The 61,921-nt window shown below is 35.4% G+C and overlaps 2 protein-coding genes across 3 annotated transcripts; both read right to left on the bottom strand.

Annotated features, from left to right (window-relative positions):
- Positions 1–10,778: 10,778 nt before the first annotated feature.
- LOC110025498 (DNA-directed RNA polymerases IV and V subunit 4-like) lies at positions 10,779–54,316 on the bottom strand. Of its 2 annotated transcripts, none has more exons than XM_020726008.1 (10): positions 54,184–54,316; positions 44,473–44,538; positions 44,214–44,342; positions 43,939–44,058; positions 24,059–24,167; positions 23,626–23,703; positions 23,474–23,507; positions 23,119–23,187; positions 11,418–11,522; positions 10,779–11,046 (listed from the first exon to the last, which is right to left on the bottom strand). In XM_020726008.1, exons 1-9 carry the CDS (start codon positions 54,257–54,259, stop codon positions 11,436–11,438), a joined length of 768 nt encoding a protein of 255 aa, XP_020581667.1. In that variant the 5' UTR covers positions 54,260–54,316; the 3' UTR covers positions 10,779–11,046; positions 11,418–11,435. The 2 variants fall into 2 exon arrangements, with proteins under 2 accessions (XP_020581667.1, XP_020581668.1); XM_020726009.1 differs by having other exon boundaries at positions 23,474–23,504.
- A 4,769-nt stretch (positions 54,317–59,085) lies between these two features.
- Positions 59,086–60,009, bottom strand: LOC110025510 (eukaryotic translation initiation factor 1A). The gene has a single exon (XM_020726040.1). The coding sequence runs from the start codon at positions 59,837–59,839 to the stop codon at positions 59,402–59,404; it is 438 nt and encodes a 145-aa protein (XP_020581699.1). The 5' UTR covers positions 59,840–60,009; the 3' UTR covers positions 59,086–59,401.
- Positions 60,010–61,921: the final 1,912 nt, after the last annotated feature.

Genomic DNA, 61,921 nt, shown 5'->3' with positions numbered 1-61,921 from the left:
TAAAGTTTCCCTACAAATGTCATCTTAAGAGTCAAGAAATCTTTGGAGCAGTTAGCACGGTTCTGCATAATACATTTTCATAACTAAACAAGAAAGCAAACCATATTCCATTTTACAAGTCTTAGTTGCTTAAACGCAAAGAAATAATTCATGAATCAGCTTAAAATTCAGCTGTAGTTAGCTTAACTCCTTTCACCAATTTTTGGAGGTTATGGTAGCAGAAATAATTGAATTAGAATCATATATTAACTTCATCTCTGCAATCATTGTCTAAAGAACAAAACCCAGCAGGATACAGTTATTCTTCAAGCCCCTAAAAATGTGTACACTCTGTTTTGTTTATCTTAAAAGTAAACGCAATAATGAAATAGACACCTTTTTCATTACAGTTTCTTCTCATAAATACTTGAAATATATAAGTTTTATCCGAACGTTTCCTATAAATGCAAATCACCCAAGATGGTACTAATTTCTCAAGTGAAGATAAGGGGAAGCAATACAATGTGTGCCAACAGCTTGATTTTGTATATCTGAACATGCCAGCAATTGGTTTGATTGAGCTCAATCCATTTTGAGGTGAGGAAGGTTAAGATGTGCTCATCAACTAACACGATGAACTCGTTCAAGACTGAAGTGCAAATTTCAAAGAATATGATGCTCTTAACAAAGGCCAAGGTGCACTCATTAAAGATCAACATGCACTCATCAAAGGCCAGGTGTACTCATTAAAGAGCAAGATGCGCTCATCAACAAAGTGCACTCAATTAGAATTTAGAACTAGGGGTGTAAGTGAGTCAAACCACCTCGTGAGCTAGCTCAAGCTTGGCTCAATAAGTGGCTCATGAACTGAGCTCGATGAGCTAACAAGCCAAGCTCAAGCTAGCCCCGACTCAATTCGTTAGATCGTGAGCCGACTCATTTAAAAAAATATTAATATAAAATACACTCAAAGTATATTAAATTTGAAGAGCTTGTCTTTAAAGTAATAAACATATTTAAAAAAGAAGAATACCTAGTATTTTATATTGAGTACTTTTTTATTATTTCTATCTTAATTTATCATTCTATTAATCATTTTATTATATTATTTTCTTTCTTTTATAATAAACAAGCCGACTCTGAGTCGGCTCAAACTAGTCAACTTAAGCTCAAACACGAGCTCGAACTAGATAAAATTAATCAAGCTCAAGCTCAAGCTTAAGCCGAGGGTGGCTCGAGCTTGATTCGACTCGACTAGTTTACACCCCTATTCAAAACCATAATAGGCTTGTTTGGATCAATTGCCCAAACAAGAAACTATCCACTTCACATTAAAGAGGTCACTCGCCTTATCAACAGGAGCTACGCATCCATACATGTTCCAAATCTACGACTTTATAAAAAAAGTCAATTTTTTTCTCCTGAAGACTTGTTATATCATATACTCAGTCAAAAAATGCTCTCAATTTACTCACTTGTGGAGCTTTCCACATGTACTAGATGATATTTGGCAAGCACATTCCTCACATTGAATTTATCTGAGGGATAGGTTAACTCATCTAAAATTTGAAATCATTAAAGGGATAGTTCAACTCATTCAAAAGTTAACTCATTGAAGGCAAATTTTAACTCATCCAAAAATTAAAGCTAATGTTAATTGTCTTTGTGACGCCCGTTTTTTTGTGGTGTACACATTAGACTCAAATCTGAAGGTAATAGGGATTCGTGTGACATTTTTTTTCCCTATTAACGTCAAAATTGTGAAACTCTAATTAAAGCCTTTCCTGTAGTGGAATGCGCATCCATGTATATGTAATTGTATTCTCATAAATTTTTTTATTCATTAATTTTTTATGAGGACTAAGCATGATTTAATTTTTCTCTAGAGCACATAACAAAAGGATCATTTCAAACGATGACTAGCAGCAAAAATCTTAGACTTCCTCATCTCTCCCTATCATTTTTTCTTTCCTTTTTAAATCTTCCCTTTGTCTTTTATTTTGTGAAATCTTAAAAGTCTTGCTAATAAGATCTTGCCACAAGCATATATAATGCTGAATCCAACAGAAACCATACCGTTGAAGTATTCCAAGTTCGCCGTTGATTATTCGTGTTTCCACGTTCTTCTCTCCAGGACTCGGATATCGTCAATGACTTGTTCGCAATGATGTGGACGGAAGGCAAGTTTAGGGATTACCTTACCCTGGTTAATCCATTGGGATCAGCGTTAACTTTCTTTGTCGAGCGCGTGCTCCCCCGTCGATGCGGCAATCGGAGGAACCCTAGAGATAAATCGCGACGTGCCATTGGAAGATGAATTGCGGAGAAGTGCGGCTAAAGTACGGTTAATTTTTGGGAGTTAATCCGTTATATTGTTACTGTTTTTTTAATTTTATTTTTGAGGGGCATTTACATGCAAGCCTCCCTACTTCTAAGTATTTACAAAACAAACGCATACTTTAATTTTTACATTTATATTGTTCAATTCTTTTATATTAGATACAAAAATATAATCATTTCAACTTTTAAAAAGTGAAATATAAGAACCTATATAAGAAAGTGTGTTAGAAGTTTCGTGACGTTGGATTAATAATTTAGTGTCTTAGCATTTAATGAAGATCCAACACAAGCTCAAGTTTTTAAAGTGACACATAAAGATACCAGAAATTCTTACATGAAAACTCTATAAAGGGAAAGAAATATTGGGGGCCTAGCCTAGTTGAAATAATCCATTTTGTAATGGTGAGTACACAAGTCAACTATTCGCATATTAGGGAATATGAAATTACAAAGTTAATATACAATGATATTTCAACAATAATATTATAAAAGGTCGTGAAAGTCATAGTCGATTACTATATAAGCAGTTGTTCACTGTGAATATTGTAAAAGATGGTTGTAGCACAAGCTTGTCTTACAGATTGCAGTTAAAAGTCATGGTAGTAGTTGATCATGTGGGCCGTAAATGGTTGGATTAGGAGTGTTGGTTGGTCGCAGAGGACATACTAGGGAGCAGTAGAAGTTGTGAGTCATGTAGATTGTAGTTGATCACATAAACCATAGTAGTAGTTTGTGATAATGTTTGTAGGTCATAGTGGTCAAGGTTGAGGGTGGCATGAGCTATGGGCTATGTAGGTAATATTCGGTCACGTTAGCCATTATAGTGAGCTGCAATAACATCTACATGCCACATAAGCTAAAGTTGGGAGCTGCATGGACTGTAATAACGTTCACATGTCACAAAGGTCGTAGTTGGGAGTTGCATGAGTTGTAATAACGTTTGTAGGCTGCAAAGACTGAAGTTAGGAACTTTATGAGTTGTGGATAACGTCTCTAGGACACATAGCCCAGAGTTGAGAGTTGCATGAGTCGTGATAAAGTCTGTAAGCTATAGAGGCTAGATTTGGGAGCTACATGAGTTGAGATGATATTCATAGGTCGTAAAGGTCGAAGTTGGGAGATGTAAGAGATGTGAACCATGTATGTGGTAGTTGGTCCGTAGGTCATATTAGTGAGTTGCAAGGAGAGAGCATCAAAAGTCAAAAGAAAGTCGTTGTATCCTAAGTAAGGCAGTTGTAAACAGTTATAATGGGGTGTGTTGTTATGCTATCTTCGAGAGGCGTCATTGCATCTTATGCGGGGAGCTTAATCACACAGTATTTGAGGTACATTATTACATGATTTTTGGGGTGCACCGCTACACCATTTTCGAAGTTCATTGCTAAAATATATGCGTGGTGCGCATTACACCATCATTGATGAGTTATTACACCACCTTCAAGATGTGTTATTACACCGTCTTCGAGGTGTCTTGTTATGTAAGATACTTCGTTACTCTGCAAGGCTGATTGTTACTTTGCACTGTGCTTCCTTACTCAACATCATACACTAAGATTCAACAAGGCGCCTCTTGATTCCACAATGGGCTTCATTATGATGAGAAAGGGTCGGCTGACGGTGGTCGACAGTTGCAAGAGTGGGTGAGGTTCCCTGGATCTTTAGTACTATGTTGCACTGGACCTCAACTTCTTCTCCTCTAAGTCTCAGGCTTCCTCTGATTCAAGGTATAGGTCATTTTTCCCCTTTTATCAAGACGATATGGCTCCATTTATAGAGTTCAGGAGAGGCATCCCAAAAAAATAAGAAAAGAATATGGATTACTCCATCGAATGCCTTAGAGAGATCCCACTGATCAGATGACGTTATGTAGATATTTCAGTGCCTAAATAATGATAGAACTGAGTGATCTTGGGCTCGTTGGATTCATCTCATCGATATGCTTGATTCAACTACAATCATGTCAGATTGGAATCAATTTGAATTTCCAATTTAGTAGCTGAAGCTTCAAAAAATAGTAGACTTGATTTGATGAATTGGATCAATTTTGGTGTCATGTGCTTGTCTCATTGAGCCGGCTAGTTTGACTATAAGAGTGTGTTTGGGGCGGTTGTTGCTTTTCCAAAAAGCAGGTGTAAAGCTGCTTCCTAGAGAAGCAATTTCACAGAAATTGTCAGAAAAATGTTGATGGAGAAGCATGAGTTTGTTTAGGATATTTGATGTGCTGACATGAGAACCAAGATATTTGTAATATCAAAAAACCAATTTCTCATGAATGTCTTCTTAAAATAGCTAACACTGCTCCTAAATTAAGTCTATACTATCCTAGGCAAATAACCAACACTGCACATAAATATCGGAAAGCAATCAAATCAATAAAGCCACAAATCACTCAAATATCTCAAACAACCAAACGGTAAAACGAGAAACCAAGAACTAAAAAGATAACATACTCAAACCACAAGAAAATACGAGAGACGAGGCATTATGCATACAGGAAAGAGAGGCTGCGCCAGTTGAACAAGAGGATCAATTTTGCCTTAAAACCACAGCGACAAAGAAAGATGCGAGAGTGGAATAGAAGGCTGAGCGAGGGTAATATCGGGGACATGGGGTAGAATAATGTCATTTCCATGGGAGCAGTGAAGGGGTTTTGTAATCAAAACGGAGCATTTACTGTAGAACGCATCGGCCTCCACACGTTCCCATTTTCTCTTCTCCGCTGACAAGCGGCAGTGAAACGGAGCGCTAAAGCTGACTGCCAAATGCATCAAAAGGCATTTTGAAAATGAAAAACCATGAAACCGGTGCCTCAAACGGGCTATAAGTTTACTGAAATCGGAGTTTTGTATGATTTTTAGTGTGAGTTTGAAAATTATTTTGCTAAAAAATTATCTTGAGATTCGTGCCAAGCCTCGAGATCCATAACAGATGATGAAAAGTTGTTGATGGTGAATCATATACATTTTCATCATCAGTAAGGTGACATATACATGTAAAAATTAATATTTAGATGTCAGATATGTAAATGCATAGAAATTGAACGGCATGCATGTTAGATTTTATTCATAAGAAATATAAGAAAATATAATAACTTGTCAATTTATTATATGAGATTATTTTAAAAATTAGTATTAAAAAATAGGAAAATTTACACATATACCCACAATTCTTACATATTTACATATATAATACCCAAAGTTTGATATTTACACTTATAACACTTTGGTGCAATTAAACTATGCCTTTAAAAGTGTATTTTACCTGTAGAAAATTATTAATGATGGTATTTTCATATGATGTTAAAGATTTGAGAGTTATGAATGCAAATTTGAAAGATTAGGTGTCAGATATGTAAATACATGAGAATTATGAGGTATGCAAGCAAATGCCTAAAAATATTATTATTCATATGATATATTAAATTAAATTTTTATAATTAAAGCACTTTTCATAAATAATTAGTTTAATTTATTTGAAAGTTTATCATTGTTGAATATAGATTAATACTTAGTCATATTTTATTTTAATATAATAATTAAATGATTTTATTTTTAAAATTATTTTAACTTTTTTAATATTTAGTAGAGAGATATATTTTTTAAAATTTTTTGAATATTTAAATTACAATATACTAAATATTTAGCTAGATATTAAAAAAAAAAATTGGACATTACACTCAGAACACCCAAAACATTGTTATTTACAAATCGAACACCTTCTTTCATCCATTTTTCAAATTCCCACTTAAATATCAAAATTCATGATAAAATCTCATCCCATATTTTTTTATTTTTATAAATTTTTAATGATTGTTCAACATATCACATGAATTCTTGATTTATAAATAGCAATATTTATGCTGCTGTGTGTGTAATTATTCCTTATCCACCATAAGGTAGTTCTTTTAGGTCATGACAGGCCACAATCTAAGACGTGCTATATCTGGTCAACTTCATTCGAGTGCTTGGCCCTCATTCAAATACTGTAGCAGTGGCTGCTAGATGCCAATATATATATGAAGAGATGGCAGAGGCTATTATATGAGCATCCAACTACTCATAATGCGCCTAACAATTTGAGTATCAGCCTTTTTAAGGCTAGTGTTGCCAGAGGACATAACTGGACCAGGAGAAAAATTTGAATACGTAAGTACGCAGCGCTGCGTACGTCAGGGAGGTTATTCAGAGGGTGTTGGAGGGTTGTATCCGCGTTATACCCCCTGTAACATCTCTATAAACTACTTGTATTTTCTACTAAGTTCCGCGCTTCTGTTTTCATAAATTTGTAGGTTACAGATAATTTACAGGTATGTTACAAGGAGGTTACAGGGGGTATAACGTGGATATAACCCCTCAATACCCTCTGAATAACCTCCCTAACGTACACAACGCTGCATACGTCTTAGCATTTTTTTCTCTGACACCCTAAAATGATATATATATATAATGTAAGATAGCAAATTTGGCTCTTAAAAATAATTTGTTAGAAAAAAATAATAGTCAAATAGATGTATGATTGTGAGAGAAGATTCTCCAACAGCAGAAAGCATTGATTGTTGGTTTTGCAACTCAATCCTTTCACATTTTTCTTTAGGGGCATTTGCACACCTACCACCCAATTCTTACGTATTTTACATTTCAACCACTCAAATCTTTTATATCACATTAAAATATTATTATTTTAAGTTTTAAATTAGTGAAATATTTTGTATATGGTGACTTAAACATTAAAATTGAATTTCAGATGTTAGATATGTAAATACATAGGAATTGAGTGGTATGCAGGTTTTTGCACCTAAAAAGGTCAGTTGAGCTGCAGAGCTGTTGAGTTGCCGAGTTGTCGAGTTATCAAGCCGTAGAATTACAAAGTTGTCAAAGTTGTCAAGCCGCTGAGCTTCCAAGCTGTCGAGCCCCAACGCTCACCTGCCAAACTGCCAAAGTTTCAAGCTCACTTACTGTCAAACTATTGAGTTGCGAAGTTCACTTATCAAATTGTCAAGTTGTTATATTCAACTAGATGGAATGAAATAACATAAAGCTGCAGGACATAACATAAAGCTGGGCATTGCATATATTATAAAACTCTAGGATATGACATATTATTATATATCTTTATATATTTTTATTCTAGACCATGATAAAAAAACACCAAAGAGTAATAAATAAGGTTCAGATGTTTAAACAGAGGCACGGAAAGGGGTAGAAGAATTCTCTCTTCCCATGGACAATTCCTCCTCTCCCTCTCTTTTTTTTTTTCTCACCTCCTCCTGAATGCTAATACAGTTTAGAGCATACCTCATGGACATTATTGGACCCGACATCCTAAAATGATTCAACATCCTAAATGATGCCGACATCCTAAAATGATTCAACAACATGTAAATTTTCTTTTCGTTTATTTACTTTGTTGATACAGTAAGATTCTTAAGGACATCTAAGTAAGCATTAATTTGGGCTTATTACCTGCTAATGATTCAGCATCTTAAATCATGTCGACACCCTAAAATGATTCAACAAAAAGTTGCATGCTTATTTTTTTGATTGATTACAGACGGTACATTCACAAAGTTGGTTGCCTGTACGTGCAGTACAAAAGCATGCGGATTCTATATATCTCTTGGTGCTTCAACTATTGAAGCATTTGACCTCTACTTTTAGAATGGTTTCCAAGTTAGCCTACTCTGTCATCTCCCTCTCCACTCCACTGCCTATCAATGGAGAATATTGAGCTGGATATATCAATCTGTGCTTTGCATGATGGGGGCTAAGAAAGATTGATGGTAGAATTACTTTGGGTTTATGTATTTTCTAAATATTTTTATTTTTATTTCTAAAAATAATCATTCCTTGGTCAAATAATCAAATATATTTTGTTTCAAATCAAAACATAAATAATATAAAATATATAATATAAAAAAATTAAAATTTTCAAAGTCCCTTATGAAACAATAATAAATATTGGCTAACTTTTTAGGAGTTTCGCCTCTTAATCCCTAGAGTAGCATGTATATATACAGACATACATACATACATACTTACCTATGCATTTACACCTTCATCTATATCTAATCAATTAAGTATTTTAAAAGTTATTGAGTAAAGTTGACTTTATTGCATGTAGGGTATTGGATTTCATCATCATTCTTCCATAAACATCTATGTAACATGATGTTGGGCCATTTTCAGAATCCTCCATCATCCTCCTCCCACTTGCATAAAAGGAGGGGCTTCCCTTCACTCTTGATTTGAGCACACAAATCAAGCAAAGAAAATAACCATGAGCAAGTTGACTTTCTTCATCACTCTCTCTCTCTTCCTCATCTCCCAACTATCTTATGGTCAGCATTTTCTCTCTCTTGGTTAAATTTTAGATTCAAATTATTTTTCTTTCACAGTCTATTAATCAAAAACATCAGCTTTTCTTGCAGGAGCAGCTGATTTTTCTATGAATAATGCTGCTGGGCCTTCAGATGCAATGAGCAATGTATATTCTTGCTGTGAAAAAAATTAAGCTGAATAACTTTGCTTTTCACATTTCAGCACTAAATTGTATAATGTGCTAATAATATAGAATTATATTTAATTTCATAAGGTTTCTGAAAGCTTTCTGAAATCATTTCTCTATTACATCAACCTCAAGGAAATATTTTGATTTAATTGTATTGAAATTTTCTAATGCTGTGCAGATTTATGTAAGGAAGGTGTTGGTAGAGATCTTGCTGGATTATCAAGATGCAGGGGCCAATAACAAGCATGACTCACAGAGAAGAAAGCCTGGGATTGGCTTCAGAGCTCCATGAAATGGATTCCACTTATATTTTAGTATTCATATTAGTATTGATATATAGTATCGCGTATCTCGGTGTAAGTCTCTTCAGGCTAGGAGTTCGAATTCCCTTTGGCACAGTTGGACTTAAGAAGGTGGTACTCGAATTGTCAGTCACATTAGGAGTAGCTGGAGGCTTGTATAATAACCTCTCAACATTCCTTTATATATATATATTAGTGGTATGTTTAGCTTTCTATCTACGCTGTGTTTCAGATTGCTACCACAATGAGATGGCAATGTTTTATTAAGATTAGTTAAAGTATGATGACTGTAAGAAAATTATTGTTTTTCTACCACAATTTTCTAAGAAGTTATTTTTTTCTAAGCCTTATAACTACTTTCATAAACCATTTTACCCTCGCCCAAACCGACTTGTTGTCATTGTCAGTGGCTTATATTGTAGAAAATCTGTATTAATATATGTGAGTCTAGATTTTTCTTGTAAAAAATTCAACAAATAATTTTACAAATTTGATCACACCTATAAGTTATTGATTGTAAACTGTAAAAATGAAAGGTAACTCATTAACCATGATCATATGGGATGTAATCTCTCATATTTTAGAATGATCATACTTTTAAGTTTACACAAAACTCTCACCATCAAATGTTGGTGTTTATTTTTTCATAGTGATGTGCACTTGTTTTTTTCCTAGCTTTTTTGGACATTTTTGTCTTTTTTATTAAGTTGTTGACATATAATTTATAATGATTGCACTGCATTTTCTCAACACAACTTTTAAATCGAATAAGACATATGAGAGACTAAATATTCACTAATCCTTGCATACCACAATCTCGTTGTTGCCTTTAATGCATGCATGCCCTAACAACCCCGTGTTTCGTAAGTTTCAAGCAAAATTGGGAAATACAAAACTGTTTAATGGCGAAATGAAAAGAGAGCTTCGAGGGGGTTTAATATTAATTTTCAGGGCATTTCCTTGTATCAAATAAGCCTTATGCATTTTCACATCTAACACCAAAACTTTAATAAAGTAAATAAAAAATTAATAATAATATATTAACAAAATAAATAGATAATTAATAATTAATAAAAATATATTAATGATGTAACAATATTTAACTATTAAAGCTATAGTTAAATATATTCAAGTTAATTAAAATTTATTTAATCAATATATCATAAATGATATTAGTTATCATAGCGCTTAATATTAAGTATTTTAAAAGTTATTTGTTGAACAATCTAATTTTTTCGTGAATATAAATGAACAAGTTCAACTATGTTCATATTTAATTTATTTAAACTCTAAACTTTTAAAAATTATTCAAACTTATTTATTTATCAATTTGAACTAATATAACCAAGTCTTATTTGAGCCGAGTTCTAGTTGTTCATATCGACTGCATTGGTTCATTTACAGCCCTATATCTTCCGATTAAATTGGAATTAAAGTTTAGAACTATTTAAATATTTTCATGCATTAAATGCATATTTAACGGCAACCCCTCTATCTCAATAAGACAAACTGCAACCCAAGAACAGTGACTCGCTTGTGCATGGCAGCAACATTTTTTTTCATTTCCAATTCACAAAACAAAAACAGCAGCAAAAGCAGCAACATGTAACATTAACTAAAAAGAGGTGCTTAGTGAAAATAAGAGTTGTGTTAAGCAAATCAAGTGGCAACATTTAACAAAATTTCATTCATAAATCATTACGCTGCAAAAAGTATTTAACACAACATAGCTGATACACTAGAAGGAGAAAGCAAAAACAATGCAGGGCTATTTTCATCTTTCCTACCATGAAAGCACAAAATTACACTACAAACAAGCTGGGAATATTTGTACCAAAAGATTGCAGCAAAGAAAACTTCAGGCTGCAACTTGGCTCCGGAGCAGAATCCACAAAACCAGCTTCACCTTCACCCAAAACTATGATGCATAAAGCTTAGCTACCACTAAAAATCACTTAAAAGCAGAATTAATAAGGAAATTTACATATATACCAGAAAACTTTTGTGTATTCACATATCTAACACCCGAAGTTTGATATTTATACTTCAAATACCATGGTGTCATAAACTTATGCATGAAAAAGATGCATTTCACTTTCAAAAGGATAGTGATGGTGGTATTTTTGACATCATGTTATGAATGTTTAGATTTTAGATATGTAAATACATAAGAATACTGGGGTATGCATGTAAATGCCCCTAATAAGTAAACTAGTAAGGATATAAACAATCTTAAGACGGCATTCACTGATTAAAAGTACTATAAAGTTATAGAGCAGCTTTGCTTACACGGGGACAAGAAGCCTCTCAGTGAGGAATCTCCTGGTTAACTTTGAATTTTGCTAGAGATGCAAGAACAACATTAAGAGGATCTCCAATCCTATCCTTTTTATCCTTCAAGAAATAAAAAATATATAGGTTGTTGAATTAAAAACGAGTATAAATTTTTTATAATTTAGGCAAAATGAATTTTGCAAGATAACACCTGTTGAATTTGGCACAAATTTTCATGCTCATGAAATAGTAATGATAAAATTATTTAAACAATACACATCAGTTCCTGATTTATTTTCAGTTAGAAAGAGCATTTCAGGATTTAATATAAACAGATATGCATGGATGATGTTAAAATCACTAAAAACTAGCGGGGCTGTTTACCTAAAATATGAAGTCATGTTTGCGTTTTAGATGACTATGGACTTGGAAATTTGCATCAACATTAATTAGTGATATATATGAAAAGCTATAGCATTAAGCAAGAAATTGTGCAAAAATTTTTTAAAAAAAAATTACTTCCATTTATTGAAAGAACAGTATACATCAAAGCAAACAACATGTAATAATAAACATTTTGAAAAAATTTCAACTTAAAAAAAAACGAAGCTTTGTTGGTAATGACACTATGCACGTGTCCTTTGACCAAAAACTCCACCGCTCATAGGTAGTTAAGAACTAAGGGGGGAGTACATCTCCTTCCATTCAAACACATTGCGAGAGAGTGCGAGAGAGACAAGGGGTATGTGAGAGAGCGAGAGAGTGAGGTAGAGGAAGAATAAGAAAAGGAGAAGGAAGAAGAAGAAGCGACAATAGAGGGAGAAGGAGGAGGAGGTTAGCTGTACTTGAGCCAAAGAGATAGGAGGGAGCTCCTGAGGCATTTGTCCGCACGTAGAAGGCTCGAGCGGCCCCTACACGAGCGAAGAAGAGAGAGAGAGAGGCATTCGTGCTATAACCGAGCTGCAAAAGAGGAAGGAGAGCTCGTGCCGCATGTTAAAATCTCAATCAAGAGCTGGAAGAGAAAGGAGGGGACAGGTTCTCCATGTCGTGCGACTCGCCGAGAAAGGAGAAAGTAGGTTATCCAACTTGTGTGGCTCGTAGAGGAAGGAGGAGGAGAAAGGGGGCTCGATTGGCCGGTTTGAAGCTCAATCGAGAGCTTAGGAAGGAAGAAGGCATTGCAGGATTCATTTGCGTGCGAGAGGGGAGCTTTGTTTGCATGAAAGATTTGATCGAACCCTTAATTCGCTTGATTCGGGGCAAGACAGAAAAATAAAAGGTAAGAATATAATTTAATTAGTGCTATTTTAATTTAAATTATTTAGGTATTAATGTAAGTAATTTAAATTAAGTCATGAAATGAAGATTTTAATGTTGTCTCTTGCAAGTATAAATTTAGGGTTTCGTCAAAACTAACGAGGAAAAGGGGAAAAGAAAAGTTCAGGTATAAACTCAATATCAATAATGAATTTTTAATTTCTTATTTAATCTTGTTATAATGAAATTAAGGATCATAAAGTTAAAATTTAGTAATAATTAAATTGCTATTATGTTAGGCATGCAAAAAAAGGAAAAATGTTAAAAGTTTTAACATAAACCGTAATTTAGATATATATATATATATATCTATCTATCTGTGTGTGTGTAAATAGTTAAGAGAATTTACAATTAATAAGATACAAGATTAACACTGATAAGAAGTTGCTTTCATTTAAATTATTAATACAGGTGTAACTAAGAACGAGAGACCCGACGAAAAGAATAGCAGACGACACGGTTGAGGTGGATAACATGTTTTTATTTTACAATAATTCTATTTATTTAGGCATGTTTTTACTGTTTTTTCAGCTTTTATTTAAAAAAATGCAAAAAATAATGTTTCCTTTCAAATGTTAAATGCAAAATAAAAATAAATAAAATATAATATAATTCATGCATATGAGAGTCACCACTGGATTATACTAATAGGAGGATGTACTGTACCCATGCACGAAATGAAAATGGAAATGAAAAAAGTTGTCTACCTTTATAGAATGTGAAAAAGGCTAAACGTATATTTTTTATAAAATATAAGTTTAAACGATAACGCTCAATTATGGAAAAATGTAATCTAAATAAATAAAAAAAAATCAAATTTATTTTATTTATTGTTCACTTTTACTGCACAGTTTTTACTATTACCGCACTTTTATAAAAATATTTTAAAAATGAGAATTATTAAAATTTAGAAACATTAACTCACTGAGTAGTTTTAACTTAAACTATAATTGCTAATATTATTACCAGAAATCTAGTTGTATATTAGATGGACCACACGTACAGGCGTCATGGAGCGTCAGTTGATATGTATTGTAGTTAAGTTTATTTTCTATTTGAATGTAAATATTTAAATATGAACAATCTATTATAAATATAATTTGTATGAATTTGAATGACTTTTGTGTTTTAGATTTTTTTTTTTGTGATGAAATGAAACTGTTAGTTATGTCTCCTTCGTCCGATCGTCAGTTCCCGCTTTAGTAATTCCAAGTTCACCGGATCAGGTCGTGACAAGAGTGGTATCAAAGTCCAGTTAAGGGCACTAAGTAATAAAAAAACATTAAGAAAATCATTAATATTTATTATGAAAAGTAAAAAAAGGTAATTAAATTTTTATATTAATAATTAAAAATTTTGTTATCTCAGAGCAATTGATTTTGATCCGAGGGATATGAATGAAAATGAAGAGATGTAAGAGGTGCTGATTATCAGGATCGGGTGCCTCCAGCACATACTGATCCTCATCTACTGGTGCCAGTGTCCCTATGAAGACATTTACTCAGATGATGGTCGCAGTGATGACTTGTTCAAGGTTTTCAGACCTAGGCAAGTGGTTGTGGAATAGCTCAGATGGATAAATATCCGAAGCCATTTTAGGATATGCAACCACCACTATTCTCAGAAGGGTCAGTTGAGGCAGAGAACTAATTATTGAGGGTAGAGAAAATCGTTGAGGGTTTGTCATGTCTTCAGAAGAGGAAAGTCGCATTAGTTGTTTTTGCTTTCGAGGGGGGAAACAGAGAGGTGGTGGCAGGGTCAGCTTCAGGCGATGTTTGGCGGACGACCCAGTAGTCAAATACAGTGGGAGGACTTTGTGAAGATTTTTTGTAACTAATTCATTTCTCTTTCAGCCAGAAAGCAGATGCATAATCGGTTCATCAGACTCGTGCAGGGCGACCGACCTTTATGCAGTATGAGGATGAATTCACAATGTTGTCCAGGTATGCCCCTCAGTTGATCCCAAATGTCGAAGAAAAGTGTCATTGATTTCTCTTTGGATTGAAGGAAGTCATTCGACAGCCTTTAATTCCTTTTAACAATGAGGATTACTCAGTTCTTATATAGAGGGAGAGAAGGATAAATATTGATTTACAGAAGAGGAAAGACCGCCCAGTCTGTCCAATCTGGACAATCTAGTATGAAGAAGCTTCGACCCAGCAATGGTCGTACTGGTAGTGACACTGGCAACAATGGCAGCAATGGCAACAACAGTATAATTACTTGCGGCAAGTGAGAAAGGGCACATAGAGGAGTGCTTGTCGGGCACCAACACATCAGTCTGAAGATTAGGTGAGGAAGTGTCCTACCTTAGGACAAAGACCTCATGTTGATGTCAGGATTAGTGCTCCACCTACTCAGAGGACTTTCAATAGAGAGGGCAGCTGAGTCATCAGGATCAACTCCATCTCCGAGTCAGACCCATCAGGGTGTGTAACTTAGAGTTTATGCATTACTCAACTGAAAGCAAAAGATTCACCTGACGTCATTACATGCATTTCTTTATTTCAACAGATTTGTGAAATCTTTATTTATATCGCAAGGCTTTTATATTCTGGATATTATAGGTTTCGTATTTATTCAAACCAATTTGGTCTGAACCTTATTTGATATTGGGCATCACATTCATCTCTGAAGAATTTGTAAACTCTGAAGGATTGGAAGCATTCAGAATGTTTTATACCTTATCAGTTCTTTTACTTAATGAGTCTCACATGATGGCTGGTAGAAGCTGTTGAGTGAATCTGACAATCTACGATAAGAGCTTCAAGGCGCATTTGGTAGTGCTACCACTCACCGAGTTCAAAGTGATCATAGGGATGTATTGACTATCTAATCATTTCACAACTATTGATTGTTCTAAAAAAATAGTTAAATTCAGTATTCCTGGAGAAGAAGAATTCAAGTTTGTGGGTGATTGAGGAGTTATGTCTATGATGATATCCAGTTTAAAGGCATGCAAATTGTAAGAGCAAAAGGATATCAAGGCTTCGCTTCTTAGCTCAAGTCATTGATATTGCGAGTGAACCAAATGAGTTAGAGGATATACCGTAGTGAAGAAGTATCCAGAAGTCTTCTTAGTTGATTTGTCAGGTTTGCTTCAAGAAGAGAGAAATATTTTCTTATCGATTTAAACCTTATAGAATGAAAATCAAGGAACTGCAAGAATTGAAGAGCAAGCTACAGTACTTATTGGAGAAACAATTCATCGAGCTAAGCACTTTCCTTTGGGGAGCTCTAGTGCATTTTGTTAAGAAGAAAGATGAGAGCTTAAGGCTATGTATTGATTACCGAAAATTAAACAAGTTCACAATCAAGAGCAAATATCCTCTGCTAAGGACCAATGATCTTTTTTATCAGTTGGAAGGAGCTTCAGTGTTTTCTAGGATTGGTCTACGCTCAGGTTATCACCAATTGAGAATTAAAGAAGATGATATCGTAAAGACAGCTTTCAACACCAGATATGAGCATTATGAATTTGTTGCAATGCCTTTTGGGTTGTCAAATGCACTTGCAATCTTTATGGACCTGATGAACAAAATCTTCAAACCATTTTTGGATAGATTTGTGATAGTCTTCATCGACAACATATTAATCTATTCCAGTGATGAGATTCATTACATAAATCATCTTCGCACTATTCTGTAGACATTGAAGGAGAATAAATTGTATGCCAAGTTGTCGAAGCCTGATTTCTGGTTGGGAAGCATAACATTTTTGGGGCATATCATTAACAGTGAAGGTATCACAGTGGACCGGAACAAATATAAAGTGATAGCCAATTGGCCCAAACCAACCACAATTACAGAAGTTTGGAGTTTCTTAGGTTTACAAGAGATTTGTTGAAGTGTTCTTGCAGATCGCAATGCCTCTGTCTAGATTGACTCAGAAGACGGTGAAATTTGAATGGAAAGATCGTTGTGAGGAAGCTTTCCCGAAGTTGAAGAAGTGCTCGATGACAGCTTTAGTATTGACTATCCCCTCAGGAATAAAAGGCTTCCAGACCTATAGTGATGCATCTTTAAGAGGACTTGGGCGTGTTTTTATGCAACATGGAAAGGTAATTGCTTCTACTTCTAGACAACTGAAGAATCATGAGAAGAATTATCTAACATATGATTTGGAGCCTGCGTCAATTGTATTTGCTTTGAAGATATGGAGAAATTATTAGTATGGTGTCAGATATGAAGTATTCACATATCACCAAAATTTGAAGTATATTTTCACACAGAAAAAGCTAAGTTTGAAGCAAAGGATATGGCTTAAGCTTATCAAAGATTATAATCTGAATATATAAAATCACTAGGGGAATGTAAAGGCGCGCTAAGTAGGAAGACAAGTGGTAGTGCTAACTGGGTAATTACACAACAAAAAGAGCTGATTAAAGGTATGGAGCATTTACAGTGATCAGTAGTGATGTCAAATGATGAAAGTTTTGCTTTGTTGAATTAGATGTTCATTCAACCAACTTTAAAGGATATAATATGAGATGCATTGTCACATGATACAGAGTTTCGGAAAATATTCAACCAGGTAAATGCAAGGCAATTAGAGAAATATAAGATCGATGAAGAAAAGCTATTGAAGTATAAGGCTAGAATTTGTATTCCTGACGTAAATGGTTTACGCAAAGAAATCCTGCATGAGGCACATTATTCGCGATGCACAATACATCCATGAAGCAATAAGAAGTATCAAGGGCTTAATGGTTTATTCTGGTGGCCTGGGTTGAAACGCAGTGTAGCGGAGTTTATATCAAAGTGTCCTACTTGTCAGATAGTTAAGGCTGAACATCACAAGCCTACTGGATTATTACAACTGTTGCCTATACCAGAGAGGAAAGAGGAGTACAATGCTATGGACTTTGTGATGGGGTTACCGAGATCAAGACAAGGCCGAGATGTTGTATGGGTGATTATTGATCTTCTGACCAATTATGCACATTTCTTGCCTATCAGACAGATAGATTCTGTGGGCAAGTTGGCCAAAATTTATGTTCATGAAATTGTACGACTGCATGGAATCCCAAGTCTATTGTTTCAGATCGAGATGGTAGATTACATCCAAACTCTGGAGTAAAGTTTAAGGGCTTTGGACACTCAAGTGACATTCAGTACAGCCTTTCATTACCAAACAGACGGTCAATCAGAAAGAACAATCCAAATATTGGAGGACTTGGTTCGACTTTATGCTCTTGATTTTGATGGAAACTGAGAAATGCACATGCCTCTGATAGAGTATGTCTACAATAACAGTTTCTAGACCAGTATTGTTACGACTCCTTATGAAGCTCTTTTATGGAAGAAAATGTCGGATACCTTTTTGTTCGACAGAAACAAGAGAGGAAATTAATTGGTGATGATTTAGTTGATGAAACAACTGAGAAAATTTGGCTGATTCGTGACAAACTAAGAGCAATCCAAGCTAGACAGAGAAAGTATAATGATGCTAAACATATACCTGTAGAATTTAAAGTGAAGGAATTTATTTTTTTTAAGCTCAGCCCGATGAAGGGTATTAAGCGGTTTGGAAAGTTTGGAAAGTTGAGTCCACGATATGCTGATCCTTATCAAAATCATGAAGAGGATTGGGAAAGTGGCATTCAGGCTAACACTACCAACAATACATGTATAGGGTACATAATGTGTTTCATATATTCTTGCTTCGAAATATATTGTTGATGAGGCTAGCAAACTTGTCACTGATCTTATTGATATTCAACTTACCTGATATTTGTGGATGTGCCAGAAATAATCATATATTATAATGTGAAGCAGTTCAGGAGTAGAGAGATTCCTTATGTTCGTGAACTATGGAAGCACGGGACTAAAAATGATGCTATATGGAAGATGGGAGAAGGAATCAAAAATAAGAGAAAAATATCCACACCTTTTCAATTAAGGTAAGAGATATATTCGTGTACATTAAATTTCTAGGACAATTTTTATAAAGAGGAAATATTGTAATAATAAAAATTAAAAAAAATCAATTTAAAAAAAGTTAAAAAAGTTGAAGCTTAGTTGGTAACAACACTGTGCATGTGTTGTTCAAGCGAAAATTCCGCCACCAATAAGGAGTTAAGAACAAGGGGAAGTTCGTCTCCTTTCAATTGAACCCATTGCAAGAGAGTGCGAGTCAGACAGGGGGAGCAAGAGAGTGAGGTAGAGGAAGAAGAAGAAGCCACAATAGAGGGATAAGGAGGAGGAGGAGGTTAACTATAATTGAGCTAAAGAGATAGGAGGGAGCTCGTGCGGCATTTTTCCCTAACCAAGCCGCAAAAGAGGAAGGAGAGCTTGTGCGGCTTATTAGAAGCTCGATTGAGAGCTGGAAAAGGAAGGAGGCAGTGGGTTCTCCCTGTCGTGCGACTTGCCGAGAAAGGAGGCAGGTTGTCCAACTTGTGTGGCTTGCAGAGGAATGAGGAGGAGAAAGGGGACTCGAGCGGTCGGTTTAAAGCTCGATCGAGAGCTTAGGGAAGAAAAAGGGATTGCGGGATTCATCTGCGTGCGAGGGGAGAGTTCAGTTTGTCTGAATGGTTCAATTGAACCCTTACTTGGCTTGATTCGGCTTTTAGGGCAAGACAGGGAATAAAAGGTAAGAATTTAATTTAATTAGTGTTATTTTAATTTAAATTATTTAGTTATTAATGTTAAGTAATTTAAATTAAGTCATGAAAAGAAAATCCTAATGTTGACACTTACAACTTTAAGGTTTTGTCGAAGTTGAGGTAGAAAAGAGGAGAAGCCAAATTCAGATATAAACTCGATCTCAATAATGAATTATTATTTTCTTATTAAGTCATGTTATAATGAAATTAAGGATCTTAAATTTAAAATTTACTTATAATTAAATTGTTATTATGTTAGGTATGCAAAAAAAAAAGAAAAATGTTAGAAGTTTTAACATAAGTCATAATTTGGATATGTCTATACATATATATATATATATATATAGTCAAGAGAATTTAGAATTAATAAGATAGAAGATTAACACTGAATAAGGAGTTCATTTAAATTGTTAAAATAGGTGTACCTAAGAGCTAGACTGACCTGAGGAAAAGAATATTAGACGACACGGTTGATGTGCGTAATATGCTTTTATTTTACAATAATTTTGTTTATTTACACATAATGTTACTCTTTTCTTAGCTTTTATTTAAAAAGAAAAAAATACAAAAGTTCATGTTTCCTTTTAAATGTTAAATGCAAGAAAAAAATGGATAAAATATGTTATATGCATACATATAGGAGTCACCCCTGGATGATACTAACAAGGGTATGTATTGTACCCATGCATGAAATGAAAATGAAAATGAAAATGGAAATAAAAAAGATTGTTTGCCTTTATGGTGAGTTGGAAAATTTTAAACGTATATTTTTTTAAAGTATAAGTTTAGACAGTGACTTCGAATTATGAAAAATGTAATCTAAATAAATAAAAGAAAATGAAATTTGTTTTCTTAATTGCTCTCTTTCACTGCACAGCTTTTACTGCTATTGCATTTTTATAAAAATATTTTTAAAATTAAAATTATTGTAATTTAGAAACATTGACCCACTGAGTAGTTTTAGCTCAAACCATAGTTGTTAATATTTTTACAGGAAAAATAATTGTTTATTAGATGGATCACAGGGAGCACGTTTACAGGCATCGTGAAGCGTCAGTTGATAAGTATTGTAGTTTAGTTTATCTTCTATCTAAATGTAAATATTTAAGTATGAACAATCTATTGTGAATATAAGTTGTATGAATTATAATGGCTCTTTTGTGTTTTAAATTTTTATTTTTTTTGTGATGCAATGAAACGGGTTGTTATGTATCCTCCATCCGACCGTCAATTCCTGCTTTGGTAGTTCCAAACTCACCGAGCCGACACAGCTTTGGGATTACACTACATACATATGAAAACTTACCATGCTGAGAGAAAAGCATTATTTTAGATCAAGTTCAAGACAACAGCAGGCAGGAATGACGATCGAGTTGACTACAAATTGAAAAACTACTCAAAAAAATAAGGCAAATAACAAATGAAATCAAGTTCTGATGTAAATAAAAAGTAGAAAGTTGTCAAAATGGTCCCCTAACTTTTTATCAGGAGTTAATTTAGTCCTCGAGTTTATAAAACTATCAATTTAGTCCCCAGATTTCTAAATGGGGGCTAAAATAATCTACTCGGGCACTATTTTAACCCATATTAAAAGATTCTGAGAACTAATTTGACAATTTATAGACTTTGAGTGATACTGGAGTTAACCCAAACAATGATATGAAAACTAAATATTATTTATGAATTCAAAATTAGAGAAATACAATCACATGAGTGAAAATAGGAATAGCAATAGATGTGACACAATGCAACTAGAAATGTATCCCAAGGGGAGGTGGTGGTGGTCGTTGAGGGTTTGGGAGGGGGGAGGTTGGAGGTGGTCGAAAAGGGCGGTTGGCAAGAAAGGGGGAAGAGGAGGAGCAAGGCAGCTAGGAAGGTAGAAATAGTAGTGGGCGGTTGTCTGAGGCATTGGGATGAAGTATGACAGCGACTGGAGCGGGTTTCGCAGAAGGGAAAGGAGGGGGGGTGCCAGCGGGACAACAAGAAAATCATAGGTGTGTTGTTTTCTGGAAGACGACAGTGATACAAATGGTTGCACAACAGTCGAAATAGCGAGGTGAGGGAGAGAATAGTGACAACAATGAAGGTGGAGAGTTGAAACTGCGATGACAACAAAGATAAGGAAAGGGAAGGCCATGACAGCGGCTAAAATTGCAAAAAAAAATAGCAATCAAAATGTTCCTGTGGGCAGCTGCAGCAAGATACTGCGATCGGGAGAAAGGTGGCGAGGACAAGGAAGGAGATAGAAAAGATAATCACCATCTTGAGAGAGAGATAAAGCCAGAGTAATAGCCAAACCCTCAGATATAGCTCTCGAAAGGAGAAAACCGACGCTAGTGGCTGTCCTAAACAAACTCACACCAAAAACTAAATTTGCACTCCCCGAAATGCACATATATAATAATAGAATATATATGTGTGGGGCCACGGGCCAGTGACCACTCCACAACACAAGAAAGAATGGATCGAATTGGTCCAAGCGAGCTGCGCTTCCCCCGCTCACGAGCCGGTCTTCATGTTTCAGCTACCGAGCAAGAGACACCAGCCTAAAATGATCCCATATAAATAGTCAAGGGACTATATTGGCACTTAAAAAGTTTTATGGGTTCCTTCGTTTCCCGAAGAAGATGGGAGGGAAGGAGAGTTTAGTGGAATATGGAACTCCACCACAATATAAGCAGTCTTTGCAAGTAATCTTATAAACTTTCTATACTTTCTTTCGGTGTCAAAAGTAAAAGAAAATTGTGAGGCATTAAAATATAAAAGGTGGATAATAGCTTAGACCATTGAAAACCCTCAATAAAATATATTAAAAAAAAAGATCTGAAGTTAACCCAAACCCTTGCCCCTGGTGAGATCTCATAAGATAAACTGTTTGACTGAATTAGAGAAAAAATACCTGAACTCGTGCAACATACAAAATAATGCATAAAAAACATGTGTGATAGCATGACAACACAACACAAACCAAGTAATTAAAATCTTCAAAACCATATTTAAAAGCATTGCCACCCTACAACATCAATTAACTGAAATGAAAAAAAAAACACCAAACTGAAGAAATGTCCCTCATTAGTGCTTGGATCTTCTGATTCCTTCCCCTATACACTCGAAATCACTAGATTTGATAAGAAACTGACATCTACATACAATATAAGTAGCATCTAAAGTTCGTCATTATGATTTATTTGTGAAGTTTACTAAATTTGTGCTTCTACTCCTATGCTTTACAAAGGAGTAGTGTCAAAATAGTCCCCTGACTATTTACACGAGTCATTTTAGTCCCAAAGTCTATAAAAGTGTCAAAATAGTCCCTAGACTCTTTTAGTATGGGCTAAAATAATCCCTAGAGAGGACTAATTTGGCCCCCCATCTTACAGCTGCTTCCATGAGAATAAACATACAAAAGAGCGTAAGAGTACAGGACAATTAACAGCTATGATAGCAAAATATGTTTGGAAAACATTTCAATAGACTGTTAGCTTGCTTGTTAATTAATAAAAGCAACAGATAAAACTAAATTAGCTCCATAACTTATGAGCAGCTTACATGATTCTGACTTGAATATGTATAAACAGAACATACAAAATAGCGTAAGAGTACATGACAATTAACAGCGATGATGGCAATATGTTTGAAAAACATTTCAATAGACTGCTAGCTTGCTTGTTAATTAATAAAAGCAACAGATAAAACTAAATTAGCTTCATAACTTATGAGCAGCTTACATGATTCTGACTTGAATATGTAAAATTTTTAAAGCCATACAAGCTTAAAAATATATGGAGATGCTTGTACCTTCAAGGATGGTATTAGTCCATAAGCCTCCTCACAAGTATCTGGACCAGCATTTGCAATCATACATATCTATACCAAGAGCAAGTTAATTCATAAATTTTATGAGAGGTGTCAAAATAATCCCTTGGACTCTTTGTAAGGAGTCATTTTAGTCCCAAAGTCTATAAAGTGTAAATTTGGTCTCCATAGTCTTTTATTATATGCTGAAATAATCTCAATTTAAAAAGTAGGGGGACTAATTTGACAGTTTTATGGTCTTTGGAACTAAAATGGCCCATTTAAACATTTAGGGGACTATTTTGGCATTTCAAATTTTATGCTGCAAATATCACACAAGAAAAGTTCGACTCCAAACCTCCCCATCAGTGGCCCCGTGTTTTTTGAGACTTCTAAAACATTTGAGTCATGGAGTGATACACGCGAAAACGTCGAAATTAAATGCAATAAAACAAATAACTGCTTTTAACTAAATCAACTGAATTGGGATGAAAGCAGAATCAAGGATACTCCAAGGCATGTCTAACAGACTTTACATCAGTATAATGCACAGCATCTTTCAAGTACTGCATCGTCTTGCCAAAAGACCTATAAGAATAAAAAAAGGGGGCATCACATACATATCACACAATTCTAATCTATATGCATATCTCAAACCCAAATTTCATATTTACACAACTAGCTCTCAAATATTTAATATTACATAAAAGATTAGCACTATTAACACGTTTTAAAAGTGAAATACATTTTTCAAACAAAGTAAAGCACCAAAATGCTATGTATATAAATATGAAAGTTCAGGTGTGAGATAAGTAAATGCATAATAATTGTGTGCTAGGTATGTAAATTTCCCATAAAATAGACAAGCAGAAAGTAAAAGCTAAAGATGACTAAAACATAAGGGTGCAAGCCATGGAAAGAGATAAAGAACATGAATTAATACTCAGGTATTTTGATCTTTGGATCCTTTAATGAATCCAAATGTTCCTGAATCCCTTGCAAAATATCTGCTGCTTCACAATCCAAAACTAATTTAGCGCCAGGCGGAAGTTCTGTATGAAAACATAATCATGACATGCAAAGATTAGGTAAGAGAAATATATCAAAAGCAGAGCATTTTGGCTGTTTTCCTTAAGTTTGATATCTAAGTTCATGTCAAGGTTTTCTCGCGGAAAAGAACAGTAATTCCATAGGTCATTTATGATCCTACTGCAACCTCAAGACGGGAAAACAAAAAAATAAATGCAAGATGAATGAGAAAGGAGAAAAGCTAAAAAAAGAAAACAATAATGAAATAGCATCCCTCATTATCAGAGTAAAAACCATGACCTCTGAGTTTTCCTTAAGATAATGGCTGATCAATTTATATTACAGAAAAAACGCACTCTCGGGAAACTAAGCATATTATTTTCTCGATGATAAGAGATTAAATTATCAAGTTCAAACATCAATATAAAACAGAAAAATACAACGAAGCTATATATGCAGGAAGAGCTGGTCTTCTTAAGAAGTTTAAATGAAGAAGTTTATAAAGTTCCTAATGTCATAGGCTAGCTCCACTTTTTGAGAGTTTACCACATCAGATAGGCCATGTAATTCAGAGGAAGTATGGCCCATCATGGCGTTGACCTCAGTTTGAGCCTTTGAGGTCATTACTCTTTTCCTTAGGATCCTAAAATCTAGCTCTAGGGGTTCCTATTGACTATCTTAGAAAACTAGTATTGGAATCCATCCCCTTAGAAATTCCAACCACTTCCTATTTTTCTTGTGATGTCCCACATTAATGATCTCAAAGCCATCTTCGTATGGTCGAGTGGTTAAGAACTATCATGTGGAGACTCAGGGAGAAGTTCCCAATAGGATCTCAAGCCCTGGGAAAATCTCTTCAGAACTTTATCATCACACACACAAAATACACAAAATTCACTAAGTTGCACAAGATCAGACTAAAATTGAACTTAAAGGATTGGTGAAAATGCGAACATCTCCGGACGACCTCCGACGACAAAATGGACTGCGTCAACGCGTCCGGGACATCAACTTTCGCAAGAAAAGACACCCATATTGCAATTATTTTCGACATGAGCAAATTGCAAGCAAATCAATGAATTCGCTAAAACGACCTCCGATGACAAAACGGAGCATGCCAACTCGTCCGGAACGTCAAAATTACCTAAAAAGGACATTCATTTTGTTATGCTATGGCGCACGAATAAAATGTACGAATCAAATTTTATTTCTGTAATATTAAATATTTAATATTTATAATACTAATTATAATAATATTTATAATTCTAAACCCTATTTATCCCTTTACCTACATACTCATCCCCCATTTGATCCCACGGCTTGACCAGCCGCTTGGCTCGCCCCGTTCTCGTGCGAACCCTAGATCTCGCGAGTGATCCACGCGGCGATTTCCCTCTCTCTTGACTCTTCTCCTTCCTTGAGTGGCCGCTCTACCTCTCAACGCTCCAATCATGGGAGCTTGGCTGGCGGCCGACCCTTCTTCTTCTCGAGGTTTTACTTTCTCCTCCTTTATGGTGCCGATTCACTCCCGTTATTTGATTCGACCACCAGTGAGGCTGATAGGTGGATGTCCCCCTCTCATCTCTACCTATAAAAAAACTTTCTAAAGTACTGTTTTGGGTTATTGAAAATTTTGAGAGGGAAAGGAAGACTGAGATTGTTTTGCTAGTTGTTGTTTAAGGCTCTTAGGAGAAGACTCAGCCAAAATTCCTTCTCGACTAGGTTTTTGTGTGTAGAAGTGTTCGTTGGTTGCTTTTTCTCGAAGCTTTTAAGAGGAAGGTTTCTGTAGGAGGTGTTTTCTTGAATCAGTCTTACAGTTTTGCTTTGAGTCTGTGTTAAGAGGTATTTCTCTTCTTTACTCTAATCTACACCATTTCAGATGGAAATAGCATCTAAAATAATTTCTTTTCTCTTCTAAAGCATGTAGAAGTAAGTTTTGGGCTTGTTTTGAAATTTAAGCATGAATAGTCCCTGGAAACATTAAAATGTAGCATAATATAGCTATCTTCTTTTCTTTTTCTGCTCAAGATACATGATGAATAAGATTTCTTTTTGAAAAGTTTTACTTGTTATCCTATGAAATGCATGCTAGGAAGAAAAATGCAAGGTTGGAGCTTTTCTTTTATATATATTTATCCAAGTGGATATTAGAATTAGTTTCAATACTGGATATTATGTTGACATTAGGAATTCGTTTATGCTTATTCATTTCCTGTTACTTGTTACTATTTGGAACATCTACTGGATGCAATACTTTGAAATATAAGGCTTCAAGAGACTTGATTTTGATAGCCCTGTTTTGAACCATTTGTTGGGTTCAATTTTGATCTTTTTGGAATGGATTCATGTTGGAACCTGTCTTGACCTATCTGCTGGGATTCGGTTTTAGTTCTTTTGGAATGAATAAAGGCTGGAAATTATACTTTGTTTTCCCATTTTGTTGGGTTCGGTTTTGATCTTGTTGGAATGGATTCATGCTGGAAACTGCCTTGACCCATCTACTGGGACTAGGTTTTGGTTCTTTTGGAATAAATAAATGTCAGAAGTTTTTTTTTTTTCTGTTCTACCATTTAGTTGGGTCTGATTCTGGCTCTTTTGGAATTGAATTATAGCTGGAGGTATTCTTTTTGTTCTTGCTCCTCTGTTAGGCTCACGTTTACCTGTTACAATTAGTTTGTTTTGCCTCTTTGTTGAGCACAGATGTGCCTGTTTTGGATCTTTGTCTTGCCCTTCTTGCTAGGCTCGGTTTACCCCTGTGTTGGGCTCGTTTTGCCCTTGTATTGAACTCGGTTTGCTCCTTTGGTGGGCTCGGTTTGGCTCATTTTGGGATTGTGTTTTGGCTGGAATTCCTTTCTGTTTCAACCCCTTTGGTGGGCTCGATTTAGCCCCCTGTTGGGCTTGGTTTGGTTGGAAGCTCCTCATATAACATTCCTCCTGAGATTTTTATTGGTAATCAAGTTTGTCATCCCAAAATTCATGATTTCAATATCTACTTCTATATGGGGATGTTTGAAATAAGCTGATCAATTCATTACTATGTCTTCCTTGATGAAAATGACTTCGGTCTGGATGGTTTATGGTAGCTTGTCCTTTCACTCTCATATGTGTATTAAAAGGGCATAATAATAATGTTGTGGCGGTCTTCCTTTTGCTGCCCCTACCCGTGAGTTTGAGATGTGGGTTGTCCTTTTGTCGTCCCCACCCATGCGCTTATGATCTTAATTGGTGGCGGTCTCCTTCCTGCTGCCTTGGCCGTGAGTCTTACCTTGTGTTTACTGACCTTGTAGTCTTCCTCTTGCTGCCCTTACCCGTGGGTTTATTCTGTGGTGGCTTTCTCCTTCTTGGCCCTACCCATGAGCTTAAATGGTGGTGGTCTCCATCTTGCTGCCTTGGCCGTGAGCCTTACCTTGTGTTTACTGCCCTTGTGATCTTCCTCTTGCTGCCCTTACCCGTGAGCCTTACCTTGTGATCTCATCGTGAGATAAGTTGGGCTGGTGGTTGTCCCTCTCAGTTGCCCCTGGTTATGAGCATTTATATGATTTTATCTAGATAATTTCATGTTTATATGATATGAAAAGTTTTTTTTTAATGAAGGTTGTAATTAAATGATTTTGATTTTGGCATGATTTTTTGGAAGGCTAGAAGGTTGCCCCCCTATGGATTATTCTCATTTATTTTGTGAAATATGAAAGACTTTTACAGCTTTATTTTGAGAAATCATAAAGTTGATATGAAACGGATTCATAAAGGGTTTGAAAGCTTATAAAATTGTCATTTGGAAAAGTGTTCGGAGAATCAACTTTAAAATTTGGATAACATAAATGCCACATTTCGGTTCAGGCTGGGGTGTGTGAGTACATATAGGTGTTGGAACCGTGAATACAATTGTTACATTAGTTTTGGGCCCGTTTCGACCTGTTTGAAACAAAATTTGGAAGAGATACCCTTTTTGGGTTGATCCATTTATAAAATTAGAGAAAATGATATCCTTCTTGGATTGATTCAAGGATCTTGGACTCTCTTTTTGTCACAGTTTTGAGGTTTGCTCCACCCTTCATCCTTTCGATCTTTTAGGTGGATCGGTTCATCTCTCTCATCCCCATTTTCATTCTTTTTTTTCCTTGCTTCTCAGTTCAGTTTTCAATGCTTATGTCTGACACATAAGTGCTCATATATAGTCTTTTGTTATATATGAAACCATCAAGCAAGGTCGCAAGTAGATCGGTTTTGTTTTGGGGCTTAGGGTAATGATGACTAAGACACACCGAAGATAGAGCATAATGAAATTCCATCATACGATATCAGAACTCAATCTTAGGATCTGATAAACTATAGAATGACGATATCATTCACCGACACAAGACTAGCGGGGGACCCGTACCTTCTTAGGTTGTTGGCGGTCTTACGCCCGACGGCGTAATCAACTCGTGGGCAATCATAATTTTTTTCAAAACTGATAAGAACATATAAAATATTTATAAAAAAATATTTTACTACAAAAGTGATACAACTTTTTATATGCCTAGAATCCACGTGCATGCTAAAACACGTGCATGCTAATGCATGCTAAAATATAAATTTTTAAATATATTACAATTTCATTGTCCACTTGTTGATTACCAGTATCGGGCTAAGGAGTACCCTCCTAAGTTAGGTTTAGTATGACACCCTACTAGTTAAGTGGCGGGTTCTATACATCCGGGTGACCAATAGTAGTCTTCGACATCCCTCGAGTACAAATATATTATATTTGAGCCTAGCCCCGACCCGAGTGCTTGCGGTCCTCTCTTTTCGGATTTTTTTTTCCGTATGTTTTATTGAAATTTTTTGGCAAAGCACTCGCGGTCCTTTTTCCAGAATCTTCCCGAGATTTTGATAATTTTCTTGGAATTTTCATTTGTCGATTTTTTCCTGAGTTTTCCGTTGTGGGTCATTTGTCAATTTTCTCGAGTTTTCCAAGAAATGTTTCTTTTATTTATACAGTAAATATTAGCTCGCTTAAAGGAGCAACAGACCTCTAAGATATACAGGTTTGATTTACATTACAACATTTTACTTCACAGCATACTATACTGCTCTTCTTTTTTACTGTACATTCTACTGTTCTTTTCTTTTATATAGCATATTATATTGTTCTTCTTTACTATACATTCTATTGTTCTTTTCTTTTATACTACATGCTTTTGTTACACATTACACACTATACCTTAGTGTAGGAAAACCTAATGATCACATGTACCCTTTAAAACTAACATCAAACCCGAAGGTGCTACGAAGGGGAGCTTGGAGCGAACACCGTAGGCAGCATGACAAGGACATACAGAGAAACCACTTCAAGATGGATCTGCAACATCAAAACAAATTCATATCACTAATCACTTTCTTTAGTTTAAGGGTCTGTTTGGGGCAGCTTGTGCGTTTCAGGATAAGTTGCTTATCCTGAAACGCGAATCGCGGGCCGGCAGCGGAGGTCGACCCGCGGTCTGCGTTTAGTGTAAAAACTCAAACATAGTTTCGGATAAACTGACCAAACGCGCAAACCAAACGGTACGGCGACGTTTTGAAAACGTCACCCGCACTTATAAGCTGCCCCAAATAGACCCTAAACAACCCATAAGATTTTGAGGTAGTTTGTCTAGCACAGCGTAAACCCTCACATATCACTTTTAGGCTTTTGCATAACTTTGATGTACAATTATAAGTCCTAACACTAGGATTCTGAGGCAACTGTACCGTACAGTGTAAATCCTCCTATCTTTTTAGGTTATTCGCACGATCAGATATCGTGAGAACATAAGTCCTAAATTCTAAATAAATTGCAGAATTAAATATTAAATAACATTATTTCAAAGACATAAAATCAAACAATAGGATAGTTGGGAAATCACCAGGGTTTTCTCTGGATCTATGATATCCCCTACTCTTCATTTCTTTGGATTCCGTAAAATAATTGTTCCTGTTTGAGCCACTCCCATTTGATTTTCCCATGTCCAATCGTGGAAACTTAAACTTTGAAATCTTATAGGCAGAACCACTGATCTTAATCGAGAGTTTTCTTAAGTGACCCCGGTCATTTAAGATGTAATTAATTACAGGGGTTTGCCTTTATAGAGAACTTGAAACCCAGGTAAAATAAACTCTATCTAATCTTTATATTAGGTAGGGGAGCTGGTATATAAAAATATTTCGCAGACCAAACGGATGTCACAAATTTTTTAGTTTAGGTGATTGAGCATACTACAAGTGATATATTTATTCTTCGGGATAAGTGTATTACTTGTGGTATTGTACTCAGCCATCCAAACTATTCAAAATGTGAGACCCGTTTGATCTCATCTCTTTTCAAAAATTAAAAAAAAAATATATTACTTTCAAAAAAAAATCACATATTTATATTTAAGCTATGTCATATCTACAAAATTATCTATTTTCCAAACCAGAAAAATAAAATGGCCGACACATGGTTCACAGATATTACACATGACCAACATAACCAGTTCAACTATATGAGAATGAACATTGGTACGCCCCTTAAGGTTCGTGCCATAGGCCTGTTGGATTGGATTTTGATGTTTGGGCAATCTTTGCTGTAAAATCATAGCCACATAAGTGAATTGCCTAGATTGATTGTCCTCAATGATTGATCTCTCATTTATAGGTGATTAAACCACATGGAATAAATTTTATGTTATATCCATGGTTTGTCTCATCGAGGGAGCACCCGGTTAAGTCAAAGATTTGCGCTGATATTTATCTCACTCAGTAGAAACTCGACTCACATAGAAGTGATTGAAGCATGCTTCGATGAGATCAGGTTTACTCAAGTATATGAATTTAGCAATCTTTTTAATTTCGAGATAGTCCAATTTAAGGGAGTCAATGATACACATTGACCTAGTTTATTGATTTTGAAAGGCTGTGTTTACATTTCCAAGGCCTTTTTTTTCTTGAAAGTCTTAAGAGCCTAAGCATGAGATTGATTTCTAGTTGAAGTCAGGTGGTTGGATTAGACTTTAAGAGATCATCCTAAAGTTGATTTGAGCTTAGTATCATGAAAATTGGTCTCAATTTGGTTGATATACTTGGAAAAGGCATATATGCTTCAATGTTCGTAGTTCTGTCATGAACTTGACATTATCATGAAATTGACCAATTAAGTCTTCCATCCAAGGAGGCTCTTTAATGAGAATTAAAACCCTAGATGACAGGAAAGCCAAGAGTTAGGGATTTGACCTAACGGACACAGCTTGCTATCTTTTTCTGGGCCTAATCAATTGGTTTGGGGCCTAGATCCATATGAATGCCCAAAGGACAAGACTAAAAACCTCGAGGGCGTGTGAAAGCTGAAGTCAAAAGGACAAAAATGGTTAATTTATCAAATTACTGGCTTGGAGCTAATCTGATCACTTGCGTTAAGACTTACATCTGGATGAAAGGCAAAAGATAGGACTTACAACCTAATGAATGAGAAAAACCTAAAATAAGACTTACAAATGCAAAAAAGGTCACTTATAGCTTTCACGTAGTGTATACTTTAGCACACAAATGAAGATGAAAATTTACCACAACCCTTGTATCAAGTATGGTTCAAAGATGTCATAATCTCGTACTTGGCTTATATGATTGATGAACGGGTAGACATTTAAGCGCGGAGGCATTATGGTGATCTAGGCCTCCAAAGAGCCCCTTTTTTTTTACATTCTATCCCCATAGGGGCATTTTATAATTTATCAACCTTAGAAGAACGCTGGAGTTATATTTGGTCACCTATGAATCTATGAAAAACTTGGTACACATTTGAGGACATTCTAGTCATCCTTGGCCCCAAACTCATTTCCTAACTCGCATAAAAACTAGTGATGGCAGCAGGACTTGATCCATCTCCAATGATCGGAGTGATGTTCAGAGTATGTTAACTGTGTTAAGGCCATATAAGAGTTGCATTAGCCTCCAAGAGATAGCCCATTATTTATTGCCTAATTTCAACCCAAAATAGTGGCAAGATGAAAATCTCCCCTTGATTCGAATCAAGTTCAATGAAAGGAGGTGGACCTCATGTGCATCAAAGATCGACAACAAAGAGAAAGCCTTCGAGTTGATCAGATCAAAGATTAATAAGTAAGGACTTCAAATTAATCAATCAAAGAATGATAACTACATGTTTCACTAGAATAAAATTATGACATCTTTAGCAATACTAGCCATTGATTCTTCCTTCATGCAATCAATCTTTGTGAAGGTCTATGCGTATTTAAAAAAAAGAAGGGATATCAAAAAAGCCTGCATAAATGGGATCGTGGTTACATTCAAGAGTCGTTGGCTTCGTAGAGAAGAAGGTAACATCATTGGTTATGATGCTATTCTCATGAATGCCTTGCAGATCGAAAACATGCAAAACATGAGCTCACTGATAGTCTTTCCTAAATCCGAGCTTTGTGAATAAAGTCATAGGTTTTGCATCATGCTAGTATTTTGTGTGGAGCATCAATTGAGGCAGTATTAATGTGAATTGGGAATCCTAATTCTTGAGAGGATGGATAAATTCGATCAAAAAAAAGAATGAGGTGCTATGTGGTTATGCTACTTGATAAAGTGGATGATACTGGAGCAACCCAAATCACAATAAAAATCGAAAATATTATTGTTGATGTTCAAAAAGGATTATAATAGCAACACTTGAACCAACAAACAGCACAACACGGGAAATAAATGACAAACAATACAAACAACATCTTAGGGTCTGTGGTGGACGCCGGTTGGACAGCATGGAGGAATGGCAGATTGGGGTTGGCGACACAGTGGGAGCGCTGATAGAGGTTGGTTGTAGTTGCAGGACGGTTGGGACAGCAGGTCAGTGGTTGGGATAGGTTGTTACGACTAAGAGAAAGTCAGGTGAAGAAAGGGTGGAGGTAGAATAAGGGCCGGGGTGGAGTTACACAGTGGGAAAATGGCTAGGTGGGGGCTGCGACATGCAGCATGCCTGTAGAGGGAGCTATCGACAGGTGGTTGCGTCTGGGAAAGGAGGTAGGGTGAAAGAACAGCTGGTGGTAAGGCTGAAAGCTGGAGCGACACTGAGAATTAGAAAGATGTGGGAAAAACCCACTGGCGGCTGGGAAAACATCTGAAGCGGGGGTTTGGATGCATGCAGGAAAAAAAAGATGGCGGCCAGGAAGGATGGCTGAGGTGGAAGTTGGAGAGGATAATCACCATCTTGTGAGAGGGATAAGGCTAAAGCACCACCCAATCCGTCAGATACATCCCTCAAAGGAGAAAAAGGACACCAGTGGCTGTTCTGACAAAAATCTGAAACAAGCCCACAAAAACTATAACCCTAAAAAAACAAATGACCAATAAGTAAGGAGAGGGAGGCCCCTCCCTTGGGTGGTAAAAACAGCCAACTGAACCAGCCGATTCAACCCCCTATCCCCACGTTATTCTCCCAGAGTTGGGGGAACTTCAACCTCATTTGTTGACACTTCTGGTTTCTCGTCTTCAATCATAGCAGCACCTGAATCCCACTGTCGGCTATACTACCTCCCAAAGCATCTGAGTTTTCTCCACTTGCGAGCACCCATCCATATCGATACGTTTTTCTGGGACCGCACTCCAAGCACGTGCTGCCAAATATTACCAAAGTAACCATGTTTGGTTTAATCTGATCTGCAGTGAAAGTAACCTGGACCTTCCTGCACGGTGGTGGCGCTGGTGGTACGGTGTCTATCGTGAGACCCTGAAATACCCTCTATCATGTATAGAGTGGGTGTCTCTGTCCTATCATCCTCTCTCGTCACTAAGACATGTCCCACTGACGCTGCTTTGCTCGTAAGGGCTCTTGTGGTCTTGGGCTCCGTAGAAGGACGTAAAATGATACACTTCCCATCCTTGATGAAGGAGTATATGTTTCTGAATCTGTCGTGTTGAGTCCTCTGATCAAACTGTCACGGCCTTCCCAATAAAAGGTAGCACACATCTATAGAGATCATGCCGCATCACACCTGGTCCTACAGTTGGCCCTCAATCAAAAACACCACTAGACAACTCCGACCAATGTTGACTTAATTCTCCTTCTTCAGCCACATTAGAGAATAGAGTTTGGAGTGTCTCTGAGTCATGAGACCCAACTTCTCTACCATCTGAGTAGATGCCACATTCCCATTGCTCCCTTCATCGATGATAAGGTTGCACACTGTACCGATCACCGTGCAACGTGTAGAAGATATTATGGTGAAGCCACCGTAGATCCCTCATATCCTCAACCTGTAGGATCTATCGAACCATAAGTGTCTCTCCTTCATCTGGTGGCAGATGGAACACCTCACCTTGTTCCTTCGCATTCTCCTCCTCACTAACCTCCTCCACGGCGCCCTAATTTGTGAGGGTGACTACTCAACTCATGGGATAGCTGGAGACTATGTGACCGTAGTTGTGACATCTGAAACACTTCCTGAACAGTACTGTAGTGGGGGACTACCTTTCTCTTGTTTCTTCCGACTTTGATCTGACTTGTCGTCTCCTTATCCGAACTTGCTAGTTCCTCCCGAGGTGCGCTTGTCGGCCGTGCTAGCTATAGGTGATTGCTTGATTGAAGGTTGATTTTTGAAGGATGACTGCTATCTGCTTGGTCCCTATTGTCCTTCTACACTAAAGGCTAGAGTTTAAACTTTTCCAAGCAACGAATAAGACTGTAGCTGCATCACATTGTCACTAGCTGGTTGCAAGCCCCCGGATAACGGACTATGTTATGCTCCTCTGACTCGACCAAATCACATCTCATCTACAATTGATCAAATTGCTCTGTGAACTCCTCTACTGGCAGATCCCTCTCCTGCATGTGGTGGATCACCAGAAACATATTTTGACGGTAATGGGACGGGAGGTATTTCCTCTGTCTCTGAAAATTCTCTCACATAAAGAAGCACTTTCTTTAACTTGATAGCAGCTAATTTGACCCTCTTATTCTCTGACACATTCTTATACTCGAAGATCCGTTCAACAGTTTGCAGCCAATCAACAAAGACTTCCGGATCCATACCTCCCTCAAAATCTGTCAGATGCACTTTGATGTTAAAGTCTTTGTGCCATCAAAATGATATCTTTTCTCTGAAATTCTCCCTATAAAAGAGATTTAGATACCCCTCTCTATGCCTCATCTGGTACTAGATTCCAAAATGGCATGGCATGTCTTATTCATCACAGAAATTCTGTTTATGGAAGAGATTCAGATCCTTCTCTCTTTCTCCCCTTTGACTCTCCAGATCTCGGTCGAGGGTAACCTCCCATTGGGACATCTCATCACTCTCCATAAGCCTCTATTGAAGGCGACGGAGCTCTCTCCGTATCTCTTCCTTGTTAGGCTCGGGTATATATCTTCTTGGTGGCATGGTTAGGGAATGAGATTTGTGAAAGTTGAAAAGATATTTGATGGTAGGAATGAAAACTTTTAGTTTATGACAGATGCTAGGAAACCCTAGGATATGGTTAGCTAGTAGTGATATCAAATGATACCAGAGTTAACCCAAACTGAGAAAATTGAAAGCATTATTGCTGAAATTCAAAAATGATTATAATAGCTACACTTGAACCAACAAACAACGACACAATACAAAAAATAAATGACAAACAACATCCTAGGGTAAGATCAACAGTGATGGATGCTGGTTGAATAGCATGGAGGAATGGCAGGCTGAGATTGGCAGAAACAGTGGGAGCGTTGGTAAAGGTTGGTTGCAGGTGCAGGACAGTTGGGACAGCAGGTCAGTGGGTGAGATGGGGTGTTATGACTGGGAGGAAGTCAAGTGAAGAGAAGGTGGCGACAAAATAGGGGCCAGTGTGGAGTTACAACAGTGGGAAAGCAGCTAGAGAGGGGATGTGGTGTGCGGCGTGTGTCATGACTGTAGAGGGAGCTATGATCAGGTGGCTGCATCTAAAAAAGGTGGTAGGGTGGAAGAACAACTGGCGATGAGGCTGAAGACTAGAGCGACTCTAGGAATCAGAAAGATGCGAGAAAAACCAATTGACAACATGGAAAACAACCTAGAGCAGGCATCTGGATGCAGCAAGATGCAGGAAAAAATAGATGGCGTCCACGAAGGATGCAGAGGTGGAAATTAGAGAAGATAATCACCATCTTGGGAAAGGGATACAACCAAAGCAACACTCAAATCATCAAATACAGCCCTTGAAGAGGAAAATGGACGCGGTCCTGGCAGAAATCTGAGACAATCTTACAAAAGCTCTAACCCTAAACAAAACAAATGCCTATTTATAATAGAAGATAAGAAGGGGGAGGCCCCTCCTTTGGGAGGTAAACACAACCCCCTTGGACCGACCAGTCCAAGCAATGGTAGAACTGAACCAACTAAACACAGTTCCCTTAGCAACACTAGAACTGAACTAGTCAATTCATCCCCCTAGCCCCACGTCAATGGATGAAGTCAAGATTGAATGAAAAATAGGCACAAGAGAATAGTAAGGGTTTTAAGGGTTGTCAAAAGCAAAAAGGTAATAGAGCTAGGTGATTACTAAGAGAGGAATGGGTTACAAAAATACCTAAGATGTGATTTTTATCGACAATTGTAGGCAACCAAACAAACAAAGAAAGAACAGAGAACAAGTCAAATTCACTTCGCATCTTACCTGTCAAGCCTAATATCCTCCTTGACAATTCATTTAATATTTTATAAATGATCTAAGAAAATCATAAATTGCCCAAATTCATTAAAAAAATGAATATAATTAAATTGATGTATTACTTGGCACATTAATCAAACTCATTAAGCCTCATATTAATATTGAATCCATAACTAAATTTAAAAATAAATAATATTCTTAATTGAAATGACTAAACTTCAGAATAACAAATTGAGGCAGATTTGAATAATCAAAATTCTTGTCAACCAAATTAAACCTAAGATTACTCATGAGGTCGAAGGACTTGTTAAGAACCACTTTTATTTCTTGTTTCTATATTTCTTTTTTTCTTTTATTTTCAAAATAACATTTATTTAGAGCATATTTTTAAGTGTTTTTATTCTTTATTTATATAAACAAATCAACATGATTTTAAAACACTCAAAATAATATTTAGGTGTTTTAAGTATTTCTAAAAACAGCTACCGTCACCAAACATGTTTTATTTTAAATCAAAATATAAATAAAACAGCATGAAACAAAAAAATTAAAAATTTAAAACAAAAAGTAGTCCCAAATTGCTTTAAAGCTAATTAGACCATCATATGAATAACTAAGTCTTGATGAAATTAAGAAAAACTTAAACCCTTACTTAATAACTAATTGACTAATTCAACCCCTGATTAAGTACAAAATCAAATTAGGTCCAATCATGAGGATTCGGATTTTTAATTGGATCACATGTCTCCCAGATAATTAAGCAAGCTAATTGGCTTAAATTTTGAGGTAAATACATTTTTACATGCTTAAGAAATATCATAAAAGCATAAATACATACATGCATCGAATTGAAGATCAACAACCAATCCTAGAAATAAGCCACCTAACAACTATGAACCACACATCCAGGCACAAAAAAAAGGTAACCATAGAACATCCTAGAGGAATGAAAACAAATTGGTTAAAGCAAAGTATCAAGCAAAAGAGCTACAGTCCCATTAAGATAGGAGTTATATGGCAGTAAATAGTGAAATAGCAATAATCTCAAGGAGTTTCAAAATCCAAAACAAACAACAAACTACATCCCCCGTCTTTATAGGGTCTCTAAAGCAAGCTAGCAAGCAAAAAAGATTCAAATGGCCAAAGTAATGTCTCCAGAAAGAGCTATAGAACCAAAGAATCCCAAAAATAGAGAAATAACACTATTCTCAAAGAAGAGTTACAAAATCAAGAACAAACGACATGCATCATGCCCAATATTTTATAGGGTTTTGGGTCTTCAATGCAATATAGCATACAATAAAGATTTATAAGGCCAAACAATATATCAAACATACAATTTCATGAAAACAAACTTTTAATCATAAAACAACTACCTGCTACTCAGATAAGCAATAATGATAAAATTTAAGGGTGCATTTGGGGCGTCATTGTCGTTGGTTGCCATTTTCAAAATGATGTCAGGGGTGGGAGTGTCGTTTTCGCTGCTTTTCGGCGCCGATCATTTGCGAAACGGCGGAAGCTGGGACAGGGAGAGGCCGGCGCGTTCCATAGTTTGATCTTTGTTCCGTATTAATAATGTTAATGCCACCCCTCTCAATTTTCTATATTTCCCTTCTATGTCCCCGCAAATACCCTCATTTCATTTTGGGTTCTCCAATCCATTCTTTTTTGCCGCGGTTCCAGGACAAACTCTCGGTTTCCCTTCTCCTCTCTATTTGTTCTCGTTATCATCAGCTGTTGCCGACTATGTATATCACATCCTTTTATTGTCTGTTGTTGTGGTTTGATGGTTTGCGTTGGACCTTCTCTTCCCTATCCACTTCTCATATTACCTGTTGATGGTTTGATGCTTCAGTGGTTGAGATGGTATGTCCATTTCCGTTGCTTTAGTGCTTTGGTTGTTTTGTTGCTTTGGTGGTAACATTCCACCCATGCATTGGTTGTTTTGTTTACCTCTTCTTGAATCTGAGAATGATTTTTATGGGGACAATTATGTGCTTTGTGGGTTGTTTTTAAAATGTGTTCATCTGAATTTGTTATGAGTCGATGCAATTCTGAAAGTTTAGGTGTTAGAGTAGTTTGTTTATTCATTTTACCTGTTCTTCTTCAACCTGGTAATATTTTTTATGGAGACAGTAATGTTCATTGTTGGTTGTTTTTAAGAAAATATCGCAAGTATGAAAGTTTAGATGTTAGATCAGTCAGTATTTTCATTTCATAACAACTTCAATCTGAAAAATATTTTTCATGGAGACAATTATGTGCACAGCGGGTTGTTTTTAAAGCATATCCATCTTAAACTGTTTTGAGTCAATGCAAATTTGAAAGTTCAGATAATAGATCAGCCAATAATGTCATTTAACTTTCCTCTTCTTCAATCTTAAAAAGCTTCTTATAAAGACAATTATGTGCATTGTGAGCCTTTTTAAAAATATATCCATCTGAAATTATTGAGTAAACAAAAATCTGAAAGTTTAGTTGTTAGATCAGTCAGTACATTTATTTCACCTACTCCTTTTCAATCTGAAAAATATTTTTATGGAGACAGTTATGTGTATTGGGGGCTATTTTTAAAAATATTCATTGGAAATTGTTGCCATCCAATGCAAATATGAAAGTTCAAATGTCAGATCAACTGGTAATTTCATTTCACATGCTCTTCTTCAATCTAAAATACTTTTTGTGGAGATAATTATGGGCACTAATGGTTGTTTTTAAAAAATATCCATCAAAATTTGTTCTGAGCAAATGCAAATATGAAACTTTAGATGTTAGATCAATAAGTAATTTCATTTCACCTCATATTTTTCAATCTAAAAATGCTTTTTATGGAGACAGTTATGTACATGCTGGTTGTTTTTAAAAAATATCCATAAAAAATTATTGTGAGTCAATGCAAATATGAAAATTTAGTTGTTAGATCAATCAGAAATTTCATTTTACCTCCTCATCTTCAATCTGAAAATGTTTTCTATGGAGACACTTATGTGCACTGATGGTTGTCTTTAAAAAATATCCATCAGAACTTGTTTAGAGCAAATGCAAATATGAAATTTTAGATGTTAGATCAGTGCATAATTTCATTCTACCTCCTCTTCTTCAATTAGAAAATGTTTTTTTATTGAGACAGTTATGTGCATTATTGGTTGTTTTTAAAAAATATCTATAAAAAATTCTTGTGAGCCAATGCAAATAATAAAGTTTAGATGTTAGATTAGTCATTAATTTTATTTCACGTTTTCAATCTGGAAATTATTTTTATGGAGACAGTTATGTGCATTGTGGGTTGTTTTTAAAATATCTCCATCTGAAATTATTTTAAGCCGATGTAAATTTGAAATTTTTGGGCATGTGACGCATTTCATAATTGAAATGTTATGTAGAGAAATAATGGAAAATAAATATCAAATGGTTCGGTCACAAACAATCAATTTTCTAATTGACAACTAATACTTATCACAAAAACAACATGGTCTTAGATTACACATGCAACTGATTACCACAGATACAACTTGATCTTAAAACCTCAATGATAAAATTGGTGATTTTAGATGTAGCATTCTTTGATTAAGTGATCTCACTGAGCTATGAGGGTGTGTTTGGGGCGCTATTTTGGCTACTTATAACCCCTAATTCGAATATCTTATTTTGCCCAAATTATGATGAAAATATTTTAAAAACAACCATCAGTGCACATAATTGTCTCTATAACAAACATTTTCAGGTTGAAGAAGAGAATCTGAAATGAAATTATTGACTGATCTAACACCTAAACTCTTATATTTGTATTAGCTCAAAATAATTTCTGGTGAATATTTTTTTGAAAATAACCAACAATGCATATAATTGTCTGCATAAAAAGCATTTTCAGATTGAAGAAAAGAAGGTGAAATGAAATTAATGTTGACATCTTTGTACATATCTTGGGAAAATGTTTGATATGTATTTAAATATGAATTATGTGATGATGGTTTGTTCTTGCTATTTCTAAGATGGTGACGGTTTCATGCTTGGCCCTTCAAATTGATCGATTTGTTCACTTGGGTTTTGCATTGAAGGTTTCGAGGGGTGCGGTTGTGATGCATTTTGTTTTTGAAATGCTATGTAGTGCAATGATGGAAAAAAAATAAAGGGCTCAACCAATCACCAATTTTCATTCATTTAATTATCCCTACCTCTATGTTGCAGATACTACCATAGAAACTACCACAAAAACTATCTGTTCTTAGATCGTATATCCCACTATTTGCCAAAGATATTGTCTGGTCTTAGATCACACATCGCACTATTTGCCACAAACAATACATGGTTTTAAAGTCTTAATGATACAATTGGTGATGTTGGATGAAGCCTTCTCTGATAAATTGATCTCACTGAACTCTACTTCAAATATCTTGTTCTTTATGAAATTTTTTATTTTATATAACTTATTGTTTGTTACGTCGAGTGCTTTCCTTGCATGATATATCAGATGGGTAAACAAAAAGAACGAAAGATATCTGTCATTGGGATAGAGAGACAATGATCATATTCTATAATTTTTGCTTGAGAGAGATAGATATTGGTAATAGAGCGTCCACACTCTTCAACAAAGAGGGTTGGCAAAATATCATAACAAACATTCATGGAAAAATAGGTAGATAATATGACAATACTCGGTTGAAAAATAAATAGGATAAACTGGAGAAAGATTGGAAATTGTGAAAAGAGCTGAAGAGGGGCAACCACATTAGATTGGAACTCTGTTAAAAAAATAGTTAATGCATCAGAGAAGTGGCGGTGAAAAAAAATTTAAATAAGCAGACAATATTTAATTTAAATGTCATTTTATTGCGACTTATTTGAAATCGAATTTCAACAATATAGGTATTGTCTAATGCAAAAATATTTAGATTTCTGGCATTGACTTTGAGCTGGAGGAGAAGCTCGATACCATGTTCCTCAGTGTTGTGGGGCTACAGGCACTAATATCTAGGCTACAACACAGAACTCCAACCAAAATTTGGATAAGCCCGAATTTGCTCATTCCAACGAAGTCCAAGGAGATTCACTAGCTGAGAGAGAACAAGTTGAATCTAGTCAATCAAAGCGCCCTGCACCCTCTACCAAGAAAGGTTAAAAAAAAGAGACCGAGGCAACACATTTATCTGAGCAGATATCACAGCTCGTTACCACATGCACCATTATCACATCCAATGCTCGCACAGCTCGTCATTACGGAGTGTCATTGAGAGAGCATTCGATATATGAAAAAAGTGAGTCATACTCCAAGATATGTCAGCGTACACTTTCAAATAATAGGTGAAGAAAGTTGTTGCAATAACCCTTCATAATTTTATATGGAGGCATCCATCCCAAGATTATATCGATTTCAGGATCTTAGATGAAGATCCTACCTTCATGCCAAAGGAAGAATTCCAACATTAGGCCGAAATTCATTGTTTGATGAGGATTTTAGTACAACCGAGTATAACAATTCTGAGGAAGAAGACGTGCAAGAGATGATACAGTTAAGAGAAGTGATTATTGATGCTTTGGTGAACACATCAACTATATTTATGTAGGATGACCTATTGATTTCTTATTGATGACTCTTATTTCAACTGTAAGTTGGATTTGTGGATGTATATATTCTAAATATTTGTAGCAATATGTATTGTAGCTTTCTTGATATGTCCTAACTTTTATTTTTATAATAAAACTATTTATTTTTTAATATTTCTTCCGCATATCTACTTTTTTATCAATTGAAGTCATAGTGTATTATAACAACAGGAAACATGATTTCAAGAGCATCGGGTACTTCGAGAGTTTCATCTTGCTATTGTGGCATGCAGTGTGTTGATACCAATCAAGATGGGAAAACAACTACGGGATGAAATTTTATGTTGTCCCAAAAATAGAACACCTGAAGATTGTAATTATTTTCATTTGATTGATGACACAGATGACTTCACTCCGGACAGTAATCAGTTCTAGAGAAATGCTGTTATGGAGAAGAAATTATCCCGAAGATTTGATCGCCATGACATGAAAATGAACGTCATTCTAGGCTTGCTAGTTATTTTGGTTGTCCTCATTATTGTAGTTATATGCATGAAATAAATGTTCAGTTTTTTGAGTATTAGAGAATTTTGTATAGTACTAAAGTTTTTTTTTGTAATAAGACTTCTTTCTGTTATGTTGTTGTAATTATTCTAAAAACCAAAATTATTCAAATATATTACATTTATAGGAGTAAAACAGTCTTTCTCATTAAAAATAGTTGCAGCACAACATATCTCCAAACAGACTCCTGCTTCTCCATCAGCAGTTTTATAACAGTTTTACAGTTGCTTCTTGGAAAAAAAAACTTTACAGTTGCTTCTTGGAAAAATAGTAGCCGCCCCAAACGTACCCTAAATCAGAAAATATTTATGACCTTTGATTAAAAATTAATGATAATGAAATTATCAACAATGAAAGCCACTTAAAAAAATGAAACTTTATGCTAAAAGAAAGAAAAAAATATTATGGAATTTTAATAAATTATCATATTCAACCATTAGAAAAAAATGATTTATAGGAAATACAAGACAAAAAGCAGGCTCATCATTGTAGAGGTAGATAGCCTTTCCTAAAATTTCAAGCCTCACACTAGATCAACTAATTGAATCCTAGAAGAAGGATTTGGGAATCCAAAGGAAAATTTATAAACCATAAATGGCCTTCTTTGCATGCCTCAAATATCAAACTTATAATCCTCATCGAATAACAACAGAACAAAAGACCTTCCAAAGAAACATCAAAGCAACAAACCAAAATGAATCTCAGCCAATTTAAAAAGCAAAAAACTGAACAATCTTGAACATCCAGTAGCACAAAAAGCCAAACAAGCAACAAAGGGAGAAACAAGAAAAAAATCACAGAAATGCAGCAAAAAAGAGCTGTAGAACCCTAAACAGAGAAGCCAAAACGGCAGCCAAAAGGAAGCGCCAAAGAACAAGAGCAAAGAATTTGCTACACACCCGCATTTAATCAAAAATTAAAATTTTTCATATTCAATGCTTAATTCTTACTTACAAATTAATTTTCACATGCTCGGGACAAAAGTCCGCATATCTCAATCATATACTTGGAGTAAAAAGATACAGAAGAGCCTTGATTTTAGAAAAAAATTACCAAGTTCTAGTTTTAATTCCTTGTCCACAACAGAAGACTTGGCCGGTTTTGTTTGGGGTAGGCCTCCCTTTCCTCCACCTTTTCCTGCTTTAAAAGCTTTTCCACCTTTGCCCTGGTCATCTGATGACATATAAAAGGAGTTCAATGCCACAGGCAGGCTATTTTATTGAGTATAATCTTACAAAATTCAAATATAAAAACTTAAGCTTGTGATGCAGAAATAAATGGTTAAAATAGTAGATCAGAGAAAAAAAAGAAAAAAAAAAGCAATTTACCTGAGGATTTCTCAAATGAAGTTTTACCACTTGACTTTAGACCTGCAGACGATACCTTACCAGTTTTTAGGTCAGAAAATCCTTTGTCATCTCCCTTTGCTGCACTCGGACTTTTTATATCAACAAAACCTGAAGTATGAATTATTACCCATTTGGACTAACCTTACCAAGTTTACAGCTATTTAATTTCTTTTACTTTCCAATACTCACGAGACATCAATCAGTTAGAAGAATCCAAAAGCAGAAAATTTATTCGAACCTTCATATTCGGAGTCAGAGGAATCTATTTCCAATAAATTTGATGGGCTCTCCTTACTAGGTTTTCCTGCATGGAAAAAATGATTTAGAGTGGATACAATTACGAACATTTATTTTTCACGTAATGAAGTTCAATCACTGGAAAGGAAGATGCATGCGATTAGAATGATTTCAAATTAACTGAATATTCATTATCTTTAAGATGGCAATAGTATCATAACTCTAAAACTTCACAAGCCATTCACATTATAATTCATAACACACAACCTAGCCTTCAATAAAAAATATTTGGTCGCAGACAAGCTAACACAATCACAAAAAATGGAAAAAAAAAAATTGTCTCCAATGAAAACAAAGCATCAGCAAAGTGTTACTAATTAAAGGATGCATAACATAAAAAAAAAAAGTAAGGGCATTTATAGATATATACCACACAATTCTTGTGTATTCATATATCTAACACCTAAAATTTCATATTTACAAACATACACTCAAATCTTTAAAATCAAATAACACATCATTATTACTAACTTATAAAAGTGAAAAACACCTTTTCATGCATATATGTTTCTAGCACCAAAATATTATAAATGTAAATATCAAACTTTAGGTATTAAATATATAAATGTATAAGAATTGTAAGGTATTTATGTAAATTTTCCAAAAAGTATTGTGTTGCTAATTTTTCTCTATCACGCACCAAAAAAAATACTTATTATCAGTGCATAAGGTGATGCACAACTCACTCAACATCGCATCACTAATTAACAAACAGTAGGCTATTTGAGCATGGCACAGTTTTTTTTACTTCCTCGGTTAATGAAAATGAAATGGAATAATTATTATTTTAACAATGCATGAAGATTTTTTAAAAAAAAGCTTGAGGTCTCTCTTCCTGTCATAACTTTTATTGATAAGGTTACTTGTACCTTTCTTTGTTTATTTAAAGGCAGAAATAATTCTCTAAGAAAATAAGCGAGAGGCGGAACAACCCTACCTAACAAATTTTGTTTGTTTGGTTTTTGAAATCTGTTGTCCTGGTACCTAAGGACGATTTAGTCATTTGTGCACCAAAGCAACTTAAGTCTTTTGTTATTTATTATTGTTTAGCATAAATAGGGCTAATATGTTTAGGGTTAGGATCATGCATAAGATTAGGCTTGCAAGTTTTAGAGTTAAAGTTTAGCAGGGGTTTCCTAACTCTCGAATTGTAGGCTTTGGGAGAGATCGACTACCTTTGAATTGTAGGTGCTTATATTTATTTATTTGGGATTGTTTTGTTTCGGTTTGAAATAAAATATATTATATTTTCCCTAATTTTTACGGTGTTTTGTGTCAAATTGGTATCAGTGCATTCTACATTCTGGGAAGGTTCGCAGTGGAGACTGGATCGTTGCATGAGCAAGAAAGCCAATAGGATCGTTGCAGGAAGCAATCGTCTGGATTGCAGTGTAAAGGGGTAGACTTCTCTCACAAGCAAAGAAGAGATTGCGGTTGTCGAACCTTTGTGTCACCTTGATCACAAGCTAGCTTTCCAAACTTAGCCTTGAAATTTTGTGGTTAACTTAAAAATAACATAATCAACATTATTTAAGTGCGAAGTATTAACTTTATGAAATTCTGACTCCACTTAAAAAAATTAAGAATTGTATAGTTCTAATATTAATATAATTATATCACGCTATTTGAGTTGCAATGAGAATTGCATTTGTAGGAATATACCTTCGCACTTTAATTTAAATAATTACTGAATTATTAAAAATCACTAAAATTCTTAATTTATAGTCTTCTCTAATTTTATTGAGTTCTAATATTATGTTTTGAAATTCCTTGAGGACAACTACTGTCTGAGTTTGGGGGATTTTGATTTGTGATTTATGTGATAAATATTGTATAAACTTTCTTACAATTTCCTTTATTATTTGTTCCTGTTTATATTTTTTTCAAGTTTCTTTATACAATTGTAGAATAAATGTAATCATGAGAGCTTTAAAGACACATCGACAAATAAATGTAATCATGAGAGCTTGTAGGAAACTGGGTCACATACAAGCCTAATGGAGCACCCAATCCACCAAGGGCAGATTACCGCCTAGGCGCTCCTCATGGGCGCATAGGCTCTGTTGGGTGCCTAGGAGCCACTTGAGCGATGGTAATTGGGTATCTGCCGTCAAGGCACCAGGTATGGGGATCCTAGGCGCCCCATTCAGAACCCTTCCCTAGAACCTTCGCGCCAATTCTTTTGATGCCACAACGTCACCTACTCAATCAGCATGCTTCTTTAGAGAGCAAGTGACACTCTGACACTCCAAGAAGAAACCCCAGCTCTACCAAACTGAAATATAGGAGCTAAGGTGGTTTTTGCCATCGTGGAGTCTCTCGCTGCTACTAAAGGCCAAATCTTTCATAAACAAGAGATCTCTCGCATTTTTGACTTTGGTCGTTAGTGAGATTTTGTAAGGGGGAGAGATAAGAGATCGAGATTTCTGTAAGGAAAGAAGATTGAGGGAAATAGTGACGATCGGTGGAAGAGGAATATAATTTAGCATCGTAAGGTTGTAATCTGGTTCTTTATTCTTAAACTTTGTATATTTATTTACTTTGATAAATAAATCATTCATTTTGTCATTTCAAGGCATGAGTACTCACTAAATCTATTTTTTCTCCATATTTGGTGAATAAAAAAATTTAGGATTTTTTTATATAGATACGTCATTTGCTCGTTGAATGTTTATGGTGGTATTTTATCCTTTTAATCTTATTTTACCTTCAATCTGGTGATTTCAAGAATTAAAACAAGTTATCTTTGAGGTTAAGAATTCGAAGTGGAACAACTAGGGTAGTTCTTTAACTAAAAGAATAGAAATATTGCTTGTAGTTGTAGTCTTTGTATTATTATTTGAGGAAATACTCATTCTTTGGGAATTTCACCAGATTTAGGGAACTAAACTGTTTGATTATCCTAGGTTTTTTATTGCCCTCGTTTATCTCACCTCCTCTATGCTAATGACATATTGATATTTTCTGATGCTAATTTGAGACTTGCCAAGTTAATTTATAGGATCCTTCAAGACTGCAGCAAAGGACAGGGAAAAAAATTAACTGCAACAAATCTGCTAGTAAGCTCACGAACCCCGGGAAAAAAAAAAAGTTACCAACTTTCTTCACTTCAGGCGTGTTGATGATATGGAATACTTGGGAATCCCTCTCTCCCTTAAAAAATTAAATAGGTCAAAATTCCAAAGCCTTATCCAGAAGATCAATCTTTAATTAAATACATGGGACCTTCGCCACCTTTCCCTTGCGGGTGGAACAACCCTCTATCAATTCTTCTACTATCGATGCCAAGTTATATGTCTACTCACACTGAGGTGCCAACGTCTATTCTTCAAGGCATTAAAAAATCCTGCAGAAACATTCTATGGAACAAAGAGGGTAACACCAGGAGGTTACACTATGTTGCCTGGGCGGAACTTTGCAAGCCTGAGGCTATGGGTGGATTGGGCTTTCACGCACCCACCAGATGGCAAGGACTGCTTCGGGCCAAACTTGCTTGCGATTATTCTACCAATCGTGATTCTCTGCTTCACCAAATGCTGGAACCGAAATATGGAAATAACATATGAAAAGATTCTTATAAAAGAGGTAATTCTATCACCTGGAAAATTATCATTGTTGGGGTGCAACACCTGCGGCCTATTGTAAGATGGAAAATTGTTAATGGTAAAAACATCAGCATTCTGAACCATAAGTGGATCTTGGATGAACCAAGCAATTGAAGGTCGAGCAGCTTCTTTCTAACGGCACATAGGACCTTTAGAAACTTCAACTATACTTTGGGGAAGCTCTATTTCAGTGCATCTCTCAAATCCAAATATATAACCGACATCTCAATGATCAAATCGAGCTCCTGCACACGAGGCTACTATTGGTGATCAGCACAGAAGATTTTTATGGCTCAAGAAACACAAAATACACCCCCGTGAAAATTTCTTTTGGTGGCAGCTCACTCTGGACGCCATTCCTACCAAGAATTGGCTGTTTAAGAGCGGTTTGGCTGAGGACAAGAAAGCCTGTGGGGATGCAATGCAAGATGAAGAAGAACGACATATTCTTGCTCCATGCAAAGTCCTACAGGATATCCAACTCAAACTGCAGCATTGGGGTTATTTTACTCCTGGATTCGATAGCCTGCAGGAGCTTACTTTGGGGCCACGGAAGCACAAAAAGATAATTGCGGTCTTATTCTTCTTTTTTGGCAAAGCTGTTTACCAATGATGGCAAGCCATAAATGCTAAAAAGCACCGGAAACCTCCTTCGGTGCTCCAACAGTCCTTGCTTCATCAACTTTGGAAGCGCTATTCTCCACTCTGAATTTCCATTTTTCGAAGCAATGGGGCACCAACCAGTCAGTTCGACTGTCGCATGCCTCTTTGTGGTAAACCCCAAATTATGCTGGTGGCATTGGCATTGTTATTAGAAATGAGAAAGGTAACATGATTTTGGCCATCGTTCATCCTATTGAACATTGGAACAGCGCTCATGTGAACAGTGCTCATGTTGAACTCCAAGCGGTCCTATCTATCAAGCGCCATTTAAAGCCTTGGATGTATGAAGTCAGGGAAATTATTATTGGAAGTGACAACATGAACACCATCACCTAGCTTCAACATGCTATAACAACCGGTACTCGGTGGATACACTTGCTTGACATTGAAGACCTCTCTTTTTTGACCTCCTTCAAACAGGTTCTTTTCCAACACAAAGATAGAAGACAAAATATAGTTGCTCATATTTGTGCTCAAAATGCTATATATGGTAGCATTTTTGTTAGGAATGTTTATAATTCAAATTTCCTTTTTTTTTCTCTTGATTTTGACCGAGCTCATATTTAGTAAGGGCTTGGTTCCCTTTTTTTTTGTGATCCTTTTGTTATAGTAATACAACATGCACATTTCAAGGGAAGAATTTTGTTCTTAAGTATCACTGTGTCAACCCTAAATTTTTAGGATCCGAACCGGGATATTTCACTTGATATATTAACCTCTAACAATTTAAATTAGAATTTTCATTTTCAAAAAATTAAGTTAGAAACTTTCAACAAGTCACCAACAATTGAAGTTTCAAGCTAGACTAGAAACTAATAGGCTAGAAATTTTCACACTTTGAAAATTCACTTGCTCCTTATGGGATCGATACACAGACTCTGTTTCATATATTACTTGGATGACACATATACTTACTTGATTCGTCAATACTTTGCAGCATTTTGTCCATATGAAAGGACCAATTAAATCACTAGCATCTCTCTCTTGCCGGTTGATACTCCTTTCTGACATCTTCATTTTCTCATATGTCGTTGTCCAGTTCTTCAACTAATCCAAGCTTAGTGAAAAAAAATCTCTCTCCTATTTAGGAAATCAAATGGAATGTGCCCAAAACCATAGCACTTGAAACACTTCTTTGGGACGACATTTGAGAGTGCTTACCATTTCTCTCGAATTCTGAACTGATTTTTTTCAGAAGGGGCCAGCTTGAGTGTGCTCCAATGGGTATACTCTTGATGTTCAACCGAACATTATTTGAAGGGTGATATGGACCTGATATTGTTGTGTTGTCACTTTCATTCAGAGTCACGGTCTGAACATCCTGTAACTTCCACAAGGATTCCAACTCTACCACATTACCAATGAACGATCTGAATCTTCCAGTTATTGAAGTTATGATAATCTCATCAAGCTTCACAAGTTCGCACTTTAACGTAAGCTGCTCAAACTCAGTTGTGTATTCTTCTACTGAGAGATCTTTCTATTATAGCTGATAGATTCTCAAAAATGCATCATGTCTATAATGTGTCGGTAGGTACTTACAGTGAATCTCTCATTTCATCATGGACCAAATAGTGATTTTATTTTTCCCTTTCTTGTTGTCAAAGATGTTTCAAGTTCACCCACCATAAGAAAGCATTCTTAACTTGACAACAGTTAACTAGACACTTTTGTTAGGTGAAATGTCATTATACTCAAAAGCTTGTTTTACATTTTTGAGTTATTTGATGAACTTGTTCGAATCCATGTAACCGTCAAAATCCGATCAATCAATCTTCACTCAAAAATCTTGACTTCTCTGATATTCCATGTTGAATTGTTGAGGTATTGGTTCTTCATTCTTAGAAACTTCTTGATAGAAAAGATTCAATTCCTCCTCTCGATCCGGTAAGTCATTATTGGGGCTATGGATGACCTCTCTAGATTGTCTCCTCTCAAAAGCTGATTTTTTTTTTGTAGTCGGAGGATTTTTCTTTGCATATCTTTCATCATAAGCTCTTGGGCACTTCTTTGCAAGTTCATCCTAGGTGGCATTGTGTCATTTTCTCTCGATCAAGTTTTCAACGAGTATAGGATTGTAGATCAAAAGTTGGTCGAGGCTTAGAGTTTTAGTGATAGGTATCAGAGTGAATCTTTTGTGTATGTAAAAAGGTTAGATTTTGAATTTTTAGGTTAGAGCAAGGAATTATAATAAGAATGACTTGGGCATTGAGTTGGTTCATGATTTAGGTTATGTAGATTTTAGATTTATGCATAGGAAAGATAAATCCCTATCAAGTTAGGATTTTTCAAGCTCTGATACTAAATGACAATGTTCTATGGCTCCTATAAGGTATTTAGGAAGTAGGTTTTACGGAGAGGTAATTGCGGAATCATACGAACAAGACGTTCAAAAGGGGATAGGGGTGAAATCTATTGTTGGACAATAAATTGGTGGAGTTTGGCCACTGTCTAGACTGAAAACAGTGTTTGAACGACAAAATGATGAAGTACGGGAGCCAATGAGGTTCCACCATATGTTCCTGAACAAGATACAAACAAAACACTTGCAAAAAGAATAGGCTATAGCACTCTTAAAAAAGAATTTAGATATTATAACCTCCAAAACACACAAAAACAAAAGTTCTCCTTAAAATTAGCAAAATACCACCTATAAATAGGCCTTTAATAGGAAAATAACCTAATTAAAAAAAGAGAATTATGAAATAAATAAAAAAGAAAGAAAAAGCTGAAATAGAAAAAAAAACGGGCGGCTCTGGAAGCTCCCCTACAGTACATGATCATGGTCTTCTCGTGATCCCACAAAAATGCGGAACCGACGCTCCCGCATCCACATAGCTAAAGTTCTAGTTATGCATTCAACTATGAGATAAAATTGCTTCAAACTACCACTAGTTGCGTGTACACATCTTTTAGATATCCATGACAATCAAGATCTCACTTTCCACAAAATATGCCTACCGGTGAGCGCCTTTGAATATTTCCGAGAATGGTTGTACATGCTCATAGTTATTGCCAACTATATGAACACTTTTAACAGTCCTTAGAAACTATTCAGACTGAAAATCGAAACTTAAGGCTATCATTTCATTCGAGAATAATTTTGCAATGTTATCCCGGGTGATATTGCATGTCATAATCACCTCCACAATAACGACCAATTTTAGCCACTCCAAAAGTATTATAATCCACATATTCATGTAATATGATCTTCTAACTTTTGACAAAACACATAATTTCATAATCTCTGTAAAGATACCGTTGGAACTATTGATGGTATAGGTGTACCTACTTCATTGGTTTCAGAAAGGCATTCTGTCAGAGGATAGATTCACATGGAATTGCTTCTAGTATATTGTCTAACATTGTAAGAAATAAAACAATAGTTTGTAACAAAAACCTACAGAAAATCCTTTAACAGCAATATAGTACCACATTTAGGGAATAGTCACTGTCCTCTGGTAACTGAGGAGTTCATGTGGATTGTTTTTATTCATTTGGCACACTTTCTATTTTTTAAATGTTTGATAAATTTGAATTTAACAATATGCTTACGAAAGTTTACCAGACTAATTAGAGAATCCTTATGCAATATAGCTTCTATTAATTTATTCAAACAATGCATCTCTTGTAAATCTTCTATGTTATTTCTAGTCAGATATGGCACATTACGTTTTCTTTGTTAGACCTCTTGATACATATCCCTTGTTGAAACGATGTATAAATGTTGGTGGTTTAATTAGAGTTTTGTAACAGCGTATGTAAATATAACGATAAGTATGCAAATTCCCCGAACAAAAAATGAAAAAAAGCTGAGATGCATCATACAATAAAAGGATATCATGAATATTTCAAGTTAAATATTATTAAACTACAATTAATACCAACTTTGTTGTAAAGATCCGAGTACTGGGTTGGAAAATTTTATTTATGGTTCAATCAAAGGTAGCAAATGTTAAGATAAATATATAAGAAAATAAAGAAGGATTGTATCAGAGGAATATTCGAAGTAACCTCTATGAAAGATGATATAGTTGAAAAAAGATATGGCAAAAAACATGCACAATCAAAAAAAGAAAATGCACTCACCAGACAGTTGATTAATAATTGTCATATGATAGAAATGAAAAGATAGAGCTCAAGTAACATGAATAGAAGTTTTTAGCTATGATTTATGAATAATAGGTTTAACAATTCAAGAAGCGGTCAACATGAATAAATGACAAACAAGGATTCACAAAACCAACAACAAATAAATGGATATGGCTAATCATTATGAAGTCACAAAGATGATGAATTTATATCAATTAGACAAATTCAAGTCCATTTGCATAATTAATTAAAATACAATCTTCAATTGCCTCAATTAAAACCTGATCCTACATGAATCAAAGTGCTTCATATAATTAACTAGGCTTCTTAATTAATCACCTAAAAGAACAAATTCAATGCATCAATTCTCTAACTTTAAGGCCAACAGAAGTGTGCTGGGTAGTACAATCAGAACAAATCTTTGAAGTTATGCCAAGATCATTAGATCAAATTCTGCCTAAACCAATAAAAGAAGGCCAATGAGTTGTCAAAATTTAATTCAACTTATTGTTATTATTGACATCTAAAACAATTTTAGAGTGTTTCACAACCTCAGAACTTACAAAATCCACTTTTTATGCTTGATTTACCAAACCCTTACTTGCATGGTTGCATGCAATTATAAATTAGCTCTTCATTTATTCCTTAAAAAATATAATTTTAGGGGCATTTACATACATAAAAATTTCTATGTATTTACATATCTAGCATTCAAACATTACTTTTTTACATTTACACGGCCCAAATATATCACATCATATAAATAATACCACTATTTTAACTTCTAAAAAGTGAAATACATTTTTTCATGCATATGTAAGGTGGTCTATATATGTAAAAATTGAATTTTAGGTGTTAGATATGTGAATCCTCCATAATTTTAATATCCCCAAAGCCAAAGCCAAAAGCCTACCTGATTATTATGTAAATCGCCAACTATGAAAAAGAAGTTGCAATGATGTTTAAGAAAATCAGTCGAAATTAAATGCCATGATCAGGCAATGCCTCGCTACTATTCTTCAACCTTAGCAGCATACCTCCATGAAATCGCATGATGAGATAGTAAAGCAAAAGGATATAAAAAACCCAGATAAATATTTCAAAACCAAACGCCGCGGAAGACAACTCAACAATAAACAATTAAAATTAAATTTCTCCTCTCAACCAAAACCCAAAACCCTAACTATCGGCTTAAAAATAAACCTTGAGGCCGCCGCAACCGCCACAGCCGAGCATCTCCTGACCAAACCACATTTTCTCAAAGAAAATTAGGGAAATAAGAGGACATCTACCTGGCTTTGCCACTACCGATTTCTTCAGAATCTTTCCCTTGGGTTGAGGATCGCCCTTGCCCCCTTTCTCCGCCATTAGCAAGTGCACAGGCACTGTAGAAATACTGGGCACTTACTAGGCATTCACGTTCATTCGAAGATATATGTAGAAATAAAATCTTAGAAGGTAATAAAAATGATATTTTTATGTACTAAGAAAATAATTAAGTGATAATTATGAAAATTAAAATTTAGATGATAAATATGTAAATACAAAAAATTTGTGTGATAAAGTTACTCTTCGAAGGAATTTTTGTATTGTAATATGTATTGTGGAGACATTTTGTTGGACAAATTTTATGTAGCGGTTCATTTATATTATACCAAAAATAGGAAGAACATTCTTAGTACAATTTTAAACAATAAATGCAAATATAATTTTACGAAATAATTTTTATAGCTGAGTGAAAGAAATAATTAAATTCAATTTTCTTTTTATCTAATATTATTGAATTGAATATAATTTGTTTTATTATGTTGCATAGATTTGTTATAAGGGCAATTTCTTTTGATTGATTGCATCCTCAGAGAGAGATACTATTCCTTAAAAATACACTTTAGTAATGTCATGTCAAATATTTGTATATTTTCAAAATTTGTTTCAAGGATATGACCTAGGGTGTGTTTGGGGCAGCTTGTGTGTTTCAGAATAAACAGCTTATCCTGAAATGCGGCTCACGGGCTGACCGCGGGGTTCGACCCGCGACCTACGTTTAGTATAAAAATGAAACCGCATTTTTGGATAATCAGACAAAACACACAAACTAAACGTTGCTGCAGTGTTTTCAAAAACGTCCCTGCACTTATATGCTGCCCCAAATGTGTCCCTAATAATTTGAAACGTAAAGGAAAAAAAAAAGTATGATTTTTTGATATTTGAGAATCTTTCAAAGTGCTCAAAGCCATTTTATATTTACCTTTAATATTTTGATTATTTGTTTTATTTTAAGTTTACTAGTTTTTCTAAAATTTACGGCATGTATTTTATCATAAAAATATTTTCAAATTTGATTCGAAAAGAGAACTAATAATAACCAATAAAGGGCAACCATCCTATATTCTAATTATAAGGTGAAACTTATTATCACAGACTAAGGCTCCGTTTGGGGCAGCTTATTTGGTGCGGTAACGTTTTGAAAACGCACCTGGTCTATTTGGGTAAAATGCGTTTTGACAGCTTAAGCGTTTTCAAAACGCTGAAAACAGTGTTTTCACATTGCACCTATCTAAGTTTAGTGACAGCTTTCTAGCAGCGGTCTGACTTTTCCAAAAAAATAAAATTTGTAATAGCCACCGCACCTAGCTTATCAGTATATTATTTTTAATCAGTGAATCAGCAAATTATTCAATAACCAGCAGCTGCCCCAAACAGACCATAAATCTCAAACCTAAATCTAATACTAAGAATAAAATAAGCTTATAACTTAAAATATCATATAATAAACTCAATAAAAAAAGGTTAAATTGCTTTAAAAATTAAGAATAAAAATTACGTAGTTAGATTATAGATGTGCTAATGTTGATTTGCCAATAAATATTTCTTTAATTATTATTCTTTGCGATTGATTTTAATTAGTAATTCATAAACTCTACATATGCTTGCATCATTTAATGGTTAATGATAATTTATATTAAGTATGTCCTTATGGATAAGACACTTAATCACATGCTAACTATACACTAATCATTCATTAGAAGGCTAAAGATTAATTTGTTTTGAAAGATTGGCTTAAAATAAACCCTAATGAAATCCCATGCCCTATGGTGCATTTTATATTGTTTATATTGCATAATTGTTTGCCATCACAATAAAATCTAGGCCATTAAAAATACCATAAGAATAAATAAATAATTTTAGCAATGAACATCACACATACAGAAAGATTTGTTATAACTAGTTTTTGCAATAAATAAAAAAATAAAAAATATAACAAGTTATTTTAATTAATTTTTATTAATATTAAACATTAATTTAACCAACAGGAGAAAACAGCTGAAAAATAATCACAAAAATATTTTTTTAAGAAAAATTTATGAGCAATGATTTAATTAACTTAAAAACATTTGTATAATTTAAACTAACCATGTAAGAAATGAATTAATACATTATTTTGCCTGTTTATGAAATCTATATTATAATAATATAAAGTTTATAATACCATATATTTCAATTAGGGGTGTAAACAAACCGAACACGAGCTGAGCCTACATATACTATATAATAATGCTCAGTTCGTGTTCGGCTCGTTTATATTTCGAGCTCAAAAAATGTGTTTGTGTTCGGCTCTTTTGCTTAGCGAGTCAAAAATGAGTAGTTCACGAACAAAGAGTCGTTTTGACAACCCTAATCACGTAGTCATAAAATGTTAAGAATTTGGGCAAGATATAAAACATCAATTGAATCTAATTTAATAATTTTTATTCTATTTTCTTCATTAATACTTTTAATTGATTATAAATCTTTGCAGCTTTGTAGTCGATTAATTTTCTAAAAAATACTACTCATCAAATATATATATATATATATATAACGAGCCGAACACGAACGAACAAATATTAGTTGGTGTTCAACCCGTTAACTTAGCGAATGAGTCAAACACAAGATTCTTAACAAGCTGAACACGAGCTGTTCGCGAACAACGAGCCGTTTTGACAACCCAAATTTCTAAATGTTAGTTATATAAATACATGAAAAATTAGGTGGCATGGATGTAAATACCGCAAAACAATAAATGAAATTCTAACATAGTCCTAGCATTTATTGCCGAATCAACATTTAGCACACATATAACATAACAAACATACCAGTTTGGTAGGCAATCAATTTTTTAAGAAAGTAAAATAAAAAAATAAAAAATCTGCTAATTTCAAGCGGTAGGGGCCGACATGACCTTAAGCAGCAGCATTAAACAAAATGAAACTTCGAAATCTTGTTTGAGGCATTCTGATAGCTTGATTATTGATGTAAACGATCCAAAAGCTTAAATGAGCCCAGCACTTACTCGCGTTGGCTCGTTCGATTTCTTCTTTCCTTTGAAATAGACTCATGTTTGAAGTGATTTGTGTATACCATATTCGTGTTTGACACAATTCAAATATATTTCTTTAATTTAGATCGTGCTCGGCTCAAAATTAGCTCGTAAAACTTAAAAACTATAAAATTTAATATTTTTTAATACAACATAAAAATCAATATGAATATATTATTTATTTAATTATTTAATTTGCTCTCGGCAAAATGAGCTGCACATGATAAAATAAAACTTTACTTATGTTCGGCTGGTTTATAAATTGAGCTATGTTTGGTTCATTTGTTTAACAAAAAATCAAAATACGAGCTACTTAGCAAGTCGAACACAGGCTGAATCAACCCAAATGAATCAACCCAAATGAAAAGCTTGAAAAGCTTTTTTTTTTTTTTGACAGCCCTAAGCCCAGTTAGTGCAAAAAGCTACACAACAAAAGTTCACAGATAAGAGTCTAACAATACAGCAATATCAAGAAAACAACATAATAAAAAAAACTGAATAAAAAAAAATAGTATCATCAATGATTCTTCAAACAGATCTTTCAACCATAATCACTTCCTCAATCCAACTCATGAACACAAATCTAAGACATTGTTACTTGTAACTGGGAAAAGTGCTTACACAAACAATGTTGCAGCAGTCAGTCAACCAAGATCCGCGCCTCTTGAAAAAATATTACGTGCTCATAAGATAAGCGTAGACAAGTGAGGAATTTGATGATATTGCTATGATATTGTGGTAAAATACAACTACAATACCACCAAATACCACTAACCGGCAGATAAGAATTTCGGGCTGTAATGTTTTCTACACTGGTTTGTGGTGTAATATTCGCTTCCTAAAAGCTTGATCATAAAAAACATTCAAAGCGCAAACCAGTGTAGAAAACAACTTAAAAAGTGGATGAAGAACTCTACTAAAAAACTCTAAAAACCATTGATTGATGCCTGTCTCCCTCTCTTTGCCTCTCTTTGCCTCTCTTCAGTGAATGTAAAGCCTGGTCACAAGAACTATTCACAGTACACGCCAGAGTTAAAACAGCAGCTTAAAAGGTGATGCTGAGATAAAGATGCTAAAATGATGCAAGAAAAAGGAAGAAAAGGGTAAGAAAAGTAAAAATGCCTCATTCAACATATGGAAGCACCAAGTAGTAGTTCAGTGAACAAGAAGTTCATCTAAAGTAGTCTCTGCCACTGAGGAAACTAAAAGCAGTGTTTGATAGCATGCTATTAATAGGACTTGGCCATGGAAATAGCTTACATCCAACCAAACATTAAAAAAAATGGAAATCAAATATAATGCTCCGTTAAATTGAATTTTCTAGCGTTCCATTTTTTTTTTTTTCCTCGGAGTTTCGTATGTTTTATGATGCAGTAAATCCAATTGCTAGGCGGATTTATTCTGCTTTCTCTTTTGAATGAAACTTTTAACGTAAATCGAAGATGCAGCCAAACACCACCCAAAAGGTTAAGAGGAAAAGGGAGACAGATAAGCCCTGCTAAACGAGAAATAATTGCATCAGGAGTGATGATGCAAAAGCATCAGGACTCCAATTACTGCATGCCCCGTATAAAGTCCAGCCTCACTTAGTAAAAAATTAGAAACGATAAAATACTGACTTAAAAAGTAGTTTTGGTGATGCAAACACCAATCTCAGTAAATATTAACATAAACATTTCCAGAGTTCTAAAAACAAAGCTCAAACTTTCCTCACCTTACAGCAAATATAAGCATTCATACATTTAAGAAGAAATAAAAGAACAGTCTTGCAAGCATATCAGCGTTATGAATTAACACACGGAAATATATACAACAACATATAAACAAAGTAGAGTTAACATGAGCCAATCAAACAGTTGTCAATTCAGTATAACAGTACAAAATACAAACTGAAGGACAATATCCATACGATACATTAAATGGAAATATAAGCATCAGCAGCATAAGTATGGCAGCTCTACCCAAGTTTGAAACCCAAGTTTGAAACTTGATCAAAGCACCAAATTTCCGAATCCTGATTATCAGAGAGCCTTGCCAGAGGGAAAAACAAGAAAAAAAAAACAAAAATCCCTAAAATTTAATTATTATCAAGGAGATAGCAAGAGAAATTTTCAACCAGAAAAACTTGCCATATCGCAATCAGCGCAGCCCTAGATCTTATCGATATCCTCGTCTTCAAACTCGATGTAGTCATCACCAGCCCCCTCGTCCTCCTCATCAAGACCGCCTGCGATGCCCTCGTTAAGACGAGTGCTCTCAGGGAGCTCACCGTAGGCCTTCAGAAGACGGGCCTCATCAGGCATGTATTTGAGAATTACATCAGCCTTATCGTCTTGGTAATCACGGAGACCGACAAGAACGATGTCGCCGGCAGCGATCCATACCTTCTTGTGCATCTTGCCTCGAATATGGCAGAGACGCTTGGTTCCATCGATGCACATGGTTTCGCACCGCCCGTTGCCGAGCATGCGAAGGACCTGAGCATACTCCTGGCCGTCCTCCTTGAATACAAGCTCGCGTTTCTCGTCGTCGGCCTCGTTCTTTCCCCTCTTGCGATTCTTACCTCCTTTTCCTTTGTTCTTCGGCATGGCTGAGGAAGGAAGGCGCGGGATTTAGTGGAATTAGGGTTCGGTGAAAGTGAATTTGTAGGGTTTGTAGCTTTGGAGAAGAAGATTGGGGTCTTATTAACTTTCTGGGCGAGGTCGCGTGAGAGTTACAAGATTTGGACGCGAATGCAACAATTTCAGACACTGCCGTGTTGTTTTCATGGACAAACCACATAATTCCCCTTTTTTTTTTTAAATAGGTATTCAAAAAATTATTTAATTCATGTATAAATAGTAAAATATTTAAAATATTAATTATTTCATGTTCAAATTAAAGACCATTGAGGGCCTCTATTTCAATAAGTTTATAGTTAAACTGGCCCTCTCGATAAAGAAAGCCCAATGAAGTCAAAAATTAATTTGATTTGAGTTTGATGAGACCCACATCAAATCGTTTAAGCATAATTTGAGATTTTTTATGAGAATTGAATGTTCAAATGAACTATAAATCTGAGAGACTTATAGTCAAATTGAGTGGCTCGTCGAATCGGCTCATAATCAATTGTTTATGATATCATTAAGACACTCATGTTAATAAAACATAATTTAGTCAAAAGGATAGCTCTAGGCAGCCTGATGCAGTGGTCTGAATTCATATGATATTTACAGAGGATGACGATCACAAAATCTATAAATAAACTCTCACTCTCTTCATGAAAAAGAAGACTTAGGACTTGGACCTGGAAGAGAAAGTTAAAGGAGCTTCAAATGTCGGGATCCTAGAGGCCTCCTATGTATGGATGTTAGAGGAATTAGGTTAGGGTTCTGTGTTCTTATAGGAATCCCCATAGGATTAGGTGTTTTGTGTCCTCCCTTACGAATCCAAGAGAAAAAACTATCTTTTTTGTTATAGAATAAAATTCAAATGTCGGGATCCTCGTAATCCCACATTTGCGCCAACGATTTCATCCTCACGATAGGAGGAATAAAATCCACTATTTGGGCGCAAAGGACGAAAAGTCTCAAAACTTTGAATTTCCATACCGACCAAATGGATGTGGCTACCCACTGCATTTTGCATTGTCCTCTTTATTTTGTCATTTGCCCAAAGGGTTTACCCATGAGTTCATTCGGACGAGCACGATCTATCATTTGGCCTCTCATGTTGCATGTGTTTTGCATTCTCATTATGTGTGTGACATGAATTTCAAAATATGCATTAAAACATTATAGTCACTCATCGATCGCCTCCTCCGGCTCGTTCAACATTTCCCTATTTGCCTATTCAATCGACCGGTTGCCATTGGCTAGATTATATTGGTTGATCATTCATCCTCGATCGATGGCCCATGCCGGCCTAATCGACCATCTTCGGTCTACTCGTAGATCAGCAGCCATCGGCCCAATCATATTGATTGACCCTCCTTTGTCATTTGGCCATCACTCCAGCCCGATCAACCCTCTTCGGTCCATTCGATCGATCAAAAGCTACGGGCCTGATCATATTGATTGACCCATCCTTCATCAATCAGCCACACACCCCGATCTGATCGACCCTCTTTGATCCAAATGATCGATCAATCCCGTCACCAGCCCGCTCGATCTATCGACCACTGTTCATCGATGTGATTAATCAATGTCTCCACCGGTCAAACCAATCGGTCGATCATTTGCATTTGGGGTGGTGGCGTATTTGTTGCATGTTTTTAACATTGTCTGCATTATCATATCCACACTTGCACGTCGTCCTGCACTTATGAGTGTATGCCCTCATATGTTCATAATGAGTATTCGTGCCTTCCAACAACACATTACTCTATATATTTACTTTGTGGCAACCTTATGCACTTTGCATCTCGTCATAGGTGGTTTACCCTTGCACTTTCCACCTTCATGTGTTTGTTTGCATAACATCTTGCATGTTTCATGACTTGTATGCTTGATGTATTTGCACTTGGATTTGTGTCCTCACACACTTATCCCTCACATTCACATATCATGTGAGTGCACGACTTGCCACCGAGCCCATCTTATATGTTTTTCTCTCCAATGAGAATTATAATACCTTACTTTCTACGACACTGCTCTGGACTGTCGTAGGTATTCCTTGAGTCACTGCTTCTT

The sequence above is a fragment of the Phalaenopsis equestris genome, unplaced genomic scaffold (assembly GCF_001263595.1).
Source record: "Phalaenopsis equestris unplaced genomic scaffold, ASM126359v1 Scaffold000301, whole genome shotgun sequence".
Taxonomy (NCBI): domain Eukaryota; kingdom Viridiplantae; phylum Streptophyta; class Magnoliopsida; order Asparagales; family Orchidaceae; genus Phalaenopsis; species Phalaenopsis equestris.
The sequence above is the reverse complement of the archived record's forward strand: the minus strand, read 5'-3'. Positions and strand labels throughout refer to the sequence as shown.

What these genes read in the sequence shown, in the direction of transcription:
- LOC110025498 (XM_020726008.1), bottom strand. Translation starts at nt 54,259, where the DNA reads ATGGCGGAGAAAGGGGGCAAGGGCGATCCTCAACCCAAGGGAAAGATT. An exon ending in TCTGTTAGACATGCCTTGGA is followed by an intron (nt 23,508 to 23,625) that starts GTATCCTTGATT and finishes CAAATGTTTTAG; the next exon opens with AAGTCTCAAAAAACACGGGG. An exon ending in GACTAATACCATCCTTGAAG is followed by an intron (nt 11,523 to 23,118) that starts GTACAAGCATCT and finishes TATTTCTTGAAG; the next exon opens with GATAAAAAGGATAGGATTGG.
- LOC110025510 (XM_020726040.1), bottom strand. Translation starts at nt 59,839, where the DNA reads ATGCCGAAGAACAAAGGAAAAGGAGGTAAGAATCGCAAGAGGGGAAAG.